We start from the raw sequence: 72,089 nt of genomic DNA on the forward strand, positions 1-72,089 counted from the left end.
CCGGACAGGTGGATGGAAAGACGTGTAATTTAAACCCTACAACTACGAATAACTCAAACAGCCAGATTGGAACTCAGCCAACCCATTTTGGAAATTAGTACTGATTAATAGATCAATTAGATCAATAGAATTTAATCAATGTTCGATTGTTTCTATGTTAAGTTAACTTACAAATACAAATTAAATCAATGTCTATGTTAAGCAAACATCTCATGTCTACGTTACACTGCCTTGAATTTTCATGACGTTTAATCTATTTATTGTCAGCGGGGTATAATAAATGATTTGCGTTGTTGACGTCACGAGTGTTTCTGCTTGTTAAAAATCCGCTCCGGATATGAATGAAAAGTACGTAGCAAACGAAATGAAATTAGAATGGAATTGAAAAATGTTTTTATACAAACTTCGAATATAATAACAAAATTGGAAAGTATGATCAAATTGAAATGGGCGGACCAGTACAGAAATATTATTATGTTTTACAGTATGTACGCCTGCTCTCCTAACTCCGGGCTGGAAAATTCTGCGAATATCTTGACTGAGAAATCTGTCTGGTCACTATAATTCTTTATCAATGTAGTGGTTTATTCGGATAGATTTGCGTGAAAAAACCTGTGGTGTATTAATATAAGAAGGTTTCATACGAAAACAATATTCAAGAGATAAGCTTAAGTTAGGTTAAAACAAATGTTTAAATCCTATTAGCCTGTATGAGAGTCTCGCTCAAATACTATTTAATACGAATGACGTCATATTTTCATTTGGTGTTGATGTATAAACGTAAAATGAAAGTTGACAAACGGACATACAAACAAACAAAATGATTGTAACCCAAGGTCAGTTTTAACAATAAAAATATAACTTAAAAAGTTGGTTTTAGTTAGTTTGGCCATCCAAAGGGCCAATGCTGCCAGCATCTTAGGAAGTTGAGTGCCTCGCTGCGGTGGTTTCGAAGATGTTTTAGATTTTATTTAGATAGATATGTAGATAAATTCTTCATTGCACACAATTAAGGGATAAAGATAATAAATATTGGAATTACTGTTTCCAATATTTATTATCTTTATCCCTCTCTTACAAGAAACATAAAAATGTGCAAAGGCGGTCTTATCTCTTTAAGCGATCTCCAACCCTTAGTGGAAGAAGTGTTTATTTAGTCTTGCGTAGGTTATTTTTACTTATTTTTGTTTATGAACATACCATCCTAATAATTACATAAATAAACTTGTGTGTATAAAATTGTTTTTAAATTTTAATAACACTTAATCATGTTTTATAAGTAAATCACGTACATATTGAAATATAAAATATAATGAAGACAAGAAACGTTCTAAGACAGGCAATTTCGCCGTGAGCTAAGAACAAATAAATGTCAATCCTTAAAAACAAATCAGTGTTCAAAAAACGGCACGCATGTTTTTATGAAGGGGGATAACGTACAAAGGAAAGCAATTTAACAAAATAAAAAATGCTATATTGGAATTGGAAGGAAACAAATGATACGGGAAATACTTAAATCACAGCTATTGATGCGAAATTGGAAATTATGGGGAGGAATCATTTGCGAAAATTGTAGAGGGAATACTAGCTTCGGCCGTTTAACTTGAATCATAATATTTTATTCCTTATTTTTACCAGCTTATAAGTGTACCAGTAGTACGCATTAAATAACCAATAACTTCTAAATTTGAAGCCAAGCTTATTCGTGTACCAGTTTGGCTTCAAATTTAGAAAGTCTTGGTTTGATTCTGGAACCCGTCAAATATTGCTAGTGGATGAACAATGTCAACTGCCCCTCTTCATCATCGTTGTACTTTGCGGTTTGGGCCCGTTGCAATGTTATATTTTGAGGCAACGAAAGGGCCTGCACCGTTATCTAGTTCATTTCCTATTGACCGTTTTTTTTTAACGCAAACTGCAAAGATGTGGAATGATTTTCGAGCTTTCTTCAAATCTAAAACTGCTTTTTTAGAAAAAACGCTCTCCACGTTACGCTGAAGTCCCAAACATCAGGGTAGTATTAAACATTGTATAAACATTGTTATTAAAGTTCCATGCAATTTTTACTAAATTAAATGTATCACCTTTAACGCCTTAGAGCAGAAATCTGCATTAGATTTGTAAGTATCATTATATTGGTTCCTATTAACTATCCTTATAGTTTAATCGATCAAGTACAATTTACATATAAATATTCTTGTGAGAGGCAAAAAGCTATAAATATCAATCTATTGACAAACGACATGCCTAATGGATATCGAGTTATGGAAATTGATTCGAAATCGAAAAATTACGGCTGCCATTTTATTTATCTAAAGAGCACTATAGAAATTGGTATCGATAAAATTTTGTAACATCCCCCAATTGTAGATAATATATCTTACATAATTGCTTCTTTAATGCGGCACCCCTAAATAAGTGCTCTGTTTCTTTGTATCTCGCATTAAATTACACTTTTATTATAAGCGAATGTTGTATTTTATTTTTATGAGACTGCGACTGGTATATGATAATAAGGCAACCAAACGGTTTCATCATGTACAAAGAACTTCTCACATTTCTAGACAACTCTGAGCGAAACTAAAGTCATAAAGTCTTCATAAAGTTTATGCAGTGACAACATATTTCACAAACATCGGCCCTTTTATTAGACGCAGCCAGATGATCGTTGAATCCCTCTTTCGTCGGAATTTAAACTTGAGCCCGGAGCTGGTATTGCAAAAGTTTTGAGCTCAACAAAAATACACAGGAACGCTTTCAAAAGAGTGATAGTACTGGGAGATTTTTTCGTCCAATTCACTCGCTAGCGGATTATGTTCGCATGTGGAACATTTACCAATCAGAAGCCTTTCAGCAACTTTAGAGTATATTAAAGGTCCATCTTCATGTGAAGATTAGATTGAAATAGGATACGTAGTCCTATTGTAGTGGGAATCCCTTTAGTTTAAATCCCCTTCAACAATGTACTGATGCTAAACGTAATAAGGCTACCTACGTCTCGTAGGCTTATGTTATAAGCAAAGGACAATTGAGTTAGTAACTATGAACTTTTATCAAAAGTTGTTTCGTATGGTCGTAGTAAATGTATATTTTATGTGTGTGTTTAGATTGCATGAAATTATTTTATTTCCTTTCTAGGTACGTCTGTCGAGAAGCAACCCTTATATCACAGTTCTAATGACCAGACATTCAATACGAATGTTTGGTCATTAGAACGGTGATCTTTAGGTTAAGATTAATTTTATTGATGGAATTAAAACAAATTATTATTATATGTTTTATCTTGTTTATATTAATACGTGAAGCAAAAACTTTGTACCTCTTTGTACGAATATTGCGCGGACGGAGGCGTATGGAATGTCCCACACTTATACTTTATATAGAGAAGGAGTGTAGAATGCTAATATTTTTTTTAAATACGCATAATAAATACTAGTAATAAATACACTACTATGTATTTGACACATACAATATATCATACATATATACAATCATTTGTTGAATTTTAGTTTGTGTGAAAAAAATATGCCAATTTACAGCCTTAGCGAAATCTGTGATAAAAAAGTGTATTTTTTTGCCAATAGAACCTTAATGATGTTCAAACTTATAATTTAAATTAATTGTGGTTTCATTTTGACCCGTGGGCGGCCACTAAATATTTATTTAAATAAATAAATAACACTTCTGGCATTTTATTTTCTTGTTTGTCATCTGACAATGCACAATTAAATAAAGTCATAAAGCCATACATTTAGACAAACAACTAGTGATACAAATATTTACGATTCAAAAAAAAACGTGTTCAGCATGTTTGCATTTTATGATTGGAGTAAAACAATTTGTATTCTACACTGGTTGTGGCTGTAAAAATTCGCTAGACAAAGTCTGCATTTGTCCAGGTGTAGGTACAATCAGCTGAGCAAGCACTGGCTAATCAGATGGACTTTTATTTGTGATCATCCCTTTTACGGTCAAAAACTAAATTTACTTACTTTTATGTCATAAAATTATGAGATGGATTAAAGAAATAAACTCTTTGTATGTTTACAATATGAGGATCGGTTAAGTAGTTTTTGCGTGAAAGCGTAACAAACTAACTTACATTGACGTTTATAATATTAATTAATTAATTAATTAATAGGGTAGGAATTCGTTTAGTAGGGATTTTATAAATCGTTTCTACAAATATTAATCTGTAAAACCATTTATTTATTACTCCCTATTATAACAAAACTTTCGCAATTCAAAATTATTTTGATTGACCGATTTCGTTCTATTTGCCAAGTACGATCGAAATCCATAGAAATATAGGCTAGAAATTCGCGTGTTCGAAATAAAGTTTTGATATGGCGGTAACAATAATTAAAAATATACGATGTTCTGCTGTTCGAACTCATGCAGTTTGCATACAGTTTGTCGTACTGCACGTACACAATGAGAAGGTACTCCTAAGCGATGGCTTCCAACTCGTTTACAAAGAACTGGACCACATCCCAAATTTCATTTTCATTAGTGTTTAAGACACCAGATAGATGGATCGCCTTTCCCAAGGAGCGACCAATTTTTCTATCGGTCTCTCTAGATCGTTACTCCATTGTGCTCGCTTCCCAAAACTACGTTTACTACTTCTTTGAAGCTTTCCTTCTTTCCCGCTTCAAATACCTTCGTAGCTGTGATTATCGTAAATGTAATAAAGATTTTATAACTCTTCAATAAATCATGAGACAGTGCTGTTCCTAAATATGTATTGAAGAAAAATCACTACAGCGAAAATAATGAAAAACAAGACATCTTGGCAACCGCGCGGCGCCTTCATACTTCGCCACGATAAAGAAACTGCCTCACAAATTGAAACTTTCTCTTAGACAGTTTCTAGTTTTAAACTGTTCTATCTTTAGGATTTATTGTACGCCAAAACTCTTTCGAGCTTTTTCTTGGTGTTTCAGTTTTTTCTCTGTTGCTTCGCTAGCGACTAAAAAGATGAATAAAAATTTTTGTTTGTTTTTTATCTGTCTTTTTATTAATATCTCAGCTATTTGTGTGACCTCTGGTAAAGTTAGATTCATCTTCAAACACTTTTATTATTAACATCTTATCTTTGTTCTCCTCTTTGCTTTTGAACATTGCCGTGAATCTACTTGATCCCGTTAATAATATTTCGCTGCTTTAAACATTTTTTTCGAAAACTGAAACGAATTATAAAATTCAAAAATTCAAAATTCAAAATTCAAATTCAAAATTCAAAATTCATTTATTTCAAGTAGGCCTAATACAAGCACTTTTGAAACGTCAAGTCTGTCCGTGTGTAGTGACTCTACCACCGGTTCGGAAGGCAGATTCTACCGAGAAGAAGCCGGCAAGAAACTCAGCAGTTGCTCTTTTCCAACATCAAAAATTTACATTTTATATTTTAACATTCATAAGTCGATCGTCCCACTTCAACAGCTTCATTTTAATGCCTTGTGACTACTATTCTCTGCTAGTGGTAAGTTGGGATCTCGCTGACGGTGAATCAACTCCAAATCTGCTTGTACGGTAAAAAAAAAAATCAATGAGTTTGAAATTTAACTTAGCAGAGAATACTATAAAATATTGGTACATTTCATTTTGTTTACATACACACAATGGGAACAATCAGAGCTTTTATGTCCCGCAGAAGCACAATAAGCGTTGCATGAATATTGATTTTTGATATATAGAAATATGATTATGCTGTACCGAATGACATAAGGGTGCTAACACATCATATTGGTTATTGACGTGACAACGTCTTATAAATTGGTTTGCCGGGTGACACTTTTAGAAACTGCGTTACGCTCCGCTCACGTTATGCGCTCACAATGAGAGCGAGTGAGAGGCACGCGCCCGCCTAAGAGCGAGAGAGACAGACATAAAAAGTGAAAGGCACGCGTCCCTTTGTAGTAAACGCTGTTTCATTGTACGCAAATGTATTGCAAGTTATTGTATGTATATTTGTATATAAATACGTATGTATGTGTAAAGGTAAAAATAAAATTTTGTTAATATGAAATTCAGTGCGAGATTCTTTGTATAAATTAATGTTATAAATATAATTCTTTTTATAAATAAATGTTTTAAATTGTTACTATTATTTCATCCTTCTTCCTACTATACGAATGAATATTCACATTAAAATTATTTTACCACTCAAAGTCGTTGTCACGTAAAACGCCCGTATACCGACATAACAGGCAACCAATTTTTTTAAAAAAATACTATAATATCCAATGTCGTAAATCGTAATTAAAATGTAATGTACATTCAAAAACTTTTCGATTTATTCATCTGAAAATGTGAAAACTTTCCTGTCTTTTTTTTAAACTTGCATAGTTCTGTCTGCAACTCTGCCTCTTTACATAAAACACCAAACTCGGTTTGGAGGCGTTACTGTTAATTAATTAAGAAACTTCCCTTTTCCATCGTATACTAAGATAGTATGACGTTCGACGAATTGCAAAGTAGAAAAACAGTGGACATAGCACATAGTTCTGAAGAAAACTGGATATTCCTTAGTAGCTGAAGTCATCTCATCATCATCTCATCAACCCATTACCGGCCCACTACAGAGCACGCGTCTCCTCGAGCAATGAGAAAGGGTTGATGGACCGTAGTCCATCACGCTAGCCCAAAAATGGTGGACTCCTCTTACCTTTGAGAACATTATGTAGAACTCTCAGGCATGCCGTTACGATCTTTCGCCGTTGAAGCAAGTGATATTTTTAATTACCTACCTACGCACATAACTTACAAAAGTTGTAGGTGCGTGCTGGGAAAGTGAAGTCGAGCTCCTACCCACTGCGCCATTACAGCTTACACCGTTATTTGTGGAAATAAAGAAGACCTCCTCCTAAAAGAGACCAAAATACAATTAACTTTCAAAATTCATTTATTTCAAGTCATAGCACTTGAAACGTCTACTTATTAGTATGTCTAGCAGTGGAATCCATCACTTGAGGCAACAATGTAGATGGTTATGCACGTATGGCTTCAGCTTTGATTTATAAAAGTACGTATTGGCCGCTACCCTTATCAAATGTCTCGTAGTATAAGTCTAGACAAAGCGAGGAAGGTTCGCCGCCAATTGCACACCCGAGAATCTCTCACAATTTCTTCACTATTTAAATATTTCCTTGCAATTAATTTAATTTAGTTAACAAAGAAGCGTTTTATGGTCCACTTAGTGAGCTCTCACATTGACTGTCATGCAAAATATTTTTTGTCAATGAAGGTATTATAGAATATATATTTTTTTAAGTAAGTATTAATAAATGTTCATTCAATCCGGAGGAAATAATAATTGTAGATATTACACTTATTATTTCCTCCGGATCATCCAGAAGTAATATTATTTTCAAAATTTTTAATATATTACATATAACTTCTGTAATATTAAAATTTCACCACCAAACCAAGCAAGAAGAAAAAATGAAGACTATCTTTTTTATCCCCGTGTGCTATTTTAATGGCCAGTTATACAAAATTACTCGTCATTGAATGAATGAATGAATGAATACACTTTTATTGTACACCACATAAACATAACAAATTAACAGTAAAAATTTAACAAAAGGTATACAATTTGGCGGCCTTATCGCTACATAGCGATCTCTTCCAGGCAACCAAAGGCGCTAAAAACAGCTCAAGAAGAGAGGTAGGTGGTGCATTTAACTGTACTGTGTTGCAAATAAACATGCATAAACCTATATATACAAATATAATATGTACATATAACAAACTTACAATAAAATATATAGATAGTGATAATTAATATATACCTATATAATTAATATCAATAATAAATAAATATATACAATATTGTCAAACCACAAATAAAACAGAAGGGAATAGGCAAGTTAAAGATCCGCAGATGCAGACAGAAAATGATCTTTGACAAGTTTTTTAAAAATATCATTAGTAGATTTAAAAAAAATAATCAAAACCATCGCATGAAAATAAGCCACATAACAATACTTATTTCATGTCGCCAAAAATAAAATTAAAATGCGATTTTCAATCGTCATATTTTGTAGGCATATAATACAAATCCTTCCGGAGTTAGTTTATTATCAAGACAATATTATGTAGATACCTTGCCCTTTACAGCATGTTCATTTCAGCCCAGGCTGGTTACCACCGTACCGACATAGACGTGCCGCTAAGCGATTTAGCGTTTCACGATGTCGCGTAGAAACCGATTAGGTTTATTTAATATAATTACCATATCCCTATTTTGTTCTTATTTTTTTGTTATACCAGTCGCTGTTCCAGTTGTTTGTTAAACCAGGCTTGTGCTGGAATAAACCCTTGAAGTAGAATTCCAGGGTGGTGTATATGAATAAAATAACAATATGGGTTTGTATGAAAAGTCCCCGTCTCTACAATTATTAAGACGTAACTGTAGCATTTTAGCAAGCGTTTCGAGAACACTGCGATTTATCTTTGATACTTTTTTGCAAAATTAAATATTTTTCGATACTTCATTTACCGTTAGAAATAATAAACCTCGTTTAGATTATTCGTTAGAATAGTATTTTTTTAAAAATAAACCATCAATTTTTGGTTATCATTCTTACATGGCATTTAAGATTAAGTTGGTAGATTTACGATACCTCTATTGTCAAGTTACGGTGCAGTGATAGTTTCGTGGTTTCCGAATTTCGTAGTTACATATGTTTAATTCAAGCAATTCAATACCACTAGCATTCATGGCGAAGGAACTCCATGATGAACAATTTCGGCAGCTATTGTATAAAATTTTTATCGGCATCGGCATGTCTTGTAATCTTTCTAGATGATTTTATTTATACAAGTCATTACTTCGCAGTATGCAATTCAGCTCGCTGAGTTCCTTACAAGAGGTGAAATTGTATGTGAAAAAATAGTTTGCGCGTAGTTCTAGCTTCAGCGATATGCAGTACCAGGGCCCCATGGCAGACAACAGTAGCAATCGAGCTTACTCGAACAATAAACCCGAAGGTACAATAATGGATATACAAAAACGTTGCTGGAAATGTGCATGCATTTCAAAAACTCTTTATCGTCATTCCACTTCAATCGTAATTCCGGGAAAACAAAGGGGAATTGGGAAGATCAATGGGTGGCCGTCGGGGCGTATTTACAGCTTACTGCACCGTAAATCCAGCGATATCGCAATGCCTAGGGCGGGCCTATATTGCCTGGATGTTTGAAACATGCTTAATGCCATTGACATATATAAATGACCAGCTGGAAGGTAAGTAATAATATTGCCTCTTTAATATGTGCAGTCCAGTTAGGACTGTAGCCTTTCTTCCGGATCTTCTCGGTAGAATCTGCTTTCTGAACAGGTTTTTTTTTTAATTTTGTTATCTAGTTCGATGCCTTTCTTTTGAGAGTTATGCTAGTTAGTAAATAAATAGCTCTTGCTGCAACGGTAAAGGAGAATACTCCTGAGAAAACCTTGAGAGTTTTCCATAGTATTTTAAAATGCGTGTGAAGTCTACCAATTCGCTCTGGACTATCGTGACTACGACCTAAACCCTGATTATGATGAAATGTGACCATAGTATTGAAGTGCAATGATGCATTTTATTTTTTGTTTTTAGTCAACAGTCTGCTGAGTTACAATTTCGTTTAATACTAACGCCTTTGCGATACGTCCTGTGCGCCGTATCTTTATATGAATATCCGTGCTTATAGCTAACACGGTTTGATTATCATACGATTTGATTACGTTATGCTTCAGTTGGCAATTACTCTTCCTTTGTATTGGATGTTGCTTATGTTCTAGCCCAAAAAAATAAGACATTTTAATACGTTCAAGGTTAAAGTATCACTATTATCGGTTTATCGGTTGACCGTTTAACTAGAAAGTTTCAGTATCTAATAAAATATTTCTGTCTACTCTTCAACATTTTTTTTTTTATTGCGAAAGACTACCCAGTTTTTAGACTTAGTGTATACCTACTCTCGAGCATATTTGCGATATTTTTATATGAATTTTTACCTGAGGATAAGACAAAAAGCAACTGCACTTTAAAGCGTCAAGCAATACAGACTGTTTAGCAGGACAGACTAACTTTTATACCTACTTATGCGCAGTGGCGTGCATAGAGGGTATGCACAGGGTATGCAGTATGATTTAAAATGAAAAAACTCCCCAATACGAGTTATAAAAAACCTACCTTTAAGTTTTTATATCTCTTACTGGAGATTTTCTACATTTAATATCATCTGCATACCCTGTGCATACCCTCTATGCACTTATGCGGTGACTGGTATCAGCGCTGGATTTTTATTCCACAGCAAGTTAGCGATTTACTGTAATCTTACCTGGTGGTAAATGACAATGTGGTCGAAGGTATAAAAATATATATAAACCCCACCTAATCCCATAAAACGCATCTGTTTTACGTGGCATTGTACCGAAACGCTAAATTGCTTGGTGACACGTCTTTGTCGATAGTGTGGTAACTAGCAACGGCCAAAGCTTCCCCAACAGATTCTTGAGAGCTTCCCCAATTTTGCGTGCTGCAAAATTGATTGCTTTGAAATTTTGCTTTCGAGTTGTGCAACCAGCAGCTGATTTCTTTTGTCTGTATTCCCGGTCTTAAGTATGAATGTTAGTATCCTCAAATATTGTGGTCACTGGGAAAGTGGAAGAAAAGAGACCTCGAGAACGTAGCCTGATACGTTGGTCGGATCAAATCCGCACTGTTCTCGACACCAAAGTGCATATAGCTTTACATGTAGCTAAAAGCCGAGTTAAATGGTGCGACATTGTCTCAAAGGTTGTAAGTGAAAGTTGTCACAACCCATAACAATGAGGAACACGACGTAGAGAGAGAGAGAGAGAGAGAGAGAGAGAGATTCAGTGGTAAAGGCACGAAAACCTAACAGACCAAAACAACTTTCGAACATTTTTTGCATTAGAACATGACAATTTTCTTTCGTAGACAAAATAGTATTTCATATCTTTTTATGACTGATCCTTTTCATGTTACGATCATCCCTATTCATAAAAAATCCATTCATAGCCCAAACAATGACCACCTCCTCCTCTAGCTACTTCGTATCATATTACATTCCACAGTAACACTAATTGCTTTTCTTCTATTGTAATGAATACAATCAGTGCTTTCTTAATACCGTTTTTATTGTTCAGACTATAAACGCCGCGACGCTTATTATTTTCCCCGTCGTAAAAACAAGAAAATAATATTGTAACAATCATCTGAACCCCTCTAATCTGGATGCAGCGTATTCACACAGTATAATATTTTATTACGCATTGTAATTCAACATTATATACCACACGCGGTTATTTTATTGTCGAATGAAAAGGAGAAGCAATAAAATTATTATGTTCGGATTCAGACTAATCCGATGATGTACCTATCGGAGAAAGAACATAGAGGTTAGGGCTACGGTCTCCCTTTCGGAGATCACAGTTCTTACCCTGGCATGTTCTTCTAAATTTTCGGAGTCTTGTGCTTTCTTTTAATCAGTCGTCCACTTTTTATCCTTTGAATAGATACTTTTACTTTCATTCGATTCAATTTGACCGGTATTGTAATTAAGAGAATAAGCTAATTATGCAAAACGACAACGCTCTGTATTTACCTACTCCAATCCGTAATTTGGTTACGGGCAATAAAATTTTCTCTCGTAAAAGTATGCACGGAACCCATAGACATTTGGGAGGAAAGTTAATGATGCCTATAGCTTGGACTCTGTCCTGTAATTACAAATTAAAAAGTTCGTCCGCCGGACCCCGCTTTTTTCTCATCTATTCGAATGAGGAGATATTATTACTCCCCAAATTAATTTAGAAAGAGGAATTATAAACCCTGTGCGATATACAATAGGACTGAATTTGCTAATAATGTTGTTGTTAGCAATTACATTTAAAGTTAACTTTTCATACGCGACATGTTTACTACCTATATTAAAAAAAAGCATATTCAACGTTTATGCTTTATTTCGTGTATAACGAGCAATTTAAATAAACTTTCAATTAGTGACTACTATGATAAAACACACAAAAAAATAGTAGACTGCTTTTAATGGGCAAAGTCTCTGTTACAGGTTAAGGACCATATTTTGAGGTGTTTCTCACTAAATATAAACAACGCTTAGTAATATGATTTGCCTGCTCGCAATCTTGAAGTCGTTATCGAGGAACGAACCACAGGAAAATCAAAGCAAAATGGATCTCATCTGGCTCAGTTTAGAGTCGCCAATTCTGTAACCATTTCTTTTACTTTTGCCAAGAGCGCTTGCTGTAGAAGTGCAGATGAATTTGACGTTTAAAACAACCAGTATACATTCCATTTTAGTCCGACACAACATAGTATGTATCGATATTCGAAAATGCCCAAATCTCATAGTAAGTATACAGATTCTTACAAAAATATAAACTAACCAACCTATCAATTCTTACTTTCTGTTTTCATTTTTTTTTTAATTTACAAGAATGCTATTAAAAACTACTAGTCCTGTATAAATTCAAGCATTTTTTCTTTTATCTGGAAACATTTTATACCGGCCCTATTTATAATTAAGTATGTTTAAATTATCGACAATGATTTAGTATGTTCCTATCGTTATGGGTACCTACTATTCCACTTGCAAGTTACAAATCTTTAAAAGTGCTTTTCAACGGATTCTGCACAATCCAAAACACTTTATCAATTTTAATCCACCGCATTTAACTCCGAAACTCAAACCTCGGATTTCAAAGTGCATCGTTAGCAGATCCCGTCTTGACAATTTTATTGCGAACTGGTGGCATTATTGGAGAACTCGAGGGCTCTTCACACCTCCCTTACGCTAGTTATCACATTTTTTGATGCGTGCGGCTTTTTCTGTCCACCTTTCACGCGTCATTTTGAACGTGTACTTCATAGATGTCTTTTTTGGTTCGCATGTAAGTATTATGGCTAAGAAATTTGATGTTATTTGAAAGCTGAGAATTCGGTCCTTGATAATACCAAAGCTTTTTGAGGTTTTCAAGTGATGTTTTTCTTTTTAAATCTGCTTTAAAACGTAACATAATTGGATCTCCTTCCTCTTTAACATGACGCAATTTTCAATATATTATGTCATCTTTATAGTTTTTAGGGCCACAAAAGACAGTGTGCTGTTTTTCTTGTAAAGTGCGGAATGAGTTCCAAACCTAAAACTTCAAGTTCAAATATCGAGTATAAAAATTGATCAAAAACAAATATTGATTTTCATCAAAAAGTTGATTTATCAGAATACAAATATACATTTTTTTATTTAGAAAACACAAATCAAAATTCAATCAATGTTGTCAGTTTTAGATCTTTTAGTAAGGAATTTCTTTATTGTTATTTAATAAAGTAACTGTATTTACTTAAACACAGAACTGAAACCCTCGAGAACAAAATGTGTCAATAGTTTTGAGCTGTTTTTTTGTCAAGTTTTACTTTTACGGGTTTGGGGCACTGTTTTTTATTAAAAACTTGGCCATTTAATTTTCGTTTAAATAGTCAATCATCATCATATCAACCCTTTACCGGAACACTCACTACAGAGCACGAGTCTCCTGCCACAATGAGAAAGGCTTTAGAGTCCACCATGCTGGACTAGTGCGAATTGGTGGACTCGACACACTTTTGGGAACTTTATGTAGAACTCTCAGGCATGCATTTCCTCACGATGTTTTCCTGTACCGTCAAAGCAAGTGATTTCTTGATTCTTCAAGTGCACTTAACTTAAAAAAGTTAGAGTTGCGTGCTAAGATTCGAACTCGGCCCCCGAAAGTGTAATCGAAGTCCTACCCACCACTTTAATCACTTAACATGAAATAAACGTTTTCTTCCTGGTTACTTTGGTTTATTTACTTCCAGATAGGTATTTCTACAAAACTGCCTTGTATATATAGCCAATACTCGAATCTTTGTAAACACCAATTCCCCAATTTGTCAAAGGACAAACCTTTCCGAGTGCTCGCTTTGATTTTTTCTTTCGACTGTTCGAGAGCTGTCCGCGACATGGTTTCGCAATTTAGAAAATACTGTAGGAACTTTGTTACACGTATATTTTACTTATATCAGTTAATACATAAGGAATACTCTTTGTGAGCCGATAAGAATTATGTCCAAGTAAATCCATGATGTAACGCAAACTTAAAATACTTAAACAAAATCTATATAATAGGAATTGGCTGGCGGGAAACTTCCTTCATATTCTGGAGAGTATCACCCTTACCCACGTCTAATGATATTAACGGCCTTAACCAATGGCAAACGAACGATCTAGTTATAAAAAATTCTGGAAAAATATATATTTATAGAAATTATTGAAAGAGCAAGCTAATGGTTCACCGGATGGTAATTGGTAAACTTCGGAGGGCATGCAAGGAACACGACCTACAAAGTGCCGCCCTGTATCCATAATTCTGACGCGTAGGTGTTAAGCCTCATGTACACAGTGGCGTGCACTTCATATATGCACAAAAGCACTGCCTACCGAAATTATTTTATTTAACTCCATTCCATATTATTTTATTACATTCCCTTCCATTTTATGCCATGCTATTGCTTTATGCATACCCTGGTCGAAGACCGTACATGCACGTACATGTAATATCACTGGCAACAGTCGACTTACAAGAAATGGTCATAAATTAGTGACATCTGCATATCGTCTGCGAAAGGTGCAGAAGTCATTTGTAGGATTGAGTATACGCTTTTATAATATGATTCCTAAGGTAATTTTGGACCTATCAATGCATAAGTTTAAAGAATGTGTTAAAACACATAAATTACAGCGAGATTATTATATAATTGATGAATTTCTTAATGACAAGGTTGCTTGGAAGCATCCAGCTCCGCTTTCATCACTCACAAGATAAAAAAAAGAATTTTAAAATGTAAAATGTGAATTGTTGATATTGGAAAAGAGCAACTGCTGAGTTTCTTGCCGGCTTCTTCTCGGTAGAATCTGCCTTCCGAACCGATGGTAGAGTCAATACACACAGACAGACTTGACGTTTCAAAAGTGCTTATATTAGGCCTACTTGAAATAAATGAATTTTGAATTTTGAATTAACCTCGACACGGCATTTTCGACATGCATCTATACCAGTATTATAAATGCGAGAAAGTTTATTTGTTTCTTTGCTACTTATATTCGGCTCTTCTAATAGATACCATTTAGTTGGAGTAGTAACTATACTAAACTTAATGAAGTTTAGTTCATATACAATCATAATCATCATTTGACGGCCGATTGGCGCAGTTTGCAGCGACCCTGCTTTCTGGGACCAAGGCCGTGGGTTCGATTCCCACATCTGGAAAATGTTTGTGTGATGAGTATGAATGTTTTTCAGTGTCTGGGTTTTTATATGTATATTTTAAGTATTTATGTATATTATTCATAAAAATATTCATCAGTCCTCTTAGTACCCATAACAAAAGCTACGCTTACTTTGGGGCTAGATGGCGATGTGTGCGTTGTCGTAATAAGCCCTGCAGTAGTTAATAATGATATATATATATATAATATATCATTATTAACTACTGCAGGGCTAGGTTCTCCTCTCAGAACAATGAGGGCGTAGACTAAACACATCTAGAACGTTATGGAGAACTCTCGGGCTTGCTGGTTTTCTTACGATATTTTCCTTCAACGTTAAAGCAAGTGACATTTTTAAAACGCACACAGCTCCGAAAAGATGGAGGTGCGTGCCGGGGATCGAACTCGGTTACTCCAGAAGGGAGGCCGGAGCTCTAACCACTAGCTGTTGCCCACGACTTCGTCTGCGTTTGATTTTGTTTTTTGATGTGGCATTAAATTTTGTTGTAGATCTGAAAAAATTCAAATATTCAGTATCGCTAAGCCTTAAATGAGGGGTTTGCTGGAGTCCGCTGAGGAGTTCTGTCTTCTATCTCCGACTACAGTTTGGGCCAGATTAAACACATATTATTACCTCCATAGTACAAAAATAATTAATTAAATCGTTTATAATTTGTCGGAGTTTTTGTGTAAAATCATCAAACTCTTTCATCAGCGCTTTAACATATAGAATGTTAGTTCGAAGAGGGTGAACCACACCGATGCCTGGAGAAGGATATCAGATAGATGCTCTTTTAAAAAGGTTAGTAACAAAAATAAAAAAGTCACAAGAGTAGTATTTAGTATAATAGATAATAATTCATTGAATTCGGAACACTTTTATTCGCAAGGTACTTCCTCAACTGCGATACTAAGTTGATAGCATGATATTTGTTTGTCAAGTGTCATTATAATAATTTTTGTCAAATAATCGCCGCAAAATTCATGATTCATAACATTCTCGGCAAAATCCAGAGACATCGTCATGTTCTTCACAGGATAAACTCCCTGCAAAAGTGGTCATAAAATTAGTAATAATAAAGGCATATTGGATAGAAGCAGGCGTTTATATTATGGAAATTAAGCTTAATTTGCTATACACCGACAAAAAACAGGATAATCTGTATGGTGTATTTAAAATTACTTCAATCTTAATACACACGAAAGAGATCTTCAGAAATGTACCCTCTGCGTACGTTTTGCTCCGACACCGGAGCAAACTCAGGAGATGTTGATTTTACAAAAATAATTTTACAACAGTTATTTAGTGTACAGTCAACATTGTTTAACAATTATTCATTGTCAACATCTCAGCCAATGCATTGATGTATCAACCAATTGCGCAAAATGTTGTCTGTATATCCTTACTATAATATTATAAATGCAATAATGTGTCTGTTCGTTTGTATTTCCTTCAAGCCCTAACTAGAAAAATAATAAACTGGATTTTTGGCATAGACTTTAAAACTTGAAAGACCGAAGAGTAACATAAGCTAATTTTTATTCCATAAAAACAAATGAGATTTGTAAAATAATACTGTCATAAGCGCGGATGAAGAACGCGGGTAGCTTGTAGTTGTAGTACATTTTTTACCAAGACAGTTTTTTTTTTTAGGTTTTAATAATTGACGGACCAAGTTGATGGCCCACCTGATGTAAAACGATCGCCTATAACAGATCAACACTTCACAGGGCATGCAAAGAGCAAGTTCTGCAACATGCCGCCCTGATTCCATCAATTTGAGGCGTAGGTGTCCATTACACTGGAAACCACGCCGTTCAGACCGGAACACAACATTGTAAGGAGCTGCATAGTGGCAGAAATAAGCATAGCGATAGTACTTTCCCGGACGAACTCCGTCACAAACGCTTCACTACCACTAAAAACAGCTACGTAGTCTATATATATATAAATGCTATGTTGGTTTGTGTACGCTTCAAAAACTCAAAAAGTTCTGCACCGATCGAGCTGAAATTTTAGCATGATATATAATACGCATCAAGGATTGTTTTTATCTATTTTTTTTCAACCATTCAATCACAATGTGCCACAGCGAAGCGTGGCAGAGTGCAGCTTATTATATAAAAAGAAAAAAATATTTTACCGTTGCAACGGGGCAATCAGACGTTTTAAGAGCCTCGACCATAGGCTTCCAGGGTGTGTCATCTCTTTTTAGACTGTCACATAGATTACCTTCGATACTGTACATAAACTGCAGGCCGGTTCCTATATCCTTCCAAACATTTAGTTGAACCTGTATGCGAATATTATGTTTTGTTTTAGCCATATTGCTACAATCGTTATTATTCAAGCCCCGACTTCCAAACTAGGAGACCTGTATCTCGGATGTTTTAAAATGTTTTAAGGTTACATGACTTTTGTTATAAAACCAGCCAACCGGGCTCGATCACCGAGAGCCGTTACTTGAGAGGAAACGTTTACTTAACAATTTTTGAAAATCGAAATTTCCCCCATCCCTTCATAAAAAAGGTCATCAGGAAGTAACCTATATCGTATTGGACATTACACAGCAAATAAGAGACGGTGTATACTAATGTTATAATTGTGAAATGTCAGTTTGTTTATTACCTTTGTTTTGCTAAACCGCAACACCGATCTTAATGAAATTTTTCACAGAGCTCTCATCTTGGAGACGGGCACTTTTATCCCTTATCCCGGGGACAAAAAAACGGGACTCATTATAATATTTTTTTCGTATTATACTTATAATTATGTCCACCAATCTACTGCATGTTGGAGCAGCTTTGTGAGCTACGGCCTAAAACCTGTCATTATGGAAGGAGACCCGTGCTCTGTTGTGGATCGGTGATGATAATGATATTTTACCTATAAATAAATAAATATACTACGACAATACACATATCGCCAGCCCCAAAGTAAGCGTAGCTCGTGTTATGGGTACTAATATAGCTGATGAGTATTTTTATGAATAACATACATAAATACTTATTACATACAGATAAACACCCAGGCAATGAGAAACATTCATGTACCTACCTGTGTGATGAAAGCAGAGAAAGCAGGGTCGCTGCCCACTGTGCTAGTCAGCCGACAAAATGTATGCATTACTCAATCAGAGACGGACAAAGAATACTTTAAATAAACAAGAGAAATTTGAAAAAATATGACATTTACAGTTGGAAATATATACTAAAAAATACGGAATAGCTAGATCACTATATTTTCAGTCCGACGGTGACACACGGACCATCAGACAACAAAGTGAACCCTATAAGGATACCGTTTTCCATTATGGACTATATTTAATATCCATATAATATTTTAGGAGAACACATTTAAGCAATAACGAAAGAAATCGCTTTAACACTGACGGTTACAGGTGGATACCTGTCTGAATTTTCATATCAAGTGTATATAACTTCAGATGCAAGTTTTCATCAATGATTACCGAGATCGTTTTTACGTTTTAAGAAATGTTCTAGATTTCACGGGGTTCTAACCTAACTAAATAAACCGAAGAACCGAAGTGAAATGTGAAAGAAAACTGTTCACCAAATTACTTCGTATTCCTCGCCAAGGTCTTCCTTCACCTCCATGAAACCATAAAGTAGCATACTGTTAGTTCCTTCATCATTCTCCGGGGCAATTTCGATGTTTAAAGAACAGATAAATATATCATTTTGAAAATCGTCACAATCTTTGGTTCCTTCGGTAAATATCGCTGCATAGCAGCTCTGAAAAACAAAACAAAAACAAAACGCTTAATCCATGTAAGATATCTTTTTTGTTTCCTTTACTTTAGGTCATCTAATCGAGTATCGCAAATTAATTAAGTTTCCACGCAAAACCTTAAGGGCTTAGAACTTACACGGTTACATATTAATCTGAGTCTACTAAAAAATTCAAAGGTGGATACTTACGTCATCTTCGAGCTGAGCAAAGGAAATATTTGAAACGTAGAAAATAAATATTGTCACAAATAGTTTTACATACTCCATTATTATCGAATGTATAACGTAAATTCAAATGGCTCATTGTGCTTGTTGAGATATTTTTATACGCTGTATGATAAAATCGCGATTCTTGTGTTACAATAGCTGTGTTGATTTTCATCATTAACAACATCGCGTGTAATTACATCTGTATGGAACCTCAACAAGCATTTTACATGCTACATTATTTTTATAGTTCCTATCGATGTCATTATCATGGCCATATTGTTCCTATATTATTGCACAGGCAATGCAAAAGTAGGTATGCTATGTCTATTTGATTCTGTATTACATCAATAAAAACAAATGAGGCTTGTCTTTTAATTGATGATAAACTAGATTTTTTTAATGTTTAGTACTATTTGACGTAGTGCTTATTAGAATACCCAATCTAGATGTATCTACTGTCAATAAATAATCATAGCATTCTGTAAGAGTCACAAAATAAATAAATATAACTGCATAGTGGCGTAGTCACAGAATAGCACGATAAAATTGAGTTACAAAACAAGTAACGTTCAAATTAGTCTAACCTATATTCCGATATGCGAGCGATATTTTTCGCATAAAAGAAAACAAATGGGCCCTGTGGAGTGTAGATCATAACGAATATAGTAGTTTTATGTAAATGTTGCCTACTTTTAAACTGCCGTAATTTTTAGATTCCGATTGAAACTCCCCTTTTCGTATTTGTTATCTCTCGGGTGAAATGAATGAATGTATTCGCATTTGTGATTTACTATCTGTTTTTTCCAACTTTGCAACGGAAATTTTCGGCTGAACTGCTCTAGTGGAGACATTTTCTTTTTCATTAAAGTATATTCTTTTATTTGATATAACGGCACAAAAAAATGTGAATTCGATTAACTGTTTGAAGTTAAGTGCAATATAATCTTTTAAAATAAGCATTAGCGCATTTCAATAACCGCAGAAATTCACGGGCTGTAAATATGCGCGATAATTTTCGAGAAGAGACGACTTGCAACCAAAACAAAGAGGAATTTACCAAAGAACTGATGTCTGATACCATCAAAAAGGGTTCCGAAAACAAATAAAATTTTAGACACCCATATACGTTCGAAAGGGTAAATGATTTAATTATGCGCATAGAATTGTCGGTGATCCACTTAATTTGATTGCCAGTGACACCTATGCAAATTATACGCTACGACTAATTGAATATCTCTGTACGGGGTATGGGGACTTCAGAATCCCATGTGACGTCACTTAAATTTATTTCGACGATACCGTTTACTTAATTAAACAACACTGGCTTCTTCTTCGCTGACACTCGTATTTATAAAAGTGTTGCCATTAATATTGCTACCGTCATCATTAACGCCATAACAGTCCTGATCACAAAACGAGAAGGGTGGAGCCCACCACACTGTTTAAGTGTGGGTTGGTAGATTCTACACGCCTTCGTAGACGGTATTGGGCACTCTCAGGCATGCTGGTTTAATGAAGATGTTTTTCTTACCGCCGGTTGATTATTTGAAGTAAAATTAGAAAATAAACAAATTAGATTGGAAATGCATTTTTATTGCAGTCTGTTGTTTTTTTATTATAAAACGTGTATTTATCACAAGACATTCACTTATTGACTTAGTAAAGTAAATATATAATTTTAAACATTATTTTTAATTATATCAAAAAATACCCTCGTTCTTGTACCCATGCAAGAACATTAATTTTTGATGATAAAATATAATGAAGGCGTAAAACCGCCAGTGGATTTTCCTTATATTGAACGTCTGTGGTAATAATCTGTTCTTAGAATAAACGTGGTAATATCCACTAACGTAAGTATATATTGTTACGTCTACAGTTCCTAATAGGTACATTAAGTTCCCCTAAGCATTAAAAACGCTATTTTGAAATGTTTTTCTGTTTCCTTTAAGTCTCGTGGCAATGAAAACAGTCCAAGTGAAATTATCGTTATAGTACAAAACATTGAATTACAATTGTAATCTAAATTAAGTCTAAACATTGGACGTAGCTATAGTTTCCTGTATCCAGTCAATATAATTTGCTACAGACGTATACACTCCCGGCCAACCATCTCTACCGCAGCCGTATCCGAACGAGACAACGGCTACCGTTTCCCAAGTTCCTGAAGGAGTCTTCCTCATCAGTGGTCCACCAGAGTCTCCTCTACACGCATCCTGTGCAAACACTCCACCAGCGCACAACTGGTTGTCAGTCAAATCTGCTCCAAGGGTTCTATACTTCGTTGAGCACTCAGATTTCTTGAAAATCGGCAAATTGAGCTTGAGCTTGATAGGACTGCTCTTTCCTGTAATTATTGAGGTTGTCAATGAGTTTTATCTTATTTTGAAGAAAAAAAACGCCTATTAATAATAATATTTCAATAAATTAAAATCTCTTTACTGTTTTAAATTCCTGCTTCTAATGGACGGAAAGTATTCTGTTTACCAAACTAAGTGTGTAATGGCGACTGGTTATCCGTAGGGGATATCTTATAATTATAAATAATACACAGAACTAATTAAAATAAGAGTAACGTTAACAATTAGTAGAATAATAGCTCATAATAATAAATGAATGTAATTAGGTGCAAATATTGACACATCTCTAAATATTATCGTAGTATGTACCGTACATATTTAACTGTTTTTAAGAAATGTTTACTAACTATGAAAATCTTAGTTTAAAATCATTGAAGTTAACTTTGTACCCATCCATCCTATCTTTAAATCATTTTATATTATTTTCATACACTCTGGCGTTGATAAGGAAAAAAAACATAACGTGATCAAAGTCATGGCAACATAGAAGGTCAATTGCAATAACAAATAACTAGTTAAATCAATGTTCATTAAATAATAACACTTCCTATACTTTTTCTGCTTTAATGTTAAGTTCTTGTGGCTTTTGTTTTTATTAAATTGATTGATTTTTTTTTTATATATATATTTCAACAACTAGTTTTACCACTGTAAGCCTGTTATTATTGTTATAAAAAATAATATTTATATTGTTATTATAAAAGCACACCTTTTTTTAACCACCTTAATCATAATTAAGCAAATGGCATTACTATAGTTAGCTATTTAAAACTGTGTAACAAAATATATAACTCAGAAGCACGTTTAGGCTTGGGGCCTTTCAAAAACAATTTTAATATTCGTTGAAGATACCTAAACCATCATTGTTTTCAGTCTTTCCATAATGATATATCTCTGATGTACCTATGACTCGTTAATATTTGGCTAGCCATTTCAAAAAAAGGAATGTCTTATCCTTTAGTTTCTAGGAAGTTTTAATAGCAATGCTTGTTTAAAGGGCTAGCTACATTCTTAGCTATTCCGTACCCCTCGATTTCCCGTGTTATTTAATAATGAGCTTTTCAAGTTTCGTAGAATAACATTTAGTGAGGCACAAAATCAATAACCAGGAAACGTACCGTCCAGGGTTTTCCCCCAGCCAGCTACGAATACGTCATCACCGGCACTCAGTCGGAATCTGTTGTCTATAAGGCAGATTGGTTGAACATAAGCTGCAACAAAAAAAAACAGTCTATTAAAGTTGTACTACCTCCTTTTATTAGCGGGCTTCTTCCGCTTCAAATTGCTGATGTTTTGAGGATTGCATTATATTAATTATGTCCACACAAAAATTATGTTCAACTATTACTACTATTAAAGCAGTGATAGTCTATTGGTCAGGACCTGGACTTCACTTTCCGGTCACCGAAACCCAGCACGCGCCTCTTACTTTCTGAAGTTATGTGACAAAATCGTGAGGAAACCTGCATGCCTGACAGTTCTCCATAATGTTCTTAAAGGCGTGTAGAGTCTACAAATACGCACTGGGCCAGTGTGGTGGAGAGCCTAGAGCCTAAACCTCATGTGGTGGGCTGGTAATGGATTGATATGATTATGATGACGATGTGTAATAATATTTACAACAAATACGGTTGGCATACCGTTCTCTTATGAGCATGTTACCGAAATCTCTGCCTATTAATGTCCAGTAGACAAGTTGTCGCAATTCCTGAACTAACCAGTGTTTTCGTCACCATCAGGTGATGATTCACAACCAAAAAAAAAACACTTGGTTTCATAGCTTGGAGAACTTTTGGGTCCCAAAGTGCTGAAGGGGTGACCCCGTACTGGAAAGCGTAGTGTTGGTAGACCCTCCACGGGGTGGAAAGGGGACATAAAACGAGGCAATGGATTCAAGCGGTATAAAACTATAGCGGGTAGGAAACCCTACAAAAGAACTATCACTAACAGCAGTGGAAGTTCTGTGGTTAGATGCAATGACAATGATGCTGAAAGTCTGTATCATTCACTTACACGAATAAGTAGCTCTTCTAGCGAGTCTTATAATTGCAATATCATCTTTTCTATTCTTGTTTCTGTCATTGAATCCAGGATGAGGATAAGCAGAGTGCACCGAGATCTCTTGTGGAGGGTCAGCACACTCGGACGCTTCACAATCTATATCTGTCTGCGTGTCGTATTCACCCAAACGGGCTGATGTCCTATAAGAAAGATAATCAATTAGGCAATAAGGCTAATGAAGTATTCATTACAAGACTGGGTTCGATTTCAGCAAGCGACTGCATATTTTATTGTTTAGTTCATTTCATGTTTAATGATTTTCGGGTCGACGCGTTTAGTATAAATGAAATTTATTATTTTTATTTTTATAAGAAGGATAAATTCTAAAAAAAATTACGAATGAGTAGGTAACTATATTAAAATACTCAGTAGTGTTTACTTATTTATATGGTACTTATAAAAAATTGTAGCACGCGCGAATATATCCGCGTGTTTATCGGTTTGAAAAAAAATCACGGTAAACGTTGGACTGACATGACAGATTAGCCTCCAAGGCAGTGGCTAAGACCTACGGGCAGTACGCTCATAAGATATGCATGCTCGCAATCGTGAACCCGTTTTCGAGTATCGAAACCCTGTAACATAGACCCAGAATGGATCTAAAAAGACTGGTTTTAGCGCCTTTGTTGTAGAAGTGTTCTTCAAATTCGAGCTTTAAAACATATTCCATAACTTACATTTTACTCTGTAATTACTGAGTATCGTAAGTTGAAACCTACCTTCGATTAGCGCTTTTAAATCTTATACTAAGGGTTACGTTACAAATTCAGTACTTTCTCTCGCCGTCGAAGGTTCTATGCAGAGTTTGTATTATTTATCAGTAAGCCCGACGTCTTGTAATGCATTTTCTGTTACAGTTCAGTAACTTAAAGTACTTACAGTTTTCCAACAGCTTTTTCTATTTCACCAACAACGCAATGAGCTGCCGATAGAATGTAACGATGGTTGATCAGTACACCACCGCATTGGTAAGTCAATTGTCCATTATTACCTGTAATAGAACAACTTTAATTTAAGAATGTATTAAAAACACCAGATCAGTTATATGTTTTTAATGAATTTGAAGACCATGCGTTTTAAAGTACTTTATGTCTGTGATATTGCAGGAGTGGGGTCATCTGTTTTAGATGGACATGCATATATAATAGTCATGAGCCAAAAACCACCTTCTGGCAAACTCCCTAGCGTAATGTTATATGTGTGGGAAGACGCGAGTTCTATCCCCGACAGGGGCACTTTGCAAATTTATAATTTCCTAACTTACCCTATTAAAGTTTTAACTATTAAAGTAAGATCACAAATTTAAAGACGATTTTTGTCCGTCAAGGTCTGTCAGGTAAGCTAGTTATGATTTATATATGCATTCTTACGTGGTCGGTATCCTAAAAGTGCCATCCACGGGAACTCATCCAGCTCCGTAATCTGACCGCCATAGATGCGGTCGGCGCCGGTTTCTACACCACATTTGTCTCGAGACTCGGGAAAGGAGTCTTCATCATATTTAGGATCTTCACCTTCGGTGGGTCTGGCTACAGAAGGAGGACGTTTTGTCTGTAAACATAAAGCTATAGGTGTAAACATGCACAGACAACTATCATAGTGTAAGATTGGGTAATTAGCCCAAATTGCGAGTTGGTTTAAAAAGGATGACTTAAGTCAGTAGCTCGATGGAAGTCATACTTTCGAAGCTCTTATTTCCTACCAAGCATTTATGCTTCTAAGTGTAGATCCTTGAATATTCTGTATCAATCGGCACCAACTAAGTATGATCTTAAGCAGGCCATCGGAAGGCTCAACTTTTAAGTCAAAGACAAATATCTTTATTAAAATAGGCCTATAGATGAAACTTACGATGCGTACATTACATGTTTTGCGTACAAACATATTTGTTATCACTATATAACATTGACATTTAAAGAGCAATAATTCACACTCGAGCTTTTATATCGATTACGTAGTCCATTATACCTACTATAATAAGTAATACAAACTTTGAACTTCTTAAGAGACATCTCTAAGATGTCAATAGGTTTACTGTAAAATTATTCGCATCTTTCTTTAAACGAATTATGACATTTTTTCATCAATTTAGAAGAAATATTTATGTTGGCTGAGGATGCAATACGTAAGTCGAAGAACAAAAGCTAAGCAGCCTTGAACATGAATCAAAATAGATCCCCATAAGCAGTAGCAGGCAGGCTTAAAGTAGGTTCCCGTATACTCTATGTATATGGGAACCCACTTTCTACTACCATTTCTACTATAGACTCCTATATTGTTGTATGTGGCCATTCTTAATTGCCTAGCGGCAAAGTTAGGTGCAAAGTAACCATTTAACTATGGAGTCATTTGAACCGGAGTTCAAACATTACTTAACCACATATCTAGCAGTGGCGTGCAAAGAGGGTATGCACAGGGCTTGTAGATCACATAAAATGAAAAAAATCTCCAGTACGAGTTATAAATACTTAAAGGTAGGCTTTTTATAACTCTTACAATGCCTATCATACATATGCCTATTAAGTTTTTTATAACACGTACTGCAGATTTTGTTCATTTTATATCATTTGCATACCCTGTGCATACCCTCTATGCACGCCACTGATAACTAGTTAGACTTCTCATTAACTAACTCGCTAACTTTCTTGTATAGTATGCGAGTATCGCATACGGATCACGCAAGCAAAAAGTCACGCTCAAAATTCAAAATATCAAAATTCAAATTCATTTATTTCAAGTAGACCCTCTTTTATAAGCACTTTTGAAACGTCAAGTATGTATGTTTGTGTGACTCTACCACCGGTTCGGAAAGCAGATTCTACCGAGAAGAGCCGGCAAGAAACTCAGTAGTTGCTCTTTTCCAACATCAACATTTACAATCATTTAGCTATCTTGCGGGAGATGAGAGCGAGGCTGGCTGCTTCCATTCTTCCTTGTCATTGAGGAATTCATCAAATGTATAGTAACCTCGCTGTACTGCTCAAGAAAATAGCATAAACAATTAGTCGTAGCAGAGCTTTTTGTGACAGAGCTAGTCCGGGGAAGTATTCCCGTTATGCTTATTTCTACTGCACTGAAACAAAAACAGCACTGTTTCAATTCTGTGTTCCGATCCGGGCGTGGTTACCGGTGTTTCTTGACGGCCGATTGGCGCAGTGAGCAGCGACCCTGCTTTCTGAGTCCAAGGCCGTGGGTTCGATTCCCACAACTGGAAAATATTTGTGTGATGAAAATTAATGTTTTTCAGTGTCTGGGTGTTTATAAATAAATAAATAAATAAATAAATAAATAAATAAATATACTACGACAATACACACATCGCCACCTAGCCCCAAAATAAGCGTAGCTTGTGTTATGGGTACTAAAGATGACTGATGAATATTTTAATGAATTATATATACATAAATACTTAGAAAATACATATAAACACCCAGACACTGAAAAACACTTATGCTCATCACACAAACATTTTCCAGTTGTGGGAATCGAACCCACGGCCTTGGACTCAGAAAGCAGGGTCGCTGCCCACTGCGCCAGTCGGCCGTCAAATGTATATTATAAGTATTTATGTATTTATATGTATATTATAAGTATTTATGTATACTATTCATAAAAATATTCATCAGTTATCTTAGTACCCTTAACACAAGCTACGCTCACTTTGGGACTAGATGGCGGTGTGCGTATTGTCGTAGTATATTTATTTTATTTATTAATTTATTTTACAGGCACATGAGCCTTAACACGCTTGATGGACACAGGGCGGCACGCTGCAGAACGCCCTTTCTTCTTTTTTTCAAAGACTATGCTTGGTTAATTAACAACAATTTTTTTTATTACAAAAAAATAATTGTTTAGTTACCGTTTGTTGACCGGATGCTGGCGAAGGCATAGGGCCGCAACATACTCTGGGTATATATCCCTCGAAACCACACTGCGATTGCCTGAGAAAGCTGATTGCATGACTAGGCAGCGGCCTCTGCTCAAAAGCCGTCAGAAGTGAAGGGCAGTTGTAGATCGAAACGCACTGACTGTTCCGGCCCAACGGAGTCTCACACTGGTCTGAAACTAGAAAGACACCGTCATTATTAATATGAATGGAAATAATAACATTGTAAAGTCATCTGTTCCAAATCGCCATGACAAAAAGCCACTCTATAATTTTCTTGCCATAATATTAAAATTTATATAATATGTTTTTATTATTTTATTATTAATGCGGAAGTGGTTTTGTTTGTGTGTATGTTTGTCCTTTGTTGACTCCCTAACAGAGCAACCAATAAACTTGATGGCTAGGAGTTGGTTGAAAGGATAAGTTAGTTATTATCCCGGAAAACCAAACTGTTTATCGAAATAAGACGCAGACGAAGAACGCGGGCAATAGCTTGTGAATTATATAAATTTAAAATGCATGTAAAAATTTTGGAACCGACAGTATTCGAAACGTTTTTAAATATTGGATAGAAGCAGGCGTTACTTTGCTTAATTCCATGATATATTATGAAAATTAAACTTAATTTGCTAAACTCCGCGAAAAGGAGAATCTATACGGTGTAATTTATAATTTAATTTTTTTTGCCGAAATTCTGTTTGGTGTGGTCGAAGCAATTATAAATTACTACGTAGGTACATATTCTCCTACTTTTTGCGGAGTATAGCAAATTAGGCTTATTTAAAAAAAAAAATTCGAAGCACCGTCTGATTGAAAGTGTCTCATTGTAATATGGACCGTTGGAAAAGTAGATCCCTACAGTTGCTGTATGCATATGACTGATAAAAAGACATATGCATTTTTGGCATCAGTGGTATGAGTATCGTGGCTTAATTGGCAAAGCACCCAGGCCGCAATTGCTGAAGAGATGCAGATTCTACTGCTTCCGAGGTTTTTATCTTACGAATCTAAAGTTTATATATTTCACTTAACTTTAAATTTAATAAATAATTTCGAATAAATTATAGACTTCACTTTGTCCGTTCGTCTTTCTATCATACTTCGGCCCGCCAAGTAGAATTTCAGAAATAAAAACAAAACATATTTATAGGTATGTTTATTTTGTTTGCCTCAGTACTATGGCTTAAAAAGAGAGAAAATTAGGAAAAACTTAAATAAATTATAAATATGTCGGTATGCGGCAATATAAATGTGAAAAATAACAAAATGTTTAGATGTTTTTTACACAGTCAAACTCAATTTGGCACAAATAAAAAAATGCATGGATACAAAGATACTTTTTACACAAAATATTATTAGATACGTTTAAACACCAGCCGGAATTTAAAAAAAAATCTACAGTCAATTAATGATTTAACGCAAAAAAGTACTAGATATACCTATATTCTTAATTCAGGTCGAGCAATCGTTAGTTATGTACCGTATAAGGAAAATACAAGAAAATATTACCCACCTTACGAGATGTTGCTGTTTATTATAAATCCTCAAGGTCGTTTTTAGTTATTAAAATAATTTAATATGTTTTGGTTTTGGTTCCATATAAAATCGACTTGATTTTTTAATTTTCAAAACGAAAAGACTCCTATTTAACATTTACGTTTTAAGAGATTAAAATTCATTACAGTGACTAAAAAAATAATTTAAAAACGATTCGGTAATTTAAACATCGGTTCGGTAAGGCTTATTTTATACCGACAATTTATTGCATTGTCAAGCAAATACTTTCCTCTATTTTACCTACAAAATAATCTAGAAGTTTACCAATAGAAATAGAATTCATGGCGAACTTTTTTTGGCGATTTAACTATTTACCTTCTTCAAAAGTAAACGGATTTCTGAATTATCTTCTTTCATTAATTGAAGTGCATTCTTAAATTTAATCCATTATAAATTACTTCAAAAAAATTAGGGCTTATGTTTCACCGTTTGTATTTTAATATTTGTTCACAAATTTCTCCATCAAGTGTGGACAGCTTTTGAAAATAATTTTATTAACTTCCACTAAAGGTGGTGCGGTTGTCACTAACTCGCTTGAGGTAATCCATTAAATGAATTGAGGGAAATCCTCAAAAGCATAGCTAAAATCAAATAAAATCTAAGTGTAATAATTAATGCTGTTGTTTTAGTGTAAAAATATTTGAAATAGATTGTTACATCTTTTGTAATTTTTGCAGGTCTTCGGAGTTGGAGGATGGAAACAAGGAGAAATATGGAGATCAAAATATCAGACACAACGAGTGCAATGATTTGGTAAGTACATTTTTCGACCATAATATTTAAGTATTTTTCAGCACATTAGTATAATATAGCTTTTCACTTAAACAACCGTGCAAAAACAACAAACCGTGCTAAAATAACAAACGTGCTTCAACAACCTTTGGTTGATGAAGCGGTTGCACAAGCCCGTTTTCCGTAACGTTTGTTACGGAAAACGGGATTGTGCAACATTCAATTTAAAAATAAATAATTGTGCAAGGGAGGCACCGGTGCGTTCCTTAGAGATTCCGGAGCCTCCCAATATGTACTAAGGTTGGCTACCGAGTGGGTTTTAGTGGGAAAAGATCACCACATAACCCGAATTCTCCTGCAGAGAATCGGGTATCTTTTAAGAAGATGTCCCCCCCGTCAACAATTAAAAAAAAGTTACCGCGGTTTAACTTTGTTACCTTTACTCGGTTAGGCAGCACAACCAACATAAACGAAGTTAAGCATAGATGTAGCTTCATCTTGGTAATGATCACTCTAAGGTTAAATTAGGAAATCCATTATGATCTACTATCTGCTGTCCGAGACTTGAACGAGTTCGTTTAGTTAAGATCCTCCGAGAAACTTTTGTTTTTTCAGGTTAGAAATCAGCCAGGTCAAGTATCTCATGATCATTACCAAGATGAAGCTACATCTATGCTTAAATTAGTTGGTGTAACTGCCTAACCGAGTAAAGGTAACAAAGTTAAACCGCGGAACCTTTTTTTTTTTTGTTGACGGGGGGAAATGTTCTTCCGCACCGGTGGTAGAATCACTACAAACAGACAGACTTGACGTTTCAAAAGTGCTTGTATTAGGCCTACTTGAAATAAATGAATTTTGAATTTTGAATTTAAAAGATACCCGATTCTCTGCAGGAGAATTCGGGTTATGTGGTGATTTCTTCCCACTAAAACCCCCTCGGTAGCCAGCCTCAGTACATATTGGGAGGCTCCGGGATCTCCAAGGAACGCACCGGTGCCTCCGTTGCCCAACGCTTGTAGCTCATCCCGGGAAGAATGATTCCCGACCTCATGGTACGGTATGGAGGTTGCTTTGCTTTAGCATTTAGCAAGCGGCTGTCTTCCCAGGGTCGAAGGTATACCCTGATGTCCCTTCGTCTGCGAATATTGAGCAGGTAAACCGCGGGACCTATGAAACGTACATTACGAAAAAAAGTGAGATGATGGCGATAACTCCATTCGTAAACCTAAAACCTACTGCGAGGACCCCAAACGCGCACTGGTCTAAGAAGAAGCCCACAACAAATGTAAAAAATGAAAAACTTATGGTTCTAATGTAGGTATTTAGACTAATGAACTGGGACCCAATTGATCTCTAATAGAAGAATAATATTCCCAGGAACTCTAGCCTGCATGAGCATTATTGTAAGAATAAGAATGTTACGATTATGGAGTAAAAACCCACGATAAAACACCACCAAACACACATCAGATAGTGAATATATAAATTCAGATATAAATTTTATCACTCTCCGAACATGGGCACACGATTGGAAATACAACCAAACCGTTCCTTCGTCTTTCCTAAAGTCAAAGTTGTCTGGAAGACATCGCTTTTACAATAAGACTGCCTTTCCACGCCCCATTCTCTATTCTAAGTTTCTTATATTATATGTGTGTGTGTCATAAAGTTTTCTAACAAAAAATAAACGTTCAATCGTATAACAGAAGCGTTAACAGCCTAGTGGTTAGGACTTCGGCTTCATTTTCAGCAAAGTTTCCTGGCAGAGATCGCTTTTAAGCGATAAGGCCGTCCTTTGTATTCTACTTCAGTTGTTGTGTTTCTCTCTATTCGGCCTTTATTTTCCTAACTGTGTAGTGGTGTACAAATAAAGAGTTTTCGGCCGTTGCTAGTTACCTCCCAAGAGGAGAAGACCTGCCAAGCGATTTTGCGTTCCGATACGATGTCGTGTATAAACCGATTGGAAGATAATGTGTTATCAAGCTCTCCGGGGGTTGGCAGCGCCAATCTCCTAACACCGGATCAGTAGTAAAAATGTATATCCCGGTACCCTAACATTTTTGATCTGACCCGGAAATCGAATCTCGAGATCTGTGGTTGAACATGCAAGTTCTAGACCAACAAGGTTTATTACCTTCAAATCGAATAAAAATAAAATATGGGTAGGTATACGACCCCCTGATAGTACAGTAAAAGTAAATATAATTTAACTGAAGGAAACTTATCTATAAACTTCCTGATAAGTTACAAACAGATACCTAACGTAATCTAAAGTAATAACCTTGAACCTTTCTGTAAAGTATAATTTAAAAAACTTAATAATAAGAAAAACAAATAGCATAATACATACATACGCTTCTCCACAGCACAGCGAAACTCATAAACAGTGTTATACACTTCATTTTAACTATTTCCTATATCACTATGGTGCGAACTATAATAAAAGTTTATAAACACAATTATACATTGAGCATCACTTCAAACTTGTGACGGCTAGATGCTAAAAACGTGTGACTACGCTTGTCCGTCCGCTTTGCTATACTGGATCTTAAAGGTCAAGTATAGTATATATATAATATATACGCGTATAGATAGTGGCCAGTACGGTTCGCACATTAATACTATTAGAGATTTAACTATAATTCCAACACATTAATTTACGAACATGGATGTTCTCGGAGCGATAAATATTGGTTTACTTTATATGTACGAATATGTAACGATTTTTCCGAGGTTACCTGACCGATTGGCGTAATTTAATAAAGTCCCATATTTTTATACCATCAGTCAGTATGTCAGTCAGTCAGTTTGCAAATTTTGGTATTGCACTATCCCGTTTCATGTAACATATTTCTTCAACCAAAGGTTGTTTGAAGGAGATCGATTCAAGCGATAAACCCGCTTTGCACATATATTTTGTATTATCGTTTGTTTTGTTAACTTAGCTTTCTATTTGTATGTGTAATAAAGACTTCTTCTTCTTCTAAGTCAGTTTTAAGGTGTCAATATATCTCCTAATAGATATTACGAAAAAAATACCCTTGAAAAATCTTTTGATTTTATTATATTTATTGAACTTGTTTGCTTACCGTACATATACTTCGCGATGATCTTATGCGTCATCTGTGGATTTACCAGTTTATGTTGTGCCTGTTCTTAATTATTAGTTGAATTTTCCTTTATCTGGCGTAGCCCGGCCATTATTCAAAAAAAGTGTTATTAGCAAATATAATATCCTGGCAAGACTAGATTCCCAATTGCTTAAATATAATTATTATTTCAAATATTATCGATTATGACAGTTCAGTTAATACTCTAATATAAAGACGATGGTGATTTACTCTTGCTCATATTTAAGTATGTTTTAGTATATATTAGTTTATTATTTTTTATATTCATTATTATTAGTATTTTATGTGTGTAATCTTGATAAGTATTAGTGTGTAATTGTTCGTAAGTATGTATATAATAATAATAATACACCCCACCAATCGGTTTCCCTTGGTTTTCCTAATCCTAAGGTTGCCTGGAAGAGATCGCTACTAAGCGATAAGGCCGCCCTTTGTATACTACTTTTTAAGTTTATTTTTGTTGTGTCCATTGTTTTTTTTTCTATTTGTGGTGTACAAATAAAGTGCATAAATAAAATAAAATAAAAATAATATTATTGTTTAGTAAATTTAGCCTGTTACTTCTTTCGCGTTTGAATACTATATTATCCTGGACAAAAAAATATCACTCCAGAACAAAATTTAAAAAACCAAATGAGAAGCAGTTTTCTTAACTAGTCTAATAATGTTCATATTTTTTTCTTAATTTTTTGACGATATAGAGATTTTCTTTATGTATGCACGTTTTGAAAATAACTTTCAGGGAATAAACAATAAATTATATTTCACAAAAAAAATATGATAGCGTAGTTGAGCTACGCTATCATATTTTTTTGGAAGGACAATTAACCTGACACTTCTAAGTCGTAACTCTGCTATAATAATAATAAATAAATAAATAAATATACTACGAAAATACACACATCGCCATCTAGCCCCAAAGTAAGCGTAGCTTGTGTAATGGGTACTAAGATGACTGATGAATATTTTTGACTGATAATGTGAATAATATACATAAATACTTTGAATATACATAATATTATAGTATTTTTGGTAACTTGCCTCATTGCCGTGGATTTTAATATATATTATTATTTTTAAAGGCATACTGTATGAAATAAATATAATAATTCTCTTTATTTAGTTGGTTGAAAATCAAAATGTTATATTTAATGAACTATTTATGGAACTATATTAATTATAACTTACATACCTATTTACACTATCAACTGTCTGCGATATAACGCAGAAAACGAAATAAACATGTTGTTTTTGTTCGATTCTAAGCACATTAAAATAAGGAAGCTTGAATATAGTATAAGTTGCGTTAACTAAAAAGAGTGCTCTTAGTCGACCTACACTCATCATCAGTCTCTGAATCACTAAGTGAAGGAATTCTAATGGAAAAAGAGTATAGGACAACAATTCGCGATAACGGGTAACCTGCACGATGGGATGAAATTTTACGATTACATGTAAATGAGTGCGTGCTATCTATTATTTTATCATTAACTAGCTTTGCTTACGACTTTGGCCTCGTTAACTTGCTATGTGGCAAGTGAATAGGTACTTTTATGCAAAAAAATCTCATCATATGTTAAAGATTATAATAATAAAAAAATAAAGAAGGATGATTATTTGTATTAATTGTGTAATGCAAAGGTTTCCCTTCAGCATTCTTTTTACATGACGCGACCTATAGGTAGACAAACTATTATGGAGACGTTAGACGTAATTTTTCCTCAAGTAATATTATTCATTTTTTCTTGACGTATTATCAATTAACTGAACTAACCCTAATAACTTATACATAGGCAATAGCCAATAGGTATTATATTGATAAGATTTTAAATATTTTTGGTTACAGAAATTACCAACAATCTTAAGAAAACAGTCATCATGTATAGTAGGAGGAAATTTCTGGGTAAAATCCTTACTAATACTAAATGCTAGAGCGTGTTTATTTGTCCCTACTTCACGACCTAAATAAGCAACCAATCAATTTCATTTTAGCAGAGAGTTAGTTTAAAGAACGGAGAATAACATAGGCCCAAATAGAAAGGTTAAGATTAGGGATACAAAGTAATTAGTACCTGCCTCGTGGTATGAATTCAAATCACGAGAAATTTCATTTGAATTCATTCTGTAGTTTCGGCATGATAAGCTGCCAAGGTGCATACCCGCAAACTACCTACGGCTGTACCTATTGACTTAAAATGTGCAAAGGTGGACCTGCAACAGTTGTTTTATTATCGATACTGCTATCTGAAGAAAAAAGATATGTTCGATTTTTGTTTATTTGCAATCAATCAACTTTGTAACTTTTGAACCCATTTTAATAATTCGTTCGTGATCTGTTTTCTGATCTGACACACAGGCAAATATGCAGAGTTTCGTCAATAATAATGACGTGAGTGCCGGAAGCCTATCCAGGCAACAGGATCCTAAACTCAATCTTATTTTTAAAAGGAAACTTACTCAATTAAGCCACCTAGTTTGACCATATATTGTTTTGTTTGTTTCCAAATAAAACTGAGTTTTTGCTTAACTTACTATTGAAGTCGCTTGTGATGTAATGAAAACTTTAGACTTTACAAAAAATAATATACTATAATAAATAATAAATATACTACGACAATACACACATCACCATATAGCCCTAAAGTAAGCGTAGCTAGTTATGGGTACTAAGATAGCAGTTTAATATTTTTATGAATATAATACATATAAATACTTAAAATATACAGATAAATACCCAGACACTGAAAAACAATCATGTTCATCACACAAACATTTTCCAGTTGTGGGAATCGAACCCACGGCCTAGGACTCAGAAAGCAGGGTCGCTGCCCACTGCGCCAGTCGGCCGTCAAAAATAAAGTTACACAAAGAATAAATGCCACATGTAAATACTTAAACATACTAAAACACCATATCAAACATCCGTATTCACTTCGTTCAAAACACCGATACGCAATTTCTTATCGGAAAAACGTAAATCAGCAGGTCGTCAGTTCACTAATCGTCCCAGTGCCCAATCAAGCAATTCGCAAGGAAGTAGGACGCAATTTCCCTCGCAATTCGCTTAAGAATTAACCTCATTCGCTTTCGTGTCTCGTCTACTAATTGTGTTCGGCCCCCAATTTTGTGACGTCATTTGATTACGCACTCGTTATGGGAGAAAATAGTATTGGCGGTAAATAATAGGTATCTGAAGCTATGAGCTGGTACGTGATTTGCATCATGTTATCCAATGAATATCTTAATGTTTCCTCGATGTGTTGCTAAAAAAAAAAAACATTTCATAAAATATTATTTGGACATAAAATATTGCATGGGATACATCTTGTACCTACCTGATATTTATTTTAATTCGAGTTTCTGATTGAAATAATTATTGTTTCCCTTTAAAATTATATCGAAAATGCAATTTGTCTGACTGATAATATTTCATACTCCATTTGTAATCAAGACCGTGGCAAAATTGGCAAAACACTCGGGCTGCAATATCCAGTAGTAAAATTGACATATTCAGTTTTTTAAATGCATACGACAAAAATGCGTCACAAATAGATAAATGCAAAAAAACATAGCTTATCTTTAACTTTGAGCAAGAAGACACACTAAGTCTTTCATACATCTCTATCTTAAAATGTATTATTAATGGGAAACTACGGTCCGTTTTCTACTGCAGAATAGGTAGGTAATAGTTAGTCTTTGTCGGTAAGAAGTATGGTAATTTCTAAAGTTAGAGCACACATACATAAAAATTAATAAATATACTACAATAATACACACATCGCCATCTAGCCCCAAAGCAAGCGTAGCTTGTGTTATGGGTACTAAGACGACTAATGAACATTATTATGAATAATATAAATAAATATTATTATATACAAATAAACACCTAGACAAAGAAAAACATTTATGTTCATCACACAAACCTTTCCCAGTTCTGGGGATCGAACCTACAGCCTTGACTTGGCAAGCAGGGCCGCTGCCCATTGCGCCAAGCGGCCGTCAAATAAAAATATTATATATTAATATTAATTTTAAATGCTTCGAACCACATAATGAAGTTTAGTGTGGGAAGAGCCGCTGTGCATTGCGTTTTTGCGAGATAAAAACCTACGTTTTAATTAACCATTTACCTCAACCAAATACCTTACATACACCTTATTTATTTATTTATTATTTATGTACCATAAATTGTGAACATAAGATACATGAAGTGTAAAAGAAAAGCTTATCTCTATAAGAGATCTCTTCCAGCTACTCCAGGATGTGAGTAAGATGATTTATATGTTGTATAGGTTATATATATAAATATATATCTATAATAAGTAAACAGTGATAAATATACTATGACAACGATAGATAATCCTCTTTCACATTGTGTTAAAAAGAGTGCACAGATCAGCAGTGTCTAATATGTTCTGTTAGTGAGTTCCAAAGGTGTGAAGCGTGGACGGAGAAAGATTTCCAGTAGAAAATAGTTATATTGTTTTATACCGTACCTTATATCTAAATGATAATACCTTAATAACAACAATCATGTCGGAAAGTGACTTTCAAAGGGGGGCTCAGAACAAAATGCTGCAACAATACATAAAATGTTGCAACATACAGATATTTCATTGATTTTTTTTAAAATGTTTAATATTTTTTCAGCCCACCCCTAGAATCATTGAAACTAGGACCACGGACATACTAACTCCTAACCCAATGAGGCGTAAAGCTATTAGTGCATACGATAACGTTACTTCCACCCTAATCGGTCTTTATCAGTCGAATAAATTTTCGTTGGTATTATTGTCCAGTCACAGTTTTATTTTGGATTCCGAAATAAACCCAACAATCATTCCTAACGTTTTTTTTAATTGTGTCGTGTGATCCATCGAAATGAGAAAATATGAATTCAAAGAAGTAAATGCTTGGATAAACAGTAAGACTATCTTTACGAAATCGTAATATCGTAAGTAAAGCACGTATTCAATCGAACGCTCGGACGAAGGCGAATCTCGAAGTGTACTGCCCTTATTTTGAAAGCATACGATAAAAATGTACCTTGAATTTTGTTAGGTTATTTTTATTCGATAGGTATCCTATTTAAATGATATTGGATTCGTACCGAATTTCACAATCGTTTTGACATTGCAATCAATGCAAGGTATTTAAAATTTGCAAGTATGAATACATTTCTCATACATAAATCATTACTCAGAAATGTATTCTCTGTAAAAGGTGAATCCATAAAACAGGTGTTTTCCCGCAAAATTAATCGCGCGTTGGTTAAAAAAAATACCGCTTTTCTAAACATTAGTGACAAATAATCATTATGAATGAATTAAATATCACTGGAAATCCTATATTTCATTATTCGCGTTAATTAATTAACTACTAGCTTTTGCCCGCGGCTTCGCTGACGTTAAGTTCAGTATTAGATTTGGTAAATTTTTACTACAAAGGTTTAAAAGAATGTCTTGCTGCAAATATGAACGTAAATTACTTGAAAAAACAGAAACGTTCATATAAATTTTCCCCTATTTGATGCCTTTGGAGTTAGAATTTTTAAAATTTGTGAAACACTTATTTCTTTATTTTTAAATTGATAAATGAAGGATTTTATACAAACTTTCATCCCCCATTTTACCATCTTAGGGATGGAATTTTCAAAAATCCTTTCTTAGCGGATGCCTACGTTGTAATAAACAAAATTGCAAAATTTCAGCCCGATCCTTCGAGTGGTTAGATCAATCTGTGCGTTGATAGATCAATCAGTCAGTCAGTCACCTTTACCTTTTATATATATAGAGATAAACTAATTATTGTATGTTCAGAGCAAATAACATGTAGGGTGAGGTACCCTAACATGAAATATCAAGATAGGTAGGAACAATGTGATTTACGAATGCTTTTAGAATATTCTACAGTTTGAACACGCAGAGATGTCATGATAAATTGGCGATCAGGAGCTCTGGAGAGGTTGTGGCCTCTCCGACTGTCTCGAAAGCTTACTTAAATAATTCCAGAAAGAAAGAGCCCCGATAGGGTTTTCTTAACAAGACGCTTTGACATGAGAGGTAACCTTTTGATGAAACTTGTTACTTATTTATTTAAAACTTGCAACTGTCTCGTAGAAAATAGCCAAAAATGTTTTTATATTTTCACCCATTTAAAAGTACAATTTTTTTTTAAAAGCAGAGCCGTCTGGTAGTTTCGGATTAGCAATACTGTATTGCAGTTGGTCGGTCTGTCTAAGTCGGTCTCAGATTAGCATTACCGGCAGTTAAGTACCTTCTATGTCTTGCTTAGTCGGTCGTTGAGGCATGGTATGACAACGAAATGAAATATAAATGTAAAATAATAATGGTCAAGTTTTTTGGATATTTTTCTGGCGAGGTTAGGTATGATAACATGACATTATATTTTAATCTGAAAGGTCACTGTATTGACCCACGGAAAACATAATTAGTTACCTACCTAATATTGCTCCTAGCATTAAAGTGTTTGCTTGGGTAGAATTTAATTCATGCTGTATTATCTACTAACTATAATTTTTTGTTAAAATATTAAAATCCAGTTATCATTTTGCAGAAATTTAAAAAAAAAAAGTTTTTTTCCCTTGTTCTGTGTATTCCTATCTTTAGGTATCTATATTAGGTTACTAATGTCTATGATAATTTCCGGTACAGACAGCAATTATAACAGCCGCACAAACAACACAACAACAGCAAATTTCATAGGCCGGTACTGAGAAGTAATTTTTTTTAATAGTAACCCCAATATAATTTTTTGACACAATCCGAAACGATCGCTCAATCCGTCGATCTTGATCCGTGACTCTCTAACCACCTTACGAACGAGACAGTAAAATATAGGTAGATTTAAATATCATCTAAAGTGATATGGATCATAGGATAATATTGAAATATCGAGGCGATCTTGAAGCTGAGCGTCCTCCGAGGTGTCAAGACGTTATCGATGGCCTCTAAATAATATTTATGCTAGCCAGGGTAACCTATGTGTGGGTAGGGTCACGATATGCGCACCTCTAATCAGGACAGTTCTAGTGTGCTTTCAAAAATGCCAAACATTGATGTACAATACTGTCGTGAGAGTTTTGATTTAAAATCCGGGTCGGTTCGATAATTGATAGGTGTTGAGTTTTTCTGTCTTCAAATTTTCCGTACTAGCCTGTGTAATAATCTGCAAAGTCCACCAACCTACATAGGAGTAGCGTTGTAGGTCAATGCTTTTATTTCTTATATCCTTAGAGAGAGGAAGTCTGTTCCCGGTAGTGGGACTTGAATAGACTAAGGATAATGACTGTTGCGATATAATAACGCCATTAGTATTTTTTATTGTGGTGTAAAAACTTTATGTATATTTTTTGTCGTTGTTCATTTTGGTCACCTTTTGACCAGGGCAGGGTTCATCTGAGGGACAAGTTTGGGTATAGCCCCTCAAAGGGAGAGTTTCTTTGAGGGGCTATACCCAAACTAAAAACCATGACAGCATGACGCCCTTACTGGATTTGCTAGACGCCTGGGGAACACAATATATACTGCCCAGGCATCACCAACCACTTCAAGATAAATGCCAGGGTTCCAAATCTTAAGAGCTTGGAAAGTTCCCTCCCCCTCGCCTTTGCATCTTCATCTTCGGGATTACTAGTAGTAAAATAAAAAAAAATTGTATCATTCAATCCTATAAAGCTATTTAAAAATTGCCTGATTCTTTGTTTACAATTTTTACCATGGTTATGCAATGAGGCCTTTTAAGTTACGCGGTTTATGTCGTAAAGTCTTCTCTATACTTTAGCATATAGCTGTAACTATATCATGCATAAAGAAGTCAGAACAAAACGCCTATATTAAAATCACCCTTTTTTGGGCACCCTACCCGAATGGCCAACGCTATTTACACTAGCATCAATCCTTGATTTATGACTCCAAATATTATTTTCCATTGCTAAAATATGAAATACAATAGATCTTTTGTGACATGTTTGCAAGTTATTATTTCATATTAGGATTCTTGAGAACAGCGTCCAGTAAAATCATGAATTTGATTTTACCTTAACAACCTTGCTTTTATTAGCCATATACAAAACTTTAGATTTGGTACAAGCTGATTATTCTTTAATATTTTTTGAAAAACCTTTTTATTTTTTTATTCCACTACAAGTTAACCCTTGACCGCTACCTTATCTGGCGGTAATTGAGGATGCAGAGTAGATTTTAGCGGGCTAACCGGTCTGGGCTAAGGGGTTTTTATTAAATCCATTACCCCAATTTTTTTCCAAGCAGCATCGAACTGGAACGCTGATTCGCTGGGCGGCACGTATCAGCGCTCGAACATTAACTAGCCACGGCCAAGGGAAATTCAGTACTAAATTCCTAAATGTTCCCCACCGGGGATCAAACAGAGTGTAGTTTCCAGCAAACAGATTTTTGTGAACTGACTTTATAATAGGTTTTAAGGTCATTGATTACTGTTTTAATTAAATACACTTGCTTTGATGGTGAAGGAAAACATTATGAGGAGCCCGTATGCCTGAAAGTTCTCTGTCATGTTCAAAGGCGTGTGAAATGTACCGGTCCGCACTTGGCCAGCGTAATAGACTGGGTGGAGACCCGTGCCCAGTCGTGGGCTGGTAATAGGTTAGTAATGATGATGACGATGATTATGAATGACAAGCATTATCTTAAAATTAACTTTGCTAACTTTTCGTGAGGTAGATATTCATTACTGAAATATGAAATTAAGATTGTAGGGCAAATTCACAAATCAACACCAAGGGTTTGTTTTCGTTACGATGTTGAGAAACCCCAAAAATGAATAAAAAATATTTTTTGTATTACCAAAAGCAAAACAAAACAGATCACAAACTACGTATAAAGTCGTAATTAGAAAACCCACGCTTTAATGGGAATAGTTTGAATAAGACCGTTAAAAGGTTTTTTCGTCATCGTACGCCAAAGAAACAAAAAACTTCGTATTTGTAACAGACCGGAAAAAACAAAAAGGCCCAATTTTTGTGTTGCATTACTCATCATAAATCGAATCAACTATTGTAGTTCATTCACTTTATTTATGATCTGTACAGTGCACCTATTTGATCTAGGGAGACATTAAGTAGGCTGTAATATACAACGGCTAAAAACTTTAGAGTAGGCAGTGCTTTTACGAAATGTCGCTGTACTAGCTAAATTATAATATGCTGCTTCAGAATATCCTTCAATACACGTCCGATGAATCCTCAGACTATCAATGTGGGAATAAAAAAAAACTGGGCACAGAGAAAGGGCTTAAACCTGGACTGCGTCATCGCTCTCCAGGTTAGGTAGCAGTCAAGGATTACCATGTACAGCAAAAAAAAAATGATTTACTACTGAGACAATGTTTGTAATAGCTGACTTGAGGCTCACTTGCTACTACCAAACACATTAACCGCTATCTAAGTAGACAGCGTTCTTCTTTTCTACATTCGGACGGACAGTAGCTGATCACCACCAGTGATTAGGCGAGCGCAAAAGAGCAATGAGAAGAGCCTCAGGGCATTAGCGGGAACGAGCGAAGTCGACCCGAGGATGCCTCCTTCGAGGGCTCGGACCTCGGCTCGGTTCAACGTTTTGGACTAGCGAGCGTCCTGTGTTGGTAACATAGTGTCTTAAATATCAATTTTAATAAAAAAAGACGCAAGCTGAAATGTTCACCAAAATTAGCCGCTCTACTCTTAACGTTATCATCGTACTTGCGCCTATATTGATACAAATTACAGTCGTCGTCGAATCCAGCAGCTCGATAAATCAAGGGTAGGAGATACATTAATTCGGACTCTTGTTTGTTGTCCACGGTAACAAACGACGTCGATTCCTGATAACTTTCCGAATGTAATGGACCTGTAGGTCTATAATACACAAGTCGTTGCACGTAAAATGAGCGCTCATATTCTGTGCATTAGATTAATAATTTGAAATGCATGCGAATTTGAAGCTGCGGTAAAAACAAAATAAATATAATAATTTTTTATATTGTATTTAATATTTTAAACACATGTGTGAGCCATTGAAACACCTACGCCCTATTATATGATGTTGTGACGTCACTGCAAGTTTCATTTATATAAAAAACATAAATTGTTGCCGAATTTAAGGCAAGTATTTGAAGGAGGACACTCTGCCCGAGTATAGAAAAATTAATGTTAAAATTGAAAAAGAGTGCCGTTGCCTCTCTCCAGAAGCTTTTTTCTATTAAAAAGTAACTTAAGGATTTCTCACAATTTAAGACAAGCAATAAAATGGTTTTATTATATTATAATGTTATTAGATTAACTAACACACAAAGTGTTTATGTATCAAGGAAACCTACCTACATTGATACAAAATTGCAGTCACCAGCAAACTAAATTGCACGATAAATCCACGCAAGAAAACACATTTAATCAGACTGTTTTCAAGTCCACGTTGACAAACTACTTCGATTGCTGGTTATTTTCTCAATCAAATTGAATAAGGTGCCTGTTTTCAGTAGATTGTACTTGTCAATAGTAGGTACTATGTTTATGGTACTCTTGAGAAATTTACATGAGACTATTAATGTAATTCAGCATAGCTACTCGTAGCATGGGCAGGAGACAATTATATATCCGAAATTTTTTCTCCCACAGCTTCATCAACTCGTATTTTAGTTAAATAATATCCAAATAATAGCTGTGTTATAAATAATAAACGGGGTAAACTTCTTCTATTCCCTGTTTCTGTGCTTAAGCAGGTGGACAGGTTAATTATATCCCTTGTGAGGGGTCATAATCGGGGGATATAATTTTTGTCTCCTGCCTGTGCTAGCCCTGCAGCTGGAAAAAGAGAGAGGGTTTTAGAGCTTACGAGTTAATCGTGGCGCTGTTCGTAACAATAGCCGGGATCGACAGTTGGACGTGCTCTCCGAGGCACGGTGTTGAGCAGCAGCAAACTCCTAACTCGTACGGAGTTTCATGTGTTCGTTTTTTAGTTCGTCGGTACTAAAAAATTCTTAACAGAACGCTTCAATCCCAAAAAAATAATTTTAAATTATTAGGGAACATAGGAGAGGCATGGAATCGATTCCATGTCTCTCCTATGTGAGACAAAAGCAAAAAAAAAAAAGCTCTTAAAAATATCACTAATAAGTAATCAATGTTATCAAACACAGCTAATGTTGGTTGTCGCTAATTATCTTTATGTTTGTATGGCAGTTTTGTATAGTCACTTTTCAAAAAGTATTGATCTCAGGGAAAAGTTGTGGAACCTAAGTTATTCATTTTCTTTATTCTAAACTAGCTGTTGCCCGGGACTTCGACGCGTTTATTTTGGATTTTTAAAAATCCCGGAACACTTATCTGGGATAGAATGTTACCCTATGGCTGTCTTCAGGATGCAAACTTTTTCAATGCCAAATTTCACAAAGATGAGTTAAGCGTCAGCTTAGGTAGCAAATGCTATTTTTATTTTTAACAGCAGCTTTTGCGGTATAAATATTATCCTATGTCCATTTGCAGGATTCACGCTACATGTGTGCCAAATTTCAACAATATCGGTTTTAAAGTTGAGCTGAACCTTTTTTTTTATTCCGCTAGAAGCTAGCTCTTGACTGCAATTTTACGTGCTGGTATGCAGTCTAAGATAGCAACGGGCTAACCTGTTAGTGGGTATGGCAGTTATATACAACCCTTAGCGGTACGTCTTTCTTGTTGTCATAGGTAACAAACAAACAAACGGACACACTTTCACATCAATAATATTAGTATTGATGCATTAATTTATATCCCATCGGTTGTATATATTGTACGTAGTACGTGTAGCTGTTTCACTAAAGCGTCGAGGTTGGAACGTTTAATAAAAAATGCGGTTTCCTTTGTTTCCTTAACTATCGATCTACGATATCTTGGAAGTTATACACGACAAAAAAAATCTATGATAATTATGTTAAGTAACACGCAAATATAACTGATACAATATATTATGTAAAAACCCATGTGATGCGGAAGCTGTATCTACTTCGCGTAAAACAAAAACTGCATTGAAAGCATCATATTTATTTATTTTATATATATTTATACTCTTTATGTGCGTATGTAGTGTGCAGCACTAAAAGTAAAACGAAACAGAAGGAGAATAAAAAAAACACAGATAGAAGCACTATACGAAAGGCGGCCTTATCGTTTAGTAGCGATCTCTGCCAGGCAACCTTAGAATAAGGAAAACAAGAGGATAATAGACTGCAGGGTGTGCAAAATACATACGAATAACTACATACTTATACTTCAACTAGATTACATAATATAATAAATATAAAAAAAAATAGTAAACTAATATCTACTTTAACGTATCATATTAAATACATAAATAACAGTAAAAACTATCGCGCTCGACTTCGCGGGGGCACTACCGTGCCCCCCGATTACAAGTCGTTTTTAATGTGAACTATAGTGATTTTTTTAAAGCTTTTTTAAATATATTAAGTGATTTAGCTTGCCGTATGTCGATTGGAAGCGTATTCCAATTCCTAGTTGTTTTTAGGAAAATTGTAACATTATAAAAATATTAACGACACATTTGCAGCGTCCTCTTAGGTAAAGCCTAACCTAAAGACATATTTAAGAACAGCCTAAACAGAACAATGAATGCGATTGTTCATCAGGAAGATATACTTACAGACACGGATGTCAAACTGATAACATTCCTGCTACTGTGTTTTAAGTAAAAACTTTGATTACAGCCATTTTCTGACTTAGATATAGCATGCGATACCCCAATAATAGAGCTATTCAATTCAATTTATTTCTTCTTTGTAAATTTGTGTTTACATTATCTTTGTCATAATGTTCGCCAGTAAATTAGTTAGAATGAAAACGTCTTTTACCGATTTCATGTCAACATTTGCAGTACAAATTTCCATTTCCAAGAGTTCAGATATGCGACGGAAATAGAAATCATTATTTAATGTCAATGTTTGACTTGGTGCTCCCGCAAATGGGCCGGTAATGATCGCCTCTGACTCGACCACGGACCAATATCGGAGTAAATTAACTGACTTATTTATTCATTTCAATTTATACCGAACGACCCCTATTTATTGAACTATTATACAGCAATTGCCCAGTGGGTAACTTCGTCTTCACTTTCAATTTCACTGACTTGTGGTTTCAAAAGTGCTTCTAAACTAGGCCTGCTTAAAACAAATGAATTATGAATTATTTCAATTTTAATTACTGTGACGGGCTTAGAGCATATACCCACCACGCTGCTACAATGCGGATTGGTGGGCTTTAAAACCTAGGGATTGTCTCAAGTTAGTGATAATAACAGGTACCACCGGCTTAAGGTACTCTGCGAGTTACGGGTTGACACCACCTAACACTGGGCTGGTACGGAAAATATTTTTTGCCCAACCCGGGATTCGAACCCAGGACCTCGTTGTCTGTTGTTTAATGTGATTCCAACGACTCAGGAAATGCTAGTACGGAAATCACAGATTCAATCTAGATTCTTTGAATAACTATGAAATAAATCGAAAAGATTACTTAGTGCAGCTTCGCAAAAAAGTGACATTCATTGTTTTTCCCGTTTATGAGATCGAAATACAATATCTACTTTTAAATATTTTCCGTCCCATCATAAACATCCATTGCTAACGTAAACAGTCTGCAGGTTTTCCTTAACCCGTAATGAGATCGAGACTTAATTTAAAAGCTTCGGCCCTCTATCAGTCAATCTACAGGGCTTAGAAAGTAAAAATAAAGCCATGCGGAGAGTTTATTTAATATTATGCGACTGAGGGACATCAAACAGCGCATCTAGGAGGATATTGAAGTTTGGTGGCTATTGAAACCTCGCTCGCTCGAACCTGTTATGGACATTTATTATATATTTAATTCTGACTGAAAAAACAGTCAAGTGAGAGCAGCGGTATCGATTTACATAGATATAAAAAACCACACCGAATATATACTTTTTTAATTTAGTAAGTTTTTGAAATGTGTTAATTAGGAAACGGTTCTATATAATGGCGACTTTTAATACCACTTGTATAATGTTACAAAAATTAAAGCGACTTAAATATTTTTAGCCATTATACAAGTAGGTACGAGTATCATAAAATATGGCATTTGGATACACACCTACCCATCGGATTTTCCTGGTTATTAATATACGACTAAAATAGTTTTCGACATTTATCATTACCATGTCCATCCTTAAACGTCTTCCGAAATGTCTGTTGAAATATCATTATTAATATGGTTTTGCTGTTAATAAGTTTTAAGTACCAGCTTAGAGGAAATTTATGTTGGAATTTGCCGCTCGGGCATATATTATCTCTTTTCTATCAGGCTCTTTTAATCCGATGCGTATTTGATAGATATCATAGCCTACAGTAGTCTCCAAACCTTTTAGGGCATCCAAAACCTATGCAAACTTTTTGATCGCACTGAAGAGACCTTTCGCCGAGTACTAACTAACGCACGTGAACGAGTACAAACTGCTTTTTCTTGACAACCATCACACGATTTTTAAATTATCTTGTACATACTATTATATCCTTATGTCAAAATTTAAGGATATTTAAGTACCATAATAGACAAAAATCACGTTTTTATAAACAACAATATATGCAATGCCCATCTATTATTGCCCTTGATATTAATTCGGTATTTGTTATGCACGTTATTTATTCATATTTTATTTTATATTAACAGATATTAGCCCACCAACCCGCATTGGAGCAGTGGGGTTAGTACTATGATCTAATACATTCTCTCCTAATAGACGAGACCTGTGCCCAGAAGTGGGCTGCTAATAGGCTGCGGATGATGATAATGATACAGATATTTACAATCGTTTTTGAAATTATTGTTTTTGTTATTATACTAGCGGGCATTTTAAGTAGTCTCAGTTACACTGCTGTTTTTTGGTTTATTTTAGCTTAAATGTATCTGTTTTTTTTCTTGTATTTTATTAAGCATATATAATGTGGTCGGTGGATGGCTATTACGTATTTCCGTGGTGTAACCTGGCACAAGGTGCCATCTGAAAATCAGCGCTGTCTGCTCCTATTGCATGGCGCATGCAGCTCAATGCTGAGCTGGCTCCTTTTTCTAGGTTGTGCCACACATAACATTAGTGGTATCGTTGCTATTTGTCATGTGTAATCATAAACTTTTCTCTTTCTTTGAATTAGTAGCTAATAGATATAAAAATAACTCGAAGAAAGAAGAACATCTACCTAGTCGATCATAAGGACACAACTTAGAGGTGCGTGACGGGGATTGAACTTGTCCCATCTGAGATTAAAGCCATAGTCCTAACCACTAGGCTATCACCTCTTTATGGTTACGATTACAAAATAATTATGGGTAGGTATACTGTCGTTTTGTAAAATCGTACGCAACCTTTTTCATTACTCAAAGTTACAAAACAAAGGAGCAACATTCCAATTACTCCAGACATCAGGTGCTAGGTCGACGACAATTAAAACGAGATATTACGTTTAGGGACGTTTCGGTACCGTATCTTTACTTTATAGTGGCATAAAGAAAGCTGACGCTGTAAACTCAACGTAAATCGCTTATACGAGCGTGTGTGCTCTGGAAGACATAAAAGGGAATTAATAAGGCCATTCCGAAGAGCGATTCGGCAGACGTATCAAACCTTATAGTTGAAGTAAAGCTCTAAAGATATATTAGTGATATTGAAAGTTATCGATTCTGGAATCTTCGTTGTCGATTTAACTTCGATACAAGCTTTTGTTTTATTGAAAAAGGATTTTGTATGTAAAATAAATTTTATCCTGTAGATTATGATATGTATCCGCTACGTGGCTCGTTTTTGTCAATAATATACCTTCAATTGCTTTGATGGTTTATTATTGACATGCATGCGGAGTACGCCAAACTAGAAAATAGTCACAGAATTCATATTCTATAGTGATGTTACATTTCATGATTGTATATAATTGTCTACTAACGATTCGGAATTAACAGATTCTTCCGAAAAGTATACATACCTTACCGGTTTAATTTAAAGAAAAACGTGGGTAAGCTTTTATTTAGTTTGGTATTTTGTTTGAAAAAAGTTTACCCTTTAGCTGCCGTAGCTTCGTAAAGTTATTGCCAAGTTTCGGTAATTCTCATTAAGTTAATGCTGCAGAAAATCGACTATAGATCGTCACACGTAAAAACTACCTACCTACCTGTGCTATATCTACAACCTGCGGAGTACTTTTTGCACAGGTACGCGAGAGTGTTATTACAAAAGTTTTGAATAATTATATTAAGTGCTGTAAACAATACGTTTTACATTATAAAAAAAGGTGTGTGCATGTCACCTTTACGCGCGATTGAAGTAAAACTTTTATTATTATTTATTGATGAAAGAGTAAAATGTTCCTGGGACTCGGCCATTTCATTTAATATAGTGTATATTAAATGAAATGGTTTTATTTTACATTCTATTTAAAATTCATTAATATTACTTTCACATTTTATAAATATTTCCATTTGTAAAATAGAATAATTTTGAGTAGAAAATTGAAAGTTAGATCAGCACATGTCAATATAACCTTGTACATTGAATATTATAGAATGTCCCAATCGTCAGAAAAATTATTAATAATTTATTTATTACTTTTGTAGTAAATAAATTATTAATAAATTTTATTACAAAAGTAATAAATAAACAAGTATATTGAGAGATTTTAAAACAACTTTGCAATTTAATATTTTTTTTAAACTGTTGAATTTTTATTCTCTTTGCTATTCACAATTGATCCGTTTGGAAATATAGGAAATAAATAATCCAAATTGATTATGATATTTGCCATTAGCTGGCGTATAAGTCAAGAAGTGTGGAGTATATGACATATACTTACGACAAACCAAATTATTATTTTTAAATAGCGGAAACTACACAGACGTCTGACGTAACCGTTACTTCAGTCAGAAAAAATTCTGAGTTACTCCCTAGTCGCGCCTAAAAAAGTTTTACTTCAACAAGATGTGTTTCTTTTCCTTCTCATGTTATTTGTAGTTATCGCAAGCTGCGTAATTAGACTATCAGCTATCGTTCTCCGTGCCTCCACTAATACCTACATTTGTGTAGTCGACTTAATAAACGAGGTGCCTGTCGTAGAAACTAGGCACTTATACGAGACTGTCTTATTGCCATACAAAATGGCAGGGCGTTCTATAGTCTCATTTAATTACCAATCTCCGAAATCTGACCTTACCTTAACATGTCATCTTATTTATATTCATAGTTACCTTACCATATACTTTCTCATATCTTCAAACGGCTGAACAGATTTTCATGAAACATGGCTAAGAACAATCGGGATCAAATTATCTATGTCAAAAAAAAACTAAACAAAAATCTGTACATCTGTTTGGGAGCTACGATACCACAGATAGACACAAAGACGCAGACAGACACGTTAAACTTTCGCGCACACAACTTCACTTCGACCTTCCTTTTGGAGTTCATTCTCCCACACTCATTTCTGCATTTTTTTATTGATGAATAGAAAAGAAAACTTTATTGCAACACCACACAATAGGAAAAACACAAGGAAAACAGTAATAGAACTTAATGCTATTGATGAGTAAGTTTTAGGTAATATAATATAATTCGTTCTATAGTTCACTCTGCTGCCCCAGTGCCTTCGCAGGACTTGTTGGTGATGGAAACGGGGTGTCCATTGTCCACAGCATGGTCTGTGCGTTGGTTGGCATGCTATTGTTCTGGCACGCTTCTTACGATAACACACGAGGTGGATTCGTTTCGGCGAACATCCGCTGGCGGAATCGCGGATGTGTGCTAAAGCGTTCCCGTGGTTCCGCCTTCAGGACGCTAGAAGGAACAGCGCTGCAACTCGGTGGAACACTATTGAAACCCCGATAAAGAGGGGTGTTATAAATTTAACGTGTCTGTCTGCGTCTTTGTGTCTATCTGTGGTATCGTAGCTCCCAAACAGATGAACAGATTTTTGTTTAGTTATTTTTTTACATAGATAATTTGATTCCGATGGTTCTTAGCCATGTTATGAAAATCTGTTCAGCCGTTTGAAGATATGAGAAAGTATATGGTAAGGTAACCATAACTTTAAATAAGATGACATGTTAAGGTAATGTTCAGATTTCGGACATTGGTAATTAAATGGGTTAAATTTTTTCTACATTTTTGTGCCGGAGGGTTTTAAAAAAAATACTTTTATTTTAAAATTAGTGTTGGTTTTCTGTTGTTGAATGGTGTATAAATTGTTTGGTTAAAAATATTATGTACTTAGAATTTTCGTAGGGTGGATACTCGCATCCTGGCAATCTCTAATAAAAAGTGATTCTGAAGCCGAAGACTAGCACGAAATATATAGAGGAAATTTAAATGTGCAGTTTTATCGACACAATAAAAGTAAAAAGAATGTAAACTCCACCCTACGTTCGACGCGTCAGTAAATTCAAACACTTAGATTTGGCCATCAAAAGCACGGGGCACTCAAAAATCCATTTGAAAAATACACATTTTATACCTTAGTAGCTAGCATAAGAGAATTGGCCATTTGGAAGGGGTGCGTTTATTTTGGTCCTTATTCGAATGGCTCCCTCCTACTATTAAAATCTAAGGTGGCATTATCATTAAAATCTAAAGTCGTGGTGTTGTGAAAACGTAGATTATTTTTGTTACCAGCCCAACTTATGTTGTTATCACCCGGTAACAACATAAGCTGGGAACATTAATTTTCATAAAAAATTAATCGTTCATCGTACTAATATTAAGTATAAGTGTATTTATTACTTTATTTGTCTGTTTGTACTTCGCGCTCTAACTTAGCAACCAATCAACTTAATTTTTGGCATAAACTTAGGTAAAAGGACGGAGAGTAACATAAGCTTCCTTTTATTCCAGGAAAACGAATGGTTCCCTGGGGATAAACAATAAACGTGGACAAAGAACAGGCACTCGTGAGATGTTGATAAAATTGGATGGAAAATTGATAGGTAGATAGATAGATAAAGTCTTTATTGCACAAATTAAAAGCGAAAACAAGAAATAACAAAACAATAAAAATATATATATAAGATGCGCAAAGTCGGTCTTATCGCTTTAAGCGATCTCCTCCAGACTACCCTTTATGGTAGAGAATTAGGTTAGGGTAAACGGGATAGTGCAAACAGTGATACAATTAAGTTAAATACATATAATTATAATATATACATACATATAAATATATATATAAATATATATTATATTTATAATTGTTTAATAGTTATCTGGTTTCTCTGCCCAGAAATTTTCAAGTAGGTATACCTACTCACCAAAAGTATAGAAATTGGCTATGTCATATGTCATGCCTTGGATAGCAGGTTACGTCATTGGTCTCAAAAACTCAAGTTCGATTTCTGATCTCTACGTTGGGAACCCTAACTAATAGAGACAATCCTAACATGTCTCTTTCCATTGCACGCTGAGCAACATTGAGTGGGTGCACCACCTTCCTTGTCAGGGTCCACGTCTCTGCTCCATATGTCATAGTGTCATAGTGGTAGAAGTGGCAGAAGTGGTGGTACTTCTCGCTTTAAGCATAAAGGAATGTCTCCCTTAAGGACATCTGAGATTGTGGCTACCCACCCGAGTTGGATGCGTCTGCTAATCTCTTTTTCCTGTCCCATCTTGCTTAAGGTTATTGTTTGCCTGAGTTAGACATATTCGGAAACACACTTTACTTGGCATTATTTTGGTTTTGTCAATGTTCATTTTAAGTCCTACACACTTTATGTAGCTCTACCATCATTGCCTGTAGCTGTTTTAAATCTTCTGCTGTGAGGACAATGTCTTGCGAACCTCAAGCGAGACTGATCTGATGTTCTTATTTCAAACGAAAAATCTAACGTTTTTATAAACAACAAACTAAAAATATATCGGTTACAATCGGCAACGAAATGGCTACAGCTCACTTTAATGGTGCCCCGTGTTCGATACAAAGTGTCGACGTTCGCACATCACTTTAGAGTAAGAGGCAGAAGTAAGGGTTATATTCTAATGCAGACTTTACGTCTCATCTCGACCGATATTAGCCATAAAGTTATGTTACTCCATTGTGCCGCAAACGTTATTCGTGATATAACTGCGTCGTGGTTAGTTTTAATCGCGGGTCGTAACAGTTTACAATCACAATAATAATTTAATTGTGGATTAACTTGAGACGGGGATCAAAACATGTTATGAGAAAGAAGCAGCGCACAATAGCGATAGGAGAGCATTAAAACTTTTCAGCAACAGAAAACCTTTTAGAAAGTTTTTTAATGTATTCTTTGATATGCAAATCTCCAAACTAAGAATTAGATCGGCAAACTTACTGTTAGTATTTAGCACTTCGAAGTCCACTTATTGAGAGTTGATTTTTCCACCATTAGATAATAATTTGCCTGAAGAGTAAAATTTCACTATAGCTGTAAAACCGAAAATTTTTAAATATATTTTAAGGTTTTAAAATACTAATAATAGAGACTTTGGGACCATGGGGTCCGGAGGCACGAGCTCTTATCAAAGAACTATCGAAAAGGGGAAATCGGTCTTCAATGAGGTCTTAACATAACTTGCTACGCACCGCGGTTTCACCCGCTTTAACTAGGGGTTAACTCGTAGAGTAATGTTTAATAGCTTCTACGACAGCTGTCCAACGCGTAAGATAAGATTATATCTATACATATGGTATATCTAATATAATTATGGTATAAGAGAAAAAAAGCTCCAGACAATCTTATTTTTATAGCAAAGATAATGTAAATTAATAGAAAAAAAAAACATAGATTTTTACGAAGTCTTACAGTCATCAATAATTTAATATAATCCGTATATTAGCTATCTCATTTTTTTTTATTAAATAAATACATTGATTTTTATGAAGTCCTACAGTCATCCATAATTAAACAGCATAATCTGTATTTTATTGAATTAATCTGTATCTCAATTTTTTGAATTTAAAATGTAACATACTCTTCACAACACAGACAAAAAGTCTTTGGTCTGCGTTGCATGCTCAACATCGTACACGCGTTAACATTAATGATGTCGCGTTTAAAATTGTTATTGGATTTTAAACCCGGCCAAGCGAACCTCAAAATGGCTGTCATATTTACCGTGAATGTAAACAACATTAAGCAAACGGCATTTAAATACGCGGCTTCTAGTGTTTCGTTTACCATAGCAAATACAGATACGGACAGTAGCAAGGTACTTAGATTTTTAGACTAGAACCGTCCTATGAACATTTATTTATTTTATGCGTTCGTTTTTCCATTAGGTATTGTGAGGTGAGGGTTTAATTAATATGTACTTAGTCGTATATCATCCCAATGAAAGAATCATTAAAATTAGTCATTGCATTTCTCATAATATTTGACGTAAATAAAAATACTTTTTTGTAAACCGTTTATACTTATACAATCAAAAATAAGATGCTGATGCAGAACAAAAGCAAAATAGCACTTACGTACGATGATCTCATCCTGCAGGGGCCGTGTCATGACGTCACACTCCACCCCTACTAAAACTAAGTCAGCGGGTCACATTGGGCATTACAGTAGGTACTTTGTTATGATTTATCTGCGTGTTTCCTTTGTAGTTATTTTCCCCCCACATTATTACACTTTACCATGTTTATTTTTAAATTCATCAAAATGTGTATGGAGAACTATTATTGTTCGTTCTCCATACATACAATGTGTAATATTTTTTCTAATACCTATAGGCCTCATTTTTAAATCAATAGCGGAAGCTCTAAATATGGTTCTAAAAGCACCGGTTAAACATTAAATGTAGGAGTAAAATACTTTGACTTCTCAGAACAAACTGTTTAAAAAAAATTCAAAGCCTTAAAAAAAACTATTTAATTAAACATTGTAAAGCTGTCACTGTGCGTGGGGCATCGGATATGTTTTATTTTGCCCACTAGGTATAATATTGTGGTGTACCTAATATATTGTAATACCTACATCATCTAAGTACATCATAAAATAAGTGATTCGTTTAAAGGAAATTGTATACAATTTTACAATAAACTAGGTACCAGTTGATATCTTGGAGATATCTCAGAAAAAGTTCAAAGTTTGTGTTAAACGTAAGCTTATAGAAAAGTCCTATTATACTTAGTATTAAGGGCTTCGTCAACGATAAAACCAGGTTGCTTCTTTAATAGTTTTAAGTGACAATGTGAGATGGTGATAAAAAAAGAAAACAACCGGCTAATTTAGTTGTGGGCTTCTACTAAGACCAGGGCGCGTTTGGAACCTTCGTAGCTTTAGTTTTAAGCTCACGAATTTAGTTTTCGCCATCAACTCACTTCTATGTTATATTTTACATGTAATGTACGCATCAAAAGTGCCATATATGTGCCTATTTGAAAAAATAATTATTTGACTTTGACTAAGTGAGTGTCTTCATACTCCATAATCTGAATAGTTGAGTGTTATCAAGACGACAGCTTCATTTCATCAGAACATATATCATTGCTGGAATATGCATCATCAATAGCCTATAACAATTAACAGTCCACTGCTGCAGTTTTGCCCATAATCACCACGGTGGGCAAACGCGTTGGTGATTTCAGTAAATGGTAGTAGTAGCACCGAGGATGCTACTGCCCGTTCTCCGTTACATTTCCTTATAGTGCGAGATCCAGTATAAGAAATTTGTACCCTAACTATAATTATGCAGGCAACATAATGTCAATGAGTCAATTTGACGGCCGAGTAGCGCAGTGGGCAGCGACCCTACTTTCTGAGTCCAAGGTCGTGGGTTCGATTCCCACAACTGGAAAATGTTTGTGTGATGAACATGAATGTTTTTCAGTGTCTGGGTGTTTATTTGTATATTATAAGTATTTATGTGTATTATATTCATAAAAAATATTCATCAGCTATCTTAGTAACCATAACACAAGCTACGCTTACTTTGGGGCTAGATGGCGCACACATCGCCATCTATATATTGTCGTAGTATATTTTTATTTATTTTATCTATCACTTATAAATGACCATTAGTCTACACACGGCAAATGGAATATACGAAAGTTACGAATATCTACGAACGTAAATCTGTAATTTTATACAGCGATTTATATCTATTAAGTAAAGATAATTTAACGTTTATACCTACCTCAGGTTTGTACAGACACTAATAGCCTATTTATACCACGTGTAATGGAATTAAGAAATATCGTTGAAGGCTGCATAAGTATATTTCATAAGGAATCAACCTGTAAAAATATTATTAGATAATCAAAAGAAGCATATTTATTTTTGCATACAAATAAATTCAAAACATTCTTAATGTTTATTTTTTGACAACCCTATTGAAGACGAGAGATCGACACTTACATAGTACCTAAGTTACGCGACGCGTACCTATAAAAGTGACAGGAGATTTTAGGGCTGTACTTGATTTCCTTTAGTAAAAACTATGGCAATGGTTTGCTCAAAAATTATTATAGTTTCGGTTTTACAAATAAATCTCAGAGACTTTCGGTTTTCATTTAAAGGTTAAATATTATATAATTTGGCCAGCATGGTACTACGGTGTAAACCCTTATCATTCTGATAGGTGCCTAATGGTGAAAAAAAACAAGGGATTTACTTATTATAACAAGGGAAAACTCGGTTCTAACGAGACAAATATTATTCTTCAGTATTATTTCCGAGACAGAGCATCGTTTTAGCCTATCGTTCCCAAAAGTGAATATTTTTCTGAATTCCTATTTTCCTGCCATTTCTAAAAAAAACCATCGCGTATCCAATATGCAGACTATTGGATACGCTGCGGCTGAAAAATGGCCGCCAAAATTACTAAAATGGCTACCTCAGGCATATGCGGATTGTTCTTATGCAAATATTGGCCCTGATCTCATCGTTGGGAAAGAGGCTAGCAGAAAAAAATGATTTATTTGCGCATCATACTGACTGGTGGGGCAGGGGCAAATGTTTAAGGTTTCTCTGCGTCGATATAATCACTTAGGTAAACTGCGTTATGTAATGTTCACTTAATGCAATACGATGCACTTAAATAAATAAATGTTGATGTTAAAGAAGGGCCCTGATTCTGTTTGCTAGAGAAGTCGTAGTTACACGCGAAATACATTTTGTCACCTCCATAAATGACTGTTGAGATAAAGGCACTATTCACAGATACAAGACTTATGTCCGTTTCACTAAACCTACGCATCGCCTAAATCGATGCGTAATGATTGAGGAGATTATTATTTATTGAAAAAAAAACGTTTCACCAACTCTTAGGTAATTGATCGCTGTATGCATAGGAATCTCCTTAGATTATGCTTAACTTATTTAGGCAATGTCTTGTTCGTCGTTAGTGAAGCCGGGCATTAGTGGTTATAATCAAACAAACAGCTCGGCTGAAATGGCCCACTGAGGCACAAGAGTGGATACCAGCTTCTAGCTATGGGCGAATAATGTCAATTAATAGAAAAAGCTAATACATAACAACTTGATCCGACCCAGGAATCGAACCATAGTCCTATTGATCTGTAGTTAAACACGCTAACCACTATACAAACACGGCAGCAACTTGTGATAATAAATCGTTAATGCCCGCCTAGTAGAGAGCGATGGGCAAGCAATAAGATATTCAATCAATAGTCTATAACAGTCCACTGCTGGACTCAAGGCAACGGGAGGGTTTGCCCGCTATCACGACGCTGGGCAGACGTTTTCAGAGTTTCAGAGTTTTCCGTGATATTCCTTTAGTCGCCTCGTACGACACGGGTAAGTGGGATGGTAATATCTGTATTCTAATCTGACGACACCACACGGCATAAGATAATTAATTGGCTGATGAAAATCTTGTTTAGGTATATTTCTAAGCGTTTTGGCGTTTTTTTTACTAGACCATTGAAATGTAGGTATTGTACACGACAAGCGCTTGTTTTAGTTAATTTAACAAATACAAGTTGTATCAAAGATACCTATAAAGAACGCACGCACGCGCTTCGTAATTCACATATCTAAGACAAATTTGACTGTCTGGAACTAATAGGTAGACTTATTTTTTCAACAAACCTTAAATCTAAAACTGACAACTAATTTATCCCCACATGTCGCGAACACGCAACTAAAAGTTTGTAAGTATGAGATTTCGCCGTCCACTCAAAGTGAATAACGCTTGAGACTACGAGAAACTTGTTAGAAAACTAAAAAGAACTCGTTGGGAAGATGTTAAGAGAGTCCCGGGCGAATCCCAGCCATTCCCGGGCCTCTAGCTAATATAACCAGGTCTCTTAGATTGAAGGGACTGTCCAACAATGTTATCAAGACACCTACCACTATCACTCATAAAATTGAAAAGCTCCAGATCTAAAAGTTCCTGGATCAGGTTAAACATAAAGATATCAACTAGCAAAAGACACAGAAAAATAGAAAACGTTGGAGGAGTCGTTGCCTTATCTGGGGTTGTTGTAATTAACTAACATTTTTAACAATAAATTTAAGTAAACGTAAGAAACATACTAACATTAAACTAGCTTAGGTATATGTTAAAAAAGTAAGTTTTATTTCTTATAAAAGGCTTTTTTTTTATTTATAAACATATCAAACGTGTAATATGTTTAGTTTGCCCTTATGGAGAAGGGATTTTTATTATGTATAAGAGGTACTTTTTTTTGAGTTACGCCCAAGGCCAGAGGGTTATTAAATAAATAATTGCAGGTATACATGCCAATGCATGCACGCACATAAAAATGAAGCACTTTAATGAATTAAAATCAACTTCGAACCCCATGCGCCTGAGGGCCGAGGGCGGTCCTCCAAATTGTTATTATTTCATACTAAGTATGCCCCGTGCTGTCAATCACGTTAACTAGAAAATATGGCATGTGTTTATACTGCTACTGCTAACTAACTAAACTACTGTAAAGATATATTTTTAAATTGTAATGGTAGTTCGTGATTGGCGCACTATTCCATACAAAAAAACAAACTTAAAATTAAATTGAATGGATATATTCAAGAGATACTATAGGTAGGCCATTTAAGTGTATGAATCTCTTTACAGAGTCAAATCATTAACGTATTCGAAAATTAGCCGTACCAGTAATAATAATGTTGAATAAATAATGTGGTCAATATAATAAATACTTTTTATATCACGTACAGCTTATATTACCATAATAATTATTTTCGCAAAGTTATTTTATTTTTGACATTTTAATACTTATTATACGCAAAACAACGTAGATTGAATTTCAGATAATATGTCCCGTGAGGATAGTAAAATCCCGAAAAAAAAGGTTCTTTATGTGGTGGCACTATCCCCAGCCACTCGATTTAATTTACATCTCTGCTCGATTGTTCCAAGTTTCAGTTCGACGAACTCAACGACGCTGATTTATTTTATATATACTAAAATGGATTTTAGTTTCCTATAAGTACCTAGTCAACATAAAGGCTCCTAACCACTATAACAAATTCAAATCCAAATTGAAAATTTCTTTATTGATGTAGACCTATCACAGGCACTTATGAAGCGTTGCGTTATGTTTACATAACGTAAGGAGATGGTGATTCTCGTAACTTCGATTCGCCAACTGCGCAAGCATACGTTTCTCCGGAATCGGGATGTGTTTAAAACCAAGTAAGAACTGTAACCACTGTAAGACCCACTGACGACCTATTGAACAACTATAACTTATAAACAAACGTATGTTAAAATTAGTACCTAATTAATAATAATGTAAGAAACATAACTACTCGAATACAAAGTAAGGATAGGGCTTACTTTTCAAACACTCGTGCATTCGCAAAAGAACTTAATTTGAACCCCATTGCGCTATTTTCAAAACAGAGCTGTATTTCTTGCTGTACGTCAGAGCTGCCATGTCTTGTAAAATAACTCCTGGTCATCTTGTGACGTGCATTTTCCGAATCTCTTATAGATATAGATAATAAATGGATTTTAAATATATTAATCAGTTTCGTGTAGAAGAGTTCATTCATGTATGAGTTAAAATTGTACCTGAATTTTAGATGATGTACTTTAATACCAATGTGTGGTCTATTATATGACAACGTAACGCCGTTTGTATATTTCTTGCCACTTTTTATAGCTTAGCATTCTCGCAGCTACAGGTTCAGCTAAGAATATATTTGTATCACTGTAGTTTGGAATTTGCACTCGGGGTATTCTTAATTTCGTGTCCCTCAATTAATTCTTGCAGAACTTAGCTTATCTTATGGACTCTTTATTTTTACACCACATTAGAAGTCACCTCGGTAATAACAAAGGATCCACCACACCAATTACCATTAGTAGAAAGGCACGATTCATAGCTCAATTTCACATCGCCAAATAGCGCTACCTTCTCGAGTAGCTCTTATGGAAAGCTAGCCTTAGCTTTTGTGGCAGCTAATGTCTAGACGGGAAATTAAGAGCTAATTGTTGTCATTATGAATTTTTAAATTAGAAACTGAGTCTCTTTCATTACCTTGATTGGTAATTGATTGGTTGTGTACGTACCTTAGGGGTGAAGTTCACTAATTATGAATTGTAGGTAGGTGCCATGTTTGGTTAATATTATTGACTTTTTCTGTGGAATTCTTTCTTAGAAACCAATTGCTTTTACGAAAACTTTGAGCCAGATTCTAAAAGGTTGTTGCGCCAACAACTTTGTTCGAACATTTGGTTATCGAAATCACAATCCATGGCAAAAGTAAATATTTAGTACAAAAAATATTCGCTAAAACATTGTGCAGGCTAGGTTTTTTAGAAAACGGAAACTTTAGAAGGCCGATTGGCGCAGTGGGCAGCGACCCTGCTTTCCGAGTCCAGGGCCGTGGGTTCGATTCCCACAACTGGAAAATGTTTGTGTGATGATAAAAGTTAGTGTTTTTAAATGTTTGGGTATTTATGTGTCTGTTTATTCATAAAATTATTCATCAGTCATCTAATTACCCATAACAAAAGCTACGTATAGATGTGTGTATTATCGTAGTATACATACCTATATATGTATATATAATACTAGCTGTCCCGGCGAACTTCGTACCGCGCATCATTTTTTTTTATGAATGTTATATTTTAATACTTACTATCCTATTCCGGTCTAAGAGGAATCCAAAAAATCAAATATCATAAAAATTGGTCCAGTCGTGCTAGAGTTATAAATGGTGTAACTAACACAACTTTCTTTTATATATATAGATATTATATATTTTGACGGCCGACTGGTGCAGTGGGCAGCGACCCTGCTTTCTGAGTCCTCGGCCGTGGGTTCGATTCCCACAACTGTAAAATGTTAGTGTGATGATTGTTTTTCAGTGTCTGGGTGTTTATCTGTATATTATAAGTATTTATGTAAATTATATTCAAAAAATATTCAACAGCTATCTAAGTACCCATAACACAAGCTACGCTTCCTTTGAGACTAGATGGCGATGTGTGTATTGTCGTAGTATATTAATTATTTATAGATAATTTTATTTCAATAATTTTCAACAACTTAATATTTCAATTTACACTACCTTTTAACTTTACTAATTGTGCTCACAATTATACGTAAGTTTGCTTCATCTTATGACAACCCTCGCAATCTAAAACTACCGAGCCAATGCACCTTCCCTCCAAAAGTGTCTTTGATATAGGTATATCTTATAACTAGTTTGTGTTTCTACATTTTAATTACTGTTAATATAATCAACATCCTTATTTAAAGAGATTTCAAATAAGAAGATTAATATAAAGCTCAACTATTCATAATTTATAGTGTGATTAAAGGGTACCTATATGTAAATGTATTTTGGTAATATTTTTTAATTTGATATGCACGTATATTAATTAATTGTGACAATTATTTTCTTTTTTTAATTAGTTATTTTTAATATTTATTGTATATAAATTATATAAAATCCGCGAGTGTCATCTTGCCCTGGCGATTTACATTCTATTAAATTAGTTGAGTGTTTAGAAGTCACAAATAATTATTGTAAGACAAAAATGTGTACTAGCAAATAAAGTAATTCTATTCTATTATATTTTATGCTAGCGATAATAATTGGAAGGCTAACATATAGATGTATTCTCTGACACATTTCTGTTTAACCAGGTAAAGTATTTAAATGTTTCAAACCTGCACTTTAAATAGCCGAAACATTTTTAAAGGGAATTGGTAATTTTTCCACATTTTATGCTATTGCTTGGAAGTTGGTAACTATGGGACCATGTTTTTCAACAAGATATACTACCTTATAAGTTTTAATAGTTGCCTTGAAACAAATTTCATCGCATTCTTGTGTTAAAGGCAGGTGCTCGAACCAAATTTATAATATTTTATAATGTAATGCTTAATTAATGAAACGTCTAATAAACTATGAAACGTAGTTAGAAATAATAATATTAAATGTCAGTACAGGTGGCTTGTTATAATATTAGCAATAAACTATTTTTATCGTAGTTTTTTATGTAATCTGGGTTAAAATAACATGTTTATTGACCAATTACCAAGTCTCAACTCATATCGACTGTTCCGCACTTAAGACTATGTTATGTTTTTAGCTAAATTATTTGATCTAACACAATATCGTCTGAAAAATTAATACATTATATAGAATATCCACATCCCAATGACCTTCCTAGCTCAATGAAGAGCGCTGTGGTCTTACGAGTAGAGGTCCCGGGTTCAAACAATATTGGAATTTACGACTTCTAAATTTTCTCTGGTTCGCTCTGGCTTCGGCCATGGCTGGTTACCACCCTACCGACAAAGATTGTGCCACGAAGCGATTCGTTAATTAAGCGTTCCGGTATGATGTTGTGTGGAAACCGATTAGGGGTACAGGTTTTAAAAAACTGCCTTACCACTAACAGGCTAACTAGCTACCTTCTAAGCCTGCTTCGTAACGTATCACCAGGTGAGAATGCGAGGAATGAATAATTAGAGAAAACATTTTAGTACCCTGAAATACGTTTCAGAGCTAGACGCAGAAAAAAAATGTATATTTTCTATAATTCAGAGTTTTCAGTAATTTGCTTACTACAAATCTACAAATTCCGAAAAACTTACCGAAAGCCGCTTGCGCTAGCTGGTCATGCGATGAGGCGAGATGATGACCATATGACAAAATAAGTCATGAATATAGAGGATGGAAAAAAAAAGCCGTGGACGACCTCCAATAACTAAGCTAGAGTAAGCTAAGAGTAATTAAAAACGATATAATCGCGAGCAACATAACACAAGACACCCCACAACCGTACGGTGTGATGCAGGAATACCAGGAGGGCTGACCCCAAATGAATTGGGATAAAATCCAGCAAAAAGAAGGAGAAAAGATTCCCACAACTGGAAAATGTTTCAGTGTCTGTGATGACTGATGAATAATTTTTTTCATAAAATTATTCATCAGTCATCTTAGTACCATACTTTGGTGCTAGATGGCAATGTATAATCGTAGTAAATTTATTTATTATGCAATAAAACTAAATAAATTACTTAAGTAGGTATTATAAGTGACATATTATAAAAATGATTTATAGGTATTTTTATTAAAACAAGCCAAGGCGCCATATCCAATTACTTTGGTTACAATACACTGGTACCTACGATCCTACATGTACAATGATAAGATCTGACATTTTGTTGCTTTGAATTTAAATTAAAATCAACTGTGGCAATACAGCACGTATTATAGTCTGTATGATATATAACAGTTTTTTAATACTCATACCACGATTTCGTCGGTTGACAATCTTGATACTTATGTATAGATTATTTATCACAGCCTCGTAGTTAAGGGCCTACCTTTGGAGACGTGACCTTTCTAGTATCAAGAATGCACTGACGACGATGCAAACAGGAGTTTAAACTGTAAACTAAGTATATCAAATACAAAAAAAACTTTTAACGGCGAATTCAGAACTGTTATATTTCTAAATAAAAAATAACAGAAAAGAAACCTATTTCTCTTTTTCCTTAAATCGTGTTGTTTAGCACCTACACGGAAATATCGAAGACCTTTGAAATATATACTATAATATAATAATAAATATAGTAGGACAATACACACATCGCCATCTAGCCCCAAAGTAAGCGTAGCGTGTGTGTAATATACATAAATACCTATAACATACAGATAAACACCCAGACACTGCAAAAAACATTTATGTTCATCACACAAACATTTTCCAGTTGTGGGAATCGAACCCACGGCCTTGGACTCAGAAAGCAGGGTCGCTGCCCACTGCGCCAGTCGGCCGTCAAGAACTGAAACTAGCTTTTGTCCCTAAAATTAATCCGAGTAGGTTTTATTTTTTTCAAAAGACAACTTTTAATCATCTATTTTCCGACGCTAAAAAGCAAAACGTAACAAAGCTTACTTCTATATCTCACAGGTTCCGAAAGCTTTTCCTCCATAAAAGTCCTCTACTCATCTACGATTTAATTTGTAAAGAATACGTTCAATTTATTTAAAGGGCTTGTTAATTGTATATGTATAAACTGAGAGATTAGTGTTAAAATACATGCTGTGTATAGTAAGTTTAAAATTTAATATGTAACCGAGAATGCAGTAACTTAGTATCAGCGGTTGGTTTTCTTTAATAAAGTAATAATAGATAAGTAAAAAAATAGTTACAGTATTTAAGCTATTTACCTGTTTGGTGGGCCCTTAAAATTTAAGATAGACACTGATATTTTAAAGTAGCAACATCAAGTTATGATGTTTGGTCGTCTCATAATAATTTATGTATGAAAAAAACACCGGCATTGTCTGTTTATATGTTAATACATACGGTATGATAAAAATGATGAAATTTATTTTGTACGTAAATATATTTCTTAATATTTATATTTTTGAGGAAAAGTACATATAGTTCAAGTTGAGAAATATCCAGCTGAGATTGCTGCGGGATTTTTCATAAAGCAAAAATTATTCGAATCTAACAAAAATTAATATATAATATTCCAAAAGAGGGACTATTTGGTATCACAATTATCTATGGCATGCCTGATTTTGATGGAAAATTCCTACCGTATAGGTATGTAGCATAATCTTTAATCTAAAAGGTGTGTGCAAAAAACATGTGGGGTGTTTTGATTGGGTATAATATTATTAATAGCGAGTTCCTTAATATCTAAAAGTGTAACAAGTGTCAAAATCCAAAAATAGTGTGTAGTCAACTTCATAGAAAACCAGATATAATATTCTGTATTAGTATGTAGGTAACATTATGACGTGAAAAAACTTCCAAGTAAAAGTGCGTCGCAAAATGTGAAAGTTTTGTATTTGAACATTATTAAATCCTTCAGGAGTGAAGTACTTTAAAGATTAATCTTCACAGTCTTTTTTAATACTCCAACAACATTTTTTACTCACAAAAAAACTCTGTCTTATGAAAAGAATTCTTTAGCTTTTGTTCAATCGAAAGAAAACTTTGGGTCTTTTTCTTGAAATAACTCCATGAAAGGCATGAACTGTTTATAAGTTCGAACTTAGACCACTCTTTATACCTAAATACTATAGAGAACAAAGAATTTGTTCTCCACAATATTAATGCTTCGGTTTTGGACGTTCACAATAAATAACGGGCCATAAACTTCGCTGACTGACACGAATATTTCTTATTTTTCTTTGAAACTGATCCCAAAATATTACCCTAGCCGGCCGTAAAAGCTTTACTATTAATTAGGAGACGTGTTCAACTTCTGAACGCATGACATCATGTTCACGCGATTTTCAAAGCACAAAACCCCCTTTGTCTAACTTGACTAGTCATCACAGCCTTCCCATTTTCTTAGGATATTTCCCACTCGTATAATGACATCCAAATTGTATATGATTTTGGAGCCGTGAGGACTTAGAGCTCGAGATCTTTTTAAGGAAGGAGTGAACCAGTTTACTGGTGATCCTGGAGCTAAGAAAAAGTTTCAAACGGTCAATGCTGCGAGCATTTTAGGCACCTTGCATCGCTACGATGGTTTCGAAGTCGATTTAGATTTTATATTTGTAAATATTTAAGTACATTTTTGTTTATAAATATTTCAATAGTTTAAAGTAAGATTAGAATTATATATAGGTAGTAAAAGTATTAATGGCAATGCCATTTTTTCTTGGTATTTCTAAGAGTCGCGCCGTGGCGGCGCCTGAGTCAATCCATTGACACTCTTTAAAACAAAGTAGCAAATGATTGATGTCTCTATCCCACTTTCTTTTGGTAAACAAGCTGGCAGACGTCCCGGGAAATGAAATGGGTCACCTGCCACTCAGTAGGTAATAATTGTCGATCATTGACATCTGCAATATCAGAGCGGCGATTAAGTCGCCGGCCCCTTTAAAATCGGTTTAAGATTACGTTCATGTACTTTTTAACCAGAGATGGTCCATATACGTGTATTGGCGAGGTTGGAGTAAATTACACACAGGCCCGCCACGCGGGTTAGCAGGTTAGTTATTATAAGTATTTATGTATAACCGGAACTGACGGTAACTCTAACTTTTCGGATTTATATGCGTTTTACTTGCCTTGACTTGCTTTAACGGCGAAAGAAAGCATTTTGACGAAAGAAAGAATTAGGCGTGTGAAGCCTACCAATCTGTACTTGGCCTGCGCGGTGGATTACGGCCTAAAGCCTTCTCATTCTGAGAGCAGACTCGTGCCGTGTAGTAGGCGGAATTGGATCCATAATGATGTTGAGATTTTCCTTCTCTCGGCTTCTTCTAAACAGAACATGCCAAATCGGTGTATAGCGTCACTTCAAACAGCTGTAATTGACGTTGATAATATGTTTTTAACCATGCCGGTAGAGAAGGTAGAAGTTATCAACATTTTCAAATTTAGCAACCCCATAAACCTCTAACCACCATTTCGTTTCGTGATTTACCAGGATAGTTAGTTTAGTATCTATCTTTTTCGTCACGCTATTCGATTTGTTGATTTACCAAGTGAAGTCACTTTAAATACTGCACTTACTTCGACCTCTTTATCGAAGTCTAATTATTTAATTATAACAGGATTAGCGAATTAAAAATGAATTTTCCTTCAGATTCTTAGTGTTTTTTTTTTACTTAAATGTCCTGTGTTTGAAAATTTTAAGATGGAATCCTCGCAAACTTGACAGATACGACGTAAATCTTGCACAGTGACAGGCGTGGCGTATAAATCTGAGCCGAGAAAATATTATTTCTTGGTTAGCGCGTTACGTCAGTGTTCATTTGGGCTGATGACTATGTGCTAAATGATGAAATGGATTGTCGAATGCATTTGTTTGTACAGGGGCTCGATAAATACACGCGGGAGTGACTCGAGTGTCGGTCGTTATACAAAAAGTTTGATGTCCTGTTTATATTGCCGCAGTTCTTAGTGAATGGAAGCGTTTAATGACTCAATAGCTGATTTTATATCATCAAGACTTATGCATACTCATCTTATCTTTCTATAATCTTCACCAGATTCGATGCCAGAACGTTGCGAACTTAAACGCGTTCTAAAATGCTAAGTGACCGTAGCTCGGTTAACTTTTCCATTTGAACTGCGTAATGGTCCCCGAAATTTGAAAAACGCTGGTGTACAGGTTATCATCATCATCATTATCATCAAGCAATTACTAGCACGATGTCAGTAGACATAACAATCTACATATGATGATGATTTTATATGAAAGTACCTAATCTAAAAAAATTACAACCCTCAGTAGCTGTTATGATAATTAACTTACACGGTTATATATGTACGTATGACAGTACCATAGAATCATTTAGGACCATAAACTTTTTGCCGTTACTTTTGTATTATTTTTAAATTCTGTAGTGGGATCAGGATAAAGTTTTCATTCATCAGTGCAGTTGGACTGAGCTTGGAGAGGATAAACTCTTTACGAATCTCATCTGATTGAGGCCGCCAACTAAAACCAGCTTGGATCTTGGCAACTGGCTTCTCTCGAACTGGAGGACCCTAGTCCACCACGCTGGCCAAGTGCGGATTGAAGCTGTTCTCACGTATTTGAGAACGTTACGGAGAACTCACAGGCATGCAGATTTTACGATGTTTTCCTTAACCGTTTAAGCAAGTGATATTTATAACGTGAAATAGTCCAAACCACTAGGCTATCATCTTTTTTAGGCTTTAGGTTGCAGATCCTAGAACACAACAATAGTTGTAATATAACTGTGGTGCTCAAAAATTGTCTTGCTACCGAGGCTAAAAAAGATATCTACAGAATTTTAGCTTATTGACGATATTTATAGTTCCACAATTTGATACGCTCAGTAATTAATTTCATAAAATACTTATTAACACAAGTTGAAAGCGCAGGTCAACAAAGGTCCGCGAGCCAGAATATTATTATGGAGTAACGTTAATTAATTATTTTCAACATGCTAAATTTCGATGATACACACGAAAAATGTCATTCGCATGCGACTTAATTAGCCCTTGAATCTCTCATGAAGATGCTATTGATGAAATCAACCTTGCCCCGATGTCTCCTCATGCCATCAGATAGTCTATTAGGTAACTAAAGCTGGAAAGTATGCCTTATTCAAACCTATCGATTTTGTCATTTATAGTCTCTTTACGCGTAACTAACATCGTTACAAAAGTACTGATAATGATCCAGAAATTTCCAAATTCAATTTAAATTAATTTCAAATACCTACTTACTAAGGCCCACTTTATAAGCAGTTTTGAAACGTCAAATCAGTCTGTTTGTACTAACTCTGCACCAATCATGAAAAAAAAACAGTAGTAATAGCGCTTGTTTTGACAGCGCTCGTCCGGGGAAGAAGAAATAGATAGAAGAAGGCGATAGCGCCATGCTTATTTCTGCCGCTAAGCAGCATTGTTTGAATGCTGAGTTCCGGTCTGAAGGGAGTGGTTGTCGGTGTCATTACAGGCACATGAGGTTTAACACCTACTCCTCAGATTGACGTACACAGAGTGACATGTTGCAGGACGTGCTCCTTACATGCTCTGTGCACCGTTGCCCCAGTATTTATTGGAGATGGTTTTCGACTTACCAACAGGCGGGCCATCTGCTCGGTCCATCAATTGTTACTATAAATAACCGCACTGGGCCAGAGCGGTGGCCCAGTAAAATTAAAAAACCAAAATTCTAAATTCATTTATTTAAAGGATAGCACTTTTGAAACGTCAAGTATGTTTGTAGTGACTCTAGCCCGAAAGCAGATTCTACCGAGAAGAGCCGGCAAGAAACTCAGTAGTTGCTCTTCTCAAACATCAACATTTACAATCATTTTTCTATCTTGCGGGAGATGAGAGCGAAGCTGGCTGCTTTTGTATCCTGCAGTGGGCTGGTAATTGGATTGATATGTTGATGATGTAGTACATAACTCTACCGCCGGTTTGGAAGGCAGATTCTAATGAGAAGAAGATGGCAAGAATCTCAACAGATTTCTCTTTTTCAGTTTAACAATCATATTTCTATTTGTGAGAGACGAAGAGGGAGCGGCGAGCTTCAAAGCCGCCTTGCCTGTAAAAAAACCATTAATTGTGTTGTTAACTCGGTTTAGTAAATGTTTTTAATGCATTGTCATAAATAACTGAAAGTGATATTTTGTGAAAAAAAACCGGGAATATAAAAGTAAAACTAGTAAATTTTTTATCATGATAAGTTGCAATACTACTAGGGGTACAGATTGCGCGGCAGATGGGCCATAAAATTTTGATTGACCTACAAGGTGTATCTACTATGGAAGAAGGTATCTTCTTTGGATTCTTCGTACATAAAGTAATTATGATTGCTGAGTTAATCGCTGTAAGGTGCACCGAGCGTATGGAGTTGTGGACAGCTTATAAATGCAAACAGGAATTATAAAACCGAAATGTTATTCCAAGTTTATTTTCGTTTCACGCGACAGCTGACATATAAGGGCGTTTCGGTAAACTAATTGTGACGATGACGGGAAAATATAAGTGGAAGTAATTACAAGATGGTGTCTTCGACAAAGACGCCCGCGGCGATGTCAGAAACAGGAATAGAATGGCGCGGCCACCGATTTGTTTTCAACTTGATGTTTGTTCTAATTGACTTCATTAATATGTTCCACACGTTTACATTTTGTTGATGTGGTGGTGTTTGTTAAAATTTAAACTTTCTATTTTGACTTGTGCCCTGTACTATTTTTACGATTTCAATTTTGTTTAAAATAATAATGTGCTGTGGATGCGACATAGGTTGTTTTTGATAGGCTCTGTTGATGGCAAATAGAGTAATATGCAGCAATCATAATTGTTCAAAATAAATAAATAATGCCGCACTTGTTACTCGAATACGAAGTCTAATCTTTAAACACATCTTTGTTTAGGAAATATAAAATGTGGTTAAACGTAAATCGAGCACACCACACCCCAACATTTAAGCAGATCTACCAGATAAATATTAATTTAATTCCTAAATTCACTTATCTACTATACTGTACTATATCATAGTAAAAATGTTTTTGTTTAAGTATCTTGAACAAAAACATTTTTACTTTAAATTGGCTATTTAAGTCGCTTTGCTGTATAGCATTTCTATTTTAGGTTTTGCATATGTGCATTGTAAAGTCAAAAGTGCGTAGGAACTTTAGAAAGAAAAGTTTTTGTGGTTGTTGCATTAAAAAAAAAAATTGAGATTTATGATTGAGATATTTTCGCTGTCGCAGATTAGGTATAGCGAATGAAGGTTAATGTTTATTTTTTAAAACGGTATTTCCCAAGTAACGCCTGCTAGTATCAGATTTCTTTAACGTTGGCTAGCTTCTATTCTAATGTAACCAAAGTTTATGAATGTCAATGTGATATGTATTTTCTAAGTATTTATGTATATAATTCATAAAAATATTCATCAGACATCTTAGTACCCATAACACAAGCTACGCTTACTTTAGGACTAAATGGCGATATGTGTATTGTCGTAGTACATTTATTTATTTATGTATTAGTGATTACATAAATTCAAGAGAATCCTCAACTGAATTTAAAAGAAGAGATGTGAATTGGCCTACACTGCTTGGAGAAAATAAACAAGTTGGATAAAAGGATAATATTTCTGAAAAGGCCAGGTGTCAAGCTGAAGGGCAAAACTCAAAGCATGAACAATATGAAGCAAAACCAGATATTTGCCGCAGGCAGCACGTGCATCCGTGGCTTTTGACACTGATTGCTTTTCATATACTTTTATTCTTATTCAAGTTTACTTTCCCATGTGTGTTGCTCAAAGGATTGGGCTTAATGTAAGTTCATTGCAGATAACGTTGAGTACCCAAGAAAGTAAATATGTATAAACAAATTCTTTCATAGAAAACTGTTAAATTTTTAATTTCTATAAAAAGAAATGACTGGCTATCTAAAAATCGTAATTTTTTTGGTAGTACTTTGCCAACGAAAGTGAAAGTGATAGTGGCTTTCGGTGACAGTTTTTATTAATAATAATTTTTTATTGCAATTTGTACTTGCAACAGTACATACTTACAGTTTTTATAGAGAGTTACAGCTGTGTCTGTTACAGAAGGCGAAAAAAAAGTATGAATCGCACTTATTTAGGAGACTAAAACAATAATACTACGCAATAACTTATTTTTAGACTTATACATTTTTTTCGGACCTGTTCCTATGTCAAACCTCTCGAATAACAGCAAAAGGGACAGGCTCGGACAGTGTCTAAACCTGAGGGAGAAGATAAAGGCCCTTTCCCCATGGAGAAAATGTCTCCACTCCGGTCTTTCGTCGCCTTATATGCCAAGTACAAATCTCTGACACTCTTTTAAACTCCGATTTTTACTTTCTGAACTCTCGGGCTAGTACTACATTTTCTATAATATTTTATTTATAATGACTTATGTGTATTTTAATGAACTAACTCTGTTGGACTATATTTAATTAATAACGACTAATTAAATACTTACGACTATATTTAAATAATTACGACGATAACTTACGACTAAATCTGACTTTAAGACTTTACACTCGATTTTCGCTCATCACCAAAAAGCGAATTTACTACAATATAACATCATTCTTAGAGTTGTGAAACCATAAACACCCAATGTTTTCGCCA

General features: G+C 34.9%; 2 protein-coding genes across 2 annotated transcripts; both read right to left on the minus strand.

The window, feature by feature from the left end:
• Positions 1 to 16,167: 16,167 nt before the first annotated feature.
• LOC120627479 lies at positions 16,168 to 19,407 on the minus strand. Its single transcript, XM_039895483.1, has 4 exons — positions 19,267 to 19,407; positions 18,907 to 19,080; positions 17,469 to 17,618; positions 16,168 to 16,371 (listed from the first exon to the last, which is right to left on the minus strand). The coding sequence occupies exons 1-4, from the start codon at positions 19,342 to 19,344 to the stop codon at positions 16,204 to 16,206; spliced, it is 570 nt and encodes a 189-aa protein (XP_039751417.1). The 5' UTR covers positions 19,345 to 19,407; the 3' UTR covers positions 16,168 to 16,203.
• Positions 19,408 to 20,859: 1,452 nt separating this feature from the next.
• LOC120627478 (phenoloxidase-activating enzyme 1) lies at positions 20,860 to 32,443 on the minus strand. Its single transcript, XM_039895482.1, has 7 exons — positions 32,240 to 32,443; positions 27,571 to 27,776; positions 25,079 to 25,259; positions 24,588 to 24,699; positions 23,661 to 23,848; positions 22,766 to 22,858; positions 20,860 to 21,634 (listed from the first exon to the last, which is right to left on the minus strand). The coding sequence occupies exons 1-7, from the start codon at positions 32,289 to 32,291 to the stop codon at positions 21,321 to 21,323; spliced, it is 1,146 nt and encodes a 381-aa protein (XP_039751416.1). The 5' UTR covers positions 32,292 to 32,443; the 3' UTR covers positions 20,860 to 21,320.
• Between the last annotated feature and the right edge of the window lie 39,646 nt (positions 32,444 to 72,089).

This window comes from Pararge aegeria, chromosome 11 (assembly GCF_905163445.1).
Source record: "Pararge aegeria chromosome 11, ilParAegt1.1, whole genome shotgun sequence".
NCBI classification, from domain to species: Eukaryota; Metazoa; Arthropoda; class Insecta; order Lepidoptera; family Nymphalidae; genus Pararge; species Pararge aegeria.

Coding starts and splice junctions, on each gene's coding strand:
- LOC120627479 (XM_039895483.1), bottom strand. CDS start 19,344: ATGGAGTATGTAAAACTATTTGTGACAATATTTATTTTCTACGTTTCA. Junction 19,081..19,266: donor TTGCTCAGCTCGAAGATGAC/GTAAGTATCCAC, acceptor TTTGTTTTTCAG/AGCTGCTATGCAGCGATATT. Junction 17,619..18,906: donor ACCTTGGCGAGGAATACGAA/GTAATTTGGTGA, acceptor ATTCGCATACAG/GTTCAACTAAATGTTTGGAA.
- LOC120627478 (XM_039895482.1), bottom strand. CDS start 32,291: ATGAAGTGTATAACACTGTTTATGAGTTTCGCTGTGCTGTGGAGAAGC. Junction 27,777..32,239: donor TGTGCTGTGGAGAAGCGTAT/GTATGTATTATG, acceptor GTGTCTTTCTAG/TTTCAGACCAGTGTGAGACT. Junction 21,635..22,765: donor CTGGGGGAAAACCCTGGACG/GTACGTTTCCTG, acceptor CAATAATTACAG/GAAAGAGCAGTCCTATCAAG.